Source organism: Hyperoodon ampullatus (assembly GCF_949752795.1).
Source record: "Hyperoodon ampullatus genome assembly, chromosome: 3".
Classification (NCBI taxonomy): Eukaryota; Metazoa; Chordata; class Mammalia; order Artiodactyla; family Ziphiidae; genus Hyperoodon; species Hyperoodon ampullatus.
In genome coordinates this window covers 29,167,219-29,239,307 of record NC_136916.1, presented here as the reverse complement: position 1 = coordinate 29,239,307, position 72,089 = coordinate 29,167,219, and the positions used below count along the sequence as shown (strand labels likewise).

Here is a 72,089-nt window from a genome sequence, read left to right as displayed (position 1 = left end):
CAGCCACAAACACGCTCCATCCTTCCAGAAGAGAGTGACCCCTGGCGGTTCAGGGACGGGCACCACAGGCCCAGAGTGTTGCACGGGGCGAGGCTGCCTCATCCTTGGTTTCACAGGCCAGGATGCCACTGCCCAGGGCTGAGGGGGCTGGTGTACCCCAGCAGCCTGGAGGGCAGAGCATTCTCCATTTCTGAGATCTGATGGAATTTCTTTGCTTCGCGTGGGACTTGCTTGGTACCTGTCGCCCTTCCTCCCTTCCTCTGATCTCTCCCTTCTTGATGGGAACGTCTATTCCATGCCTGGCCCATCATCCTAATTCAAAAGCACACAGTTCACTGGGTTAAATGTATTCACAGCTGGAGGGGAATCTTGCGTCTGGATGAAGGGTACCTGGAGTCTCACTCAGACCTGACATGGATGGTGTTTCTGTGAGACTGTGGACTTTAGAGTTGGTGCTGGAACCAGCTAAGATTTGGGGGCTGTTGGGATGGGGTGAACATATTTTGCATTTGAAAAGGACCTGAATTTGGGGGGGGGCAGGATGGAAGAGGAAGGAACATTTCCAAGCTTATTTACAAGGCCGGCATTACCCTGATACCAAAACCAAACAACAACATAACAAGAAAAGAAAATTACAGGCCAATATCCCAGATGAATATAGATGCAAAAATCCTCAATGAAATATTAGCAAACCATACTTCCCTAATGGCACAGTGGTTAAGAATCCACCTGCCAATGCAGGGGACACGGGTTCAAGCCCTGGTCTGGGAAGATCCCACATGCCGTGGAGCAACTAAGCCCATGCACCACAACTACTGAGCCCGTGTGCCACAACTACTGAAGCCCACGCGCCTAGAGCCCGTGCTCTGCAACAAGAGAAGCCACGACAATGAGAAGCCTGTGCAATGCAACAAAGAGTAGCCCCCAATCGCTGCAACTAGAGAAAGCCTGCACACAGTAACAAAGACCCAAAGCAGCCAAAAAAAAAAAAAAAAAATATATATATATATGTATATATATATATATATATATACTAGCAAACCAAATTCAACAATACTTTAAAAGGATCATATACCATGATCAAGTGGGATTTATTCCTGGGATGCAAGGATGGCTCAACATCGACAAATCAATCAGTGATACACAATGAATGTGAAAATGAAGGATAAAAATCAATCATCATCATTTCAATAGATGCAGAAAGCATTTGACAAAGTTCAATATCCATTTATGATAAAAACTTCCAACAGAGTGGGTACAGAGGAAACATACCTCAACATAATAAAGACCATATATGACAAGCCCACAGCTAACATACTCAATGGTGAAAAGATGAAAGCCCTTCCTCTAAGATCAGGAACAGACAAGGGTGCCCACTCTTATCACTCCTATTCAAGATAGTATTGAAAGTCCCAGCCAGAATGATTAGACAAGAAAAAGACATAAAAGGCATCTAAATCAGAAAAGAAGAAGTAAGACTGTCTCTATTTGCAGATGACATGATTTTATATTTAGAAAACCTTAAAGACTCCACCAGAAAAACTGTTAGAATTAATAACCAAATTCAGTAAAGTTTATACAAAATCAATATACAAAATCAGGAGTATACTGTATACACTAATAACAAACTATCAGAATGAGAAATCAAGAAAACAATTCACTTACAATTGCATCAGAAAGACTAAATTACCTAGGAATAAATTTAATCAAGGTGAAAGACCCGTACACTGAAAACTATAAAACATTGATGAAAAAAATTGAAGATGACACAAATAAATGCAAAGATATTCCGTGTTCATGGATGGAAGAATTAATATTGTTAAAATGTCCATACTATCCAAAGCAATCTACAGATTCAGTGCAATCCCTATTAAAATACCAATAGCATTTTTTACCAAAGTAGAACAAACAATCCTGAAATTTGTACGGAACCACCAAAGACCCCAAATATCCAAAGCAATCTTGAGAAAGAAGAACAAAGCTGGAGACATCATGCTCCCTGATATTACAAAGCTATAGTAATCAAAACAGTATAGTATTGGCATAAAAACAGACATACAGATCAATGAAACAGAATAGCCTAGAAATAAACCAGGCATACATGGCCAATTAATCTATGACAAAGGAGCCAAGAAAATACAATGGGGAAAGGACAGTCTCTTCAATAAATGGTGTTGGGAAAACTGGACAGCTACATGCAAAAGAATGAAACTTGACCACTTTCTTTTACCATACACAAAAATCAACTCAAAATGGATGAAAGGGGCTTCCCTGGTGGCGCAGTGGTTGGGAGTCCGCCTGCCGATGCAGGGGACGCGGGTTCGTGCCCCGGTCCGGGAGGATCCCACATGCCGCGGAGCGGCTGGGCCTGTGAGCCATGGCCGCTGGGCCTGCGCTCCGCAGCGGGAGAGGCCGCAGCGGTGAGAGGCCCGCGTACCGCAAAGAAAAAAAAATTGATTAAAGACTTGAACATGGGATCTGAAACAATAAAACTCCTAGAGGAAAACATAAGTAGTAAGCTCCTTCACATCAGTCTTGATGATTTTATGGATCTGACATTGAAAGTAAGACAAAATCAAACTAAAAAGCTTCTGCACAGAAAAGTAAGCCATCAATAAAATGAAACAGCAACCTACAGAATGGGGGAAAATATTTGCAAATCATATATCTGATAAGAGGTTAATATCCAAAATATAAAGTAACTCATCCAACTCAATAGCAAAAAACCCCAAATAATCCAATTTAAAATTGAGCAAAGAATCTGAATAGACATTTTTCCAAAGAAGACACATAGATGGCCAACAGGTCTAAGAAAAGATGCTCAACATCACTAAGCATTGGGTAAATGCAAATCAAAACCACAGTGAGATATCACCCCACGCCTGCTGGGATGGCCATCATCAAAAAGATAACAAATAACAAGTGCTAGTGAGGATGTGGAGGAAAGGGAAGCCTCATACACTGTTTGTGGGAATGCAAATTGGTGCAACTACTATGGGAAACAAAACGTTAAAACAGAACTACCATATGATCCAGCAATCCCACTTCTGGGTATTTATCTGAGGAAAATGAAAACACTAACTCGAAAAGATATCTGCACCCCCATGTTCACTGCAGCATTAATTACAATAGCCAAGTTATGGAAGCAACGTAAGTGGCCATTGATGTATAAATGGTTAAAGAAATTGGGTGAATGGATAAAGATAATATTATTCAGCCATAAAAAAGAATGAAATCTTGCCAATTGAGACAACATGGATGGACCTTGAGGGCATTGTACTAAGTGAAATAAGTCAGTCAGAGAAAGACAAATACCATATGATCTCATTTATATGTGGAATCTAAAAACAAAACAAAACAAAACAAAAAAAGCAAGTTCATAGATACAATGAACAGATTGGTGGTTGTAAGAGGTGGGGGTGAGGGATGGGTGAAATGGGTGAAGGAGGTTAAAATAAAATAATTAAGTCCTGGGGTTGTAATGTACAGCATGGTGACAATAGTTAACAATACTGTATGTGTATTTGAAAGCTACTAAGAGAGCAAGTATTAGATATTCTAATCACAAAGATATAAAAGTTGAACCAATATGAGGTGATGAATGTTGACGAGACTTACTGTGATCATTTCACAATACACACATGTATCTAATCACTATGCTGTAAGCCTGACACTAATATAATGTTAACTGTGAATTACATCTCAATAATTTAAAAAGCATTTAGTTCCACCTCTTAGGAAATGTAATCCTCTGGAGAAACACCCGACATTGGCCATGGCATCGATATGAGTCAGCAAAGAGGCTGGAGACCAGAGGCCTCATGCTTCTCCCCGAGAGGCACAAAGCCTGTCCCCTTCTCACGCGGCAGTCACAAACACGACGCCAGCCCTCTTTACTCCCCATCTTTGGTGTTCTCTTTTCTGACTCTCAGGACCCTCCACCCACTTCTGGGGAGGTGTGATTTTGGGAACCTGGGTTGGGTCTCCTCCAGCTGCCCACGACCTAGGGCATCCTGTCCCCGAGTCCTGCCCACCGCGGTGGCAGAGTGCACAGCTGCCCTGGGGGCCATCTGAGAAGTCCCCACAAGAACCATTTGCCCAAAAATGGCTCCTCACCTGCCAGCATCGTCGCTTGGTGGGTGCTGGGAGCTGTGTTCCCGGATGCCCTTCTCTCTAGGCTCAGGTGTTATGCCCTCCCTGAGCAGTCGCCCTTTGGCCCGTGGGTCTGGCAGTGGGGGGCTGACCCTGCAGGTCGCTGGGCCTGCCCACAGGCCCTACCCAGCAGGTTGGGGAACTTGCATTTCTACAGGTTCCAGGGGAGCCAGCCTGGGGACTCCACTTTGAGAAGGACGTGAGCACTTCACGGTAGGAAGAGAAAGATGAAGGGCTAGGGGCAGGCGAGTCCATCCTGACCAGAGCCCTGAGCTCACCTGGTCAGCAGACATACACAGACCATAGAGAAGCTGTGGAGGCAGCCTCACCCATCTGGCCCCACTGAACCAATTAAATCAGGCTCCGCAGGATGGGGCGGAGCTTCAAAGTAGTCCCAGGTGCTTCTGAGAATGTTGAGCTGCTTGAAATCAGGTGATGCTGCTGAGGAGGGCATTGGAATTCTGCAGGTGTGCATTTGTGTTCATCCCATGTGCACACGTGTGTGTGTGCAGGCTCCACAGCCGTCTCAGGCAAATTCGGTGGGGACACACCTACCGTGGACAACACCTACCATGCTAAACAACAACAAACCTGGATTCCCGCGTTTGGTGGAGCCACGGTCTCGGCGCCAGAACTCCGGGGTGAGGCCCAGGAGCCTGTGCTCCAGCAGGTGCTGGCTGACTCCACAAGGCTGGCTGGCTGTGGGCTGGGCTGAGCCTGGCCTCTGCAGCCCTACCCAGGAGGAGGATACATGCGTGGTCTGGTCCTCAAGCTAGCTGGGCAGGAGCCTGTGGGCAGCCCTTGGAAGGCAGGCGTGGCCCATCCACACCTGGAATATGTATGAAAAAGTAAAAGTATGTTTTACATATTTGAAACTTCATTTAAAAAGTCTAAAAACCTCTCTATTTCTTTTCATGGTTACTGTTGAGGGAGCCGCACCAAAGCCTGGACTCCAGGCCGCTCTGTTGAGCGGGGTCTCTGCACAGTGGCAGCCTGTGTTTTCACGGATTTCTGGTGCGTCAACACACTCCAGAGAAACACACAAATGGGATGCGATGGGGCTGGGATGGGGGGAAATGGTGGGACCCAGATGTTCAGAAACTGAGCTAAAACTGTGGTTTCTCTTTGGTGTTTCTGCTTGGCCTCACTGGCTCTCATTTGGCTCCACTTTCATTCCCTCAAAGTGAATGAGTCTGAGGGAAAACTGGGGAAAGCCACATTATTCAGACTTTAAACAGTGTTGTTGAATATTTTTAATATTCAAATCCCTGAGCTGGGCTGAAGGGGAGGCTCCTGAGGGATACGGGAGAGGGCTGCGGGCAGGCTGCTCACAGCAGGGCAGTGTCCGCAGCTGTGTGTGTGCACAATTTAATCCATCAGTCTCTGGGGACATGTCCATTCTTCAGGGGGCTTATTTGACTCTGTAAAATGGGCAGGGGTGGCCACTTATGTTCAGTTCAAAGACAGATTCATAAGGGCTCAGCGAGATTACATTTGTCCCAAGTGTCAAAATGGGCGACAGGAAGTAGTGGGGCTGGGCTTTGAATCAGCTGACAGTCGAAGGAAAATATGTTCAATATATAGAAGCCAGTTGTAGTTTTGTGTGCTATCAAGGAACAATAAGAAACTGGAAAAATACCATTTACAATAGCATCGAAATATGAAATATATAGAGAGAAACTTAACAAGTGACGTGCAGGACCTGTGCATCATAGCTACAAAGCATCGCTGAGGGAAGTCAAGAAGAATTCAGTAAAGGGTCAGGAGACCTGACATGGTTGAGATTGACAGCTCCAACAGAATCCCAATCAAAATCCCAGCAGGGCTTTCTGTAGAAAGTGACAAGCTGGTCCTAAAATTTACGTGGAGATACAAAGGGCCTCAAATAGCCGAAATAACCTTGGAAATGAAGGATGCCGTTGAGGACGAACACTACCTGATTCCAAGATGTGTTTCAAAGCTATGGTAAACAAGAGGGCGTGAAGATGGAAATATGGATCCACGGGACGCAAACGATCCATAACAGATCCACACAGACCCCAACAGCAGACTTTCAACAAAGGTGCCAAAGAAACCACGAAAAAGATGTTTTTAAGTACTGATGCTGGGTCCACAGGAGTACCCACTGCACACTCACACCATATGCAAAAAGTAAAAACAGTGGGTCACAGACCTAAAACTGTAGAACTTCCAGGAGAAACATGGAGGAAACCTTTGTGATCTTGGGTTTGGCAAAGTTCTACTCTTAGAGACCCAGGATTGAAAAGGCAAATGACAGCCGGAGAAGTATTTGCAGTGGGTCCATCCAGCAGAGGGTCGGAACACAGAACACAGACAGACTCAGGGTCCACAGGAGCGAAGGCTGCAGCTCAGGCCTGGGGCTTGCGGTTGTCAACGCCCCTCCCCCCCAATCTGGTGGGGGCCTCTGTCTGGTGTCAAGGCTTACAGGGGCTGCTCCCAGCCCTTCCTCCAGATGACGACACAGCAGGAAGACCCCGTCTGGGAAACAGGAAGAGGGTCCTCACCAGACACTGAATCCGCCGGCACCTTGATCTTGGACGTCCAGCCTCCAGAACAGGGAGAAATAAATGTTCACATCCACTCCACACACGAACACAAGAAAAACAACACGGGGGGGCTCACGTGGCACTTCCACTGGGGCTCTGAGCTGGGCCTATGGAGCTGGCGAAAAGCCTGGGCAGGGTCTGTAGAAAAGGCCGAGAGAAGCCGCCTCCCTCTGCCTCCTTCACACACACTCTCACCGACACACACCCACACACACTCCCGGGGCGCAGCCGCGGAGGCGCGAGCACTGCCCCGAGGTGTCCATCCTGGGGGGAGCGGACAGAGGCGCCCAGATCCTGCTCAGGTGCCCCGTCTGCACAAGTGCCCCCACCCCGACCCTGACTCCGGTCTAGGGTCTCTGACCCGAAAGGGGCTTCAAAGGTGCCCTTTGTGTCGAGCCGCGAGCGCCCAGCCAGCCGGGCGGAACCCATTTTGTTTCAGGACCTCGGGTGCCGCCGCAGACAAGGGGCCCAGGAGGAGGAAGGAGGCGACCCGTGTGCGACACTCACGGCACCGGGATCCCCGCTCTTCTCGGGGAGGACTCGCCCCCCCCCCCCCCCCCCCCGCCTGACTCCTCCAGACGCCGACACCGCCTCCGGGAGGCCAGGGCACCTGCCGGCCCCGCCCCAGTCTCTCCCCCACGCCTCCGCACCTGCGCCGCAGCACGATCCGGACCCGCCGAGAGGCCCCCGCCGACACGCGCGGCGCGGGCTGGGTCCGCAGAGGCCAGCGCCCCGGCTGGTCCACCTTCCAGGGGTGACCCCACAGGCTGGTGTCCGGCCCGAGGAGGTCCCAGGAGGTCAGATCTCCGGGTCCCAGGACTGTGACCTCGGCTCCTGTGCGCAGAGGCCAAGAGCGCCCCCAAAGCTCGTGGCCGCGGCGGGGCTCCCCCCTCCTTCCTCTGCCCAGGATGCTCTGGACGCGCGACTGAAGCGCCCACAAGATTCCTTCCGGGAGACTTGGCGGGGTGGGGGGTGTCTGGGGGTCCCCGCGGGGCGCGTTCCCACCGCGGTCACCCCTGCGCTCTCCGAAACTCCGACCCCGTCCCAGGTCTGCGGGCTCCGCAGTACAGGACCAAAAAGCAAAAAAAAAAAGAGTAAAAATCTGAAATGTAAGCATTGAGGTTTTCACAGAAATGCGAACCGCAGCTGTGCCGGCGAGCTGGCAGTTAGGAGAGGTCTGGGGGGCCCCGTGGGTGACAGTGATTGGGACAAAGCAGGTCTTCTTACGTGGCTGCTGAGTCAACACGTGAGTGGGTTTGTGATCCATCCTTCCAGGGCCCGGCGGTGCTCCCGGCCTTGGGGAGACAGAGGTGTAGACGCGGACAAGGTCTGAGGAATTGGGGCCAAAGGCAGGAATAGGAATAAAATAAGAGGGACCAGATAAGAGGGGGCCCCGGGTGGGGCTATCGGAGTGGGTGCTCAGCACAGGCCCTGCGAGGGGTCAAGATCTGAAATGAAACTCGAGTAACGGGAAAAATGAGGAAGAAGAGATTCCTAGCTCAGGAGACGCTGAGTGCGAGCCGGGTGTGCGGAGTGGCCGGTGTGCTCAGATGGGGGGTGGACAGCTCCTGGAGAGGGGCCTGGAGGCCACACTGGTGCTCGGGCTTTATTCGGTCTCCCGAGAAACAATCACGGGGTTTTGAGCCAGGGAACCATGAAAGGCTCCAGAGCTGGGCATCGGGGGACCAGAGGAGGCCCCCTACGAGGCACTGGTAAGAGAGAACCATGGCTGGACAGGGCGAGAGAGGGCTGGGGAGCATGTGGAGGCAGGGCTGGTAGCATTGTTGATGGGTTAGATCTGGGAGAGAGAAAATGGGGGACGGAGGGTGGCTCAGCTTTCTGACTGGAATAACTGGGTGGATGGTGGTACCAGTGGAGATGGTGTTTTGTGGACGTAACAAGGGCCCTATTTTGGATCTACTTTGGGCATATCAAGTCTGAGATGTTGACTGAATTCAGATATTGACTCCACGCCACAAGTCTGGACTCTGAGGGGCAGTGGGGTTGGGGTACATTCCAGGGTCAACAGTGGGTGCAGCTGGCTGCCACCTCGTCTTTCCTAACAGAGTTTGGGTGTGTCCAGGGCCCCACCCCAGAGCCCCAAGGGTGACCTAACTGGTCTGGAAGCCCATTTCCCTTGATAGTCACTGGGTCAATAGAAATGGGTCCCAACTCTGGCCGAGATGTGAAATTTACTGGCAGCTCTGACATTATTCCTAAAGGCCACACATCCCCCCAGATGCTAATGGGTCTGCCCACAGCATTCTTGCTCTCTGTCCAAGGAAGACACTGACCCCGATGTGGCAGAACAGGGTGATGCCAAGGATACGGGTCCTCCAGGCTCCGCTCCCCCCTGTGTTGTCCTCCCGCCAGCTCCATCACGTCCTCAGCCCAGAGCACTCAGAGGCAGAAGAGGAATTTCAGGTTATCACAGGAGTTCCTAGGGTCTCACTCACCTGCACTTGGTCACACGTCCACCCTAGGCCAATCTCCATGGCCAGGGGCGTGGTATGCCCTCTCGTTTAGCCAACAGGGGGACATGCCAGTACCCAGACTTGGGAATCATACCACCCAAGCCTCTGAGAAAGGAGGAGGGACAGTTTCTCTAACTCCTGGGCCCTGGCTGCTTAGGGCATGCGTTCAGGTGCAGGGGGCGGCACTTTCAATCTTCGCTGTGTCTTCATAACAAGCAGAGGAGGTAGGCACTGCGAGAGTCACACTAAAAAATAAAGATCCAGGCTTAGCAACACTACATAACTCGCCCAAGTTATCTGTCAGGAGAGGATTCCCTGGAGGAGAGACTGACCTCCTGCAGAGCCCACTCTAGCAAACACATCTTCAGGCATAGAATTGTCTTTTTTAAAAATAATTCCTGATCTGGGAGTTAAGAATCAGCAAATTATAACTCGCAGGAAGGCAAGAAAAAAGAAACAGAGGAACAAGAAACAGAGGGAGCAAGTGGAAAATAAACAAACTGGCCGGCGTAGGCCAGTCAGTAGTTACTTTACGTGTAAATGGTCTGCACACACTAGTGAGCAGACAGAGATTGGCCGAGTGGATTGAAAAACAAGACCCAACTATATGCTGCTTACAAGGGACTCGCTCTAAATAGGACGGCAGAGGCAGGTTGAAAGTAAAGGTGCGAAAGGGTGCATCTCCAAACATAAAGGAAAAGAAAAGCAGGAATGGGTATATTAATGTCAGATACAGGAGAACTTGAGAGCAAAGACAGTTACTGGGGACCAAGAGGGAGATTACTGACATTAAAGGATACACCCCCAAGAAGACAGAGCCATCCTAAGAGTGCAGGCACCCAACACAGCTTCAAAATACACGAAGCAAAAACTGAGGGGAATGAGAAAGAGTGAAACACAGTAAGACAAATCTGTTACTTTGGTTAGGGACGTGACTGAGAGAACCAGGCAGAATGTCAGCCGGGGTGTGGACCTGACGGCACCTCACCCCCCAGGATTGGACCCACATTACACACACTCAAGCAAGCTCTGCACCCGGTGCATGTTCTTTTCAAGCACCCGTGGAGCAGTCACCATGGTGACCACATCCAGGGTCACAGACAAGCCCTAACACGTAAGTGGACAGATCACACAGAGCGTGTTGTCTGACCACAGTGGACCCTGGCTTCACAGGGGATCCAGCTCATGGCTGCGTCCCTGCCCCGTGGCTCCCGCCATGACAGCCCTTCCCCGTCGGTACCAGACGGCCTCCTCCATAACACCATCCTGAACCTGGTGGGTCCTGCTAACCATCCTTTCCCTCAGCTTCAGTGGGACCCACAGATGGCATAGCCCCGACATGGAAGACACGGACCAGGCCCACTGAGCTGGGCACCCACGCTGGCCACGCTTCATGGCGCTCAGGCTCTGAGAACTGTGGGAAGTCTTGTGAAAACCCCCAAACCCTCCTGCAGTGCCGTCTTTCTCTTATCTCCCCCACCCACCACCCATGGTGGACTGGGAACACAGTATGTCAAGGGGAAGAGCCCCCCACACCTCAATCTAAGTGGCCCAGCACTTCACCTGGATCAGGAAGCGCTAGTGGCCCGTCAAGCCCGGCTGCCTCGGTGCTAGGGGTGCTCCTCTGACTGCTGGTTTTACCCGGTGACTTAGATAAACAGAGGGCTTTAACGTTAGTAAAAAAAAACATGCACGTGCCAAGGAACGGAATCCAACGACTGCAACTTCTTGGTGGAGGGGGAGGTGCAAACATCTGGGGTCCTTCGGGGTTCAGCTCTGTGCCACTCCACAGCCACAAGAGAACACGCCTCGGCTGGCCCGCGGACGACACACATGGCCACGAGCTGTGTGTCCCTGGCCAGGCCCAGAGCGGCTGACGCGCACCTGGGAGCAAGAGGGGTCGAGGGCTGGCAGAGCTGCCAAGCTTGGCCTACATCTGCCAGTCCCGATGTATGACTTGTCATTTCAAGCCACTGAGTTTGTGAAGAGTTATCTGGAAAAGGCAAATCAACACATCACCCCATTTCTCCCCTAATTTCCTACGCCAGGGCTGTGCATGGAGAACACGTAGTCAGTAGAAACTTCATCAACTTTACAGATATTTACTGAGCCTCTACTATGTTGCAGACAGTGTACTGAGACCAGGGGATACAAGGGTGATAGAGACGGGCTTGATTCCCACCTTCAGGGAGCACATTGAATTATTTTTGTGATGAGTCCTACGAAGGAAATTCCTAGGAAGGCAGAATGGTGTGTGAGTGGAATTCCACGGTGTCCGCAGAAAAATGGGCCCAGAGGCACAGACTAGAGGGGCTAGAAAAAGCTGCCTGCGCAGGTGGAAGGGAATACCAAATAACAAGAGTGGCACACGTATCAGTGGAGGAATAATGAGCTACTCAATAGGCAAGTTTCCACATGGCAAAAAGTAAAACTGGGTTCTCACCTCAAACTACACACACAACACACACACACATCAATCAATTCCACATGGGCTGAAGACACATGTATTCATCAAGGGAGATTGTCTTCATGGCTCTGGAGTAGGGAGACTTCATAAACAAGAACAAGACACTCAACCATAAAGAAGATGGGTCAATTTTACTACATAATTAAAAACTGTAAGATAAAAGCTACTCTAAATAGAGTTAAGACAGCTGGTAGGGATTGAGAGGAAATATCTGCAACATGTAACAAAGAATGAACAGCCAGAGACAAAGAAGCCCACGTCAACAAGGGAAGGATAACATCAACAAGGGAAGGATAACCAAGTAGAAACACAGGGGAGGGGGTGCGCGGGTCAGTCACCAGCTGGCAGACCAGCCATCACACGTAACATATGCTGGAGGCCCAACCACCGCTGCTGGTGTCACCCTGATTTAGGGTGAAGTCCATCACCGTTTCTGAGGCTCACTTAGGATCTGAACACGATGGCCCCACCTCCACCCCAAGTGACTTTATGGGGATGTCTCCTGAGACGTGGCCATTTAACCCAAGAAACAAGAGCCCGACACAGGGATACTTATTTCTGTGGTAAACCTCAAATTTAACAAACTGTGCCCTCACTAACATTGGCTTGAGGGCCGACCCTGGAGGCCCACAACTGAGCCGCCGGGCATGGTGCCCCTGCTGCGAGGACTCGGGCTACGATCCAAACATGGGTGGACGGAACCCACATTTCATTCTCACTACACAGATAGGTTCAAACAAAATACTATTTTTTAAAAAGGTGCATTCTTGAAGAAAATTTTAATTTAAAAAAAAATGAAAAGAAAACCCAAACAGTGCCTAAATCTTTATTTTTCATAACCTACATTTTTTCAAATTAGACAGTTTTACACTGAATGACACAAAGGAAACTTAAATTACCAATAGTTTACACATAAGCTTGATTCCAGTCTTAATGAAAAGAAATAGAACAGAAACAAAAGCCCTGGCGAGGCATCCGTGTCACTGCCCTCCTGCGAGCTGGTGCCGTGGCCGCTCCTTCAGGCCGATTGTCCGCCGCTCCCCGCGGACGCAGATGCAGACACGGGCCGTACCTGCCCCCGAGGCCCGTGAGGCCCCAAACTGGCCTCCACACGGCACCGTGGTGGCCCTGACCACACGGCAACTTGACAAGTTTCTTGCCACCACTAGTAACAACCAGTGATGCAGTTACAAGAGGGCCTGATCAGAAACATCATGACACGGACTCTTAAAAAGCAACGACTCTTCTTGAATTCATGTCTGGTGAAACGGGGCCGGGTTCTCATTCTTATCTCTCCAAATGACAAGTATCATCACACAATTGTCCAAGTTAAAATGCCATTTGTGATGCTGTGTCTCTGACTCTGTACCTTGAGGTACTGCCAGGGGAGAGGAAAGAGTTACATTTTACACGGACAAAGCCAGACACCGGCTGTGCATGGCGGGGCTGCCCGTGGGCTGGCACCACAGCTTCCCACTGTGCACCCCCTGTGCTTTTCTGTGAGTGGAAAACCTCAGGAATATCAGAAAGGTGGAGATTGGGGGACATTATATAGCTCTTTGGCATATCGCCCTTGCTTAATTAAAAAGAATGTTATAAAAATCACATCAGAGTGAAGTCTTAACTCGGCTGCGGGAGTGTAGGCCTCATGTGCCTGGCCAGCCATGCCACCTGGCTGGGCCCGGCTGCTGTCACGGTCACCTTCATCCCAGCTGCACGCACAGCTCCACCCTGGTCACACAAAGGGCGGACGCACAGTTGGCCCCACACACCTGCCTCCAGGGAAAGGATCTGCCACTATTAAAAACCAGTGTCTGGGCTGCACAGGGTTTGGGATTCAGGGATGGTGCTGACAGCATCACTCCCTCCTCCGGCAGAGACCGCCATGTCATGGGATCCCAGGGGCTCAGAGCTGGCCTTTCCAGCTCTTTCTACAGTACTCAACAGTTTGGGTATAAGAGGTCAATTATTTCTGATTTTTTCAGTCTGCAATTTCAAAACTACAAAGAAATAAATTCCTCTTAACAGGCATTTGCAAATAGGAGCGCTGTGTGCGTGTCTAGGTATTTGAATACAGACGCTGCTCTGAAGGAGATGGGCTTGTTTTCCTCTGGCAGGCAGATCATGCCTATTAGCTATTTGTAATTTTAAGTAGATTATTTTTTACTTTCACTTGAAGACCCTGCCAGTTTCCACTTTCCAGATTATACCTCAAAAACCCTTTCAACATTAGCTGTGATTAGTACATACTTACATATGTTTAAGAAGAGCATGAAAATATTCGAACGTTTTAGTAAAACTTTCCATCTCCCTTTCACAGCAGCAAAGAGGCAGAATCAGTTCAGCAAACCAGTATAAGAGAAAAAGAAAAAACCTCAACAAATTAAAATAATATTCAAACCACAACACTGAGTTTATCTACATCCAGGTCAATAGCAACATTTATAATATATCAATTTTTATCAGCTTTTTCTCTTTAGGGTACCTTTTTAATATGTTCTGATTATTTACAACTGTACAAGCAAAGCACACACGCCCAAGTGCACATATTTAATACAGTATCGACTATTTGCATTTACAGGATTTTTCAACAGTCTGAAAAAAGATCAACTGTGTAAGATCTTCCAGGTAAATTACAAACATGACTGCTCGCTCTTCCTACAGTGCTTACCCAGTAACACCGTGACAGCAGACCCCACTCACGCCAACACAGGCCGGTCTCAGGAACTCTAAGCTGTCATATACAAAAGTTAAGGCAAAGTCATTTTCAAGTTTAAATAAAATTCAAGTCTTTAAATATTGGATGGAAATAATCTCTTTTTTAAAAAGAAAAAAACCTTAGTCTTGTTAAATAACATTTTGTGGAATAAACTGTATGGTTACATTTAGCAGGAAATATTCTTATTTTAATGTCTGCTGCTTAGAATACTTAAAGAAAAAATTTAGGCATTTTAAAACAAAATAATTTATGTTTATTATCAACTGCTAGCTTTAGTGCATGCGTGTTCTTGGAGAGCAGCACTTAGAGAAGGGATCACAGACCCTGTCTTGGAGGTAAAGAGAGAGGAACTTGGATCCTCCAACACCAGAGGGCACCACAAACACCTTCTCCCACGATCTGTGTGCCGTGCGCAGAGGTTCGGAAATGCACCCCGGGAGGGGTCAGGTGGGGCAGACTGGGGCAGACGAGGGAGCCGGGCTCCATGCCCTCGCCACCTGCTCTCGGGAGCAAAACATCAGGGTACAATTTCGTGGTAACATGTCAGTGGGCAACAAAGTTTATGTTCCATTTAAGTTCTATTCACAATGTGCTTTGAGTTTATCTTACATAACAGCCACTTGAGACTGGAGTGAGGAGCTGGTTACTTGCTGGCAGGACATCAGGACTCTCCGTGCTCTGCAGGGTTACTCTGCCCAGTGGACCAAAAATGGGCTCTACTTAAAAAATGCTAGAACCACTTGTTAGGCTTCTGAATGAAAGGACAACTCCCAGGCCAGCGTGTGGCGCCATTGGACCCCGTCCCTTCCCCAGGATACACTCACAGCATCGCCTCGTGCCCTCAGTTCCACGGTCCTCAGCCTCACCCGGCAGTCTGGACATCTCAGAGGTACACACTTGCTAACCAGTTATTTTAAAAAATGAAGTAGCATAGTTCCGCTTAATTTAGAAAAACTCACTATATATATATATAGCTTGCATTCATAGCCACATGGAGGCTTAATAAAAAATATCAATTTGTTAGGATAAATGCATTTTCTATCCTGAAAAAAATCAGACTTATGCATCACCTCCAGTTAAGCACCAACCTAAAATAAGGTTTATATTAATTAAATCCTGAAAAATAGATTTTTTTCAAGAGGGGGGAAATCCGACTCATAGAAGAAAAATAACTTGCAGGCACCTTGTGGGCCTCATCTACACTGCAAGCTCCTAACCAGCGGCTCACTCACATCCCGAGCAGGACAGTGCTTAGTTGTGGCGACCTCAGCTCCTCGAAGCCCTCCCAGACCTCGGCGCTCACTGAGGGGACCTGGGTGGGGGGCTCTGTTCTCTGTGCAGACGCCGCCCAGAGGCTGGGGGAGAGGGCCGGCGGCCTGGCGGTCTCCTCTGGTCTTTGGGTGGTCCTGGGCTGGACTTGGGGGCAGAGGGCTCTCTGTCGGCGAGCTTCTTTTCTTCCTTCCCACAACCAACAGTGTTTGGCTTTTGTTCTTTCTGGGGCTGCAACGGGGAAGATGGTGGCTCTCTATTCGTCCTCTGACAAATCTCTGCGTAGCTGGGTTTTCGCAATTCCTGGGAAACAGACACAGCTCTGGGATTATATGACAACATGCGAAAATAAGGTTCACTTGAGGTAGAGGTAAAAAAAAGGTTTCAACTGTAACCACGTTCAAAATTATTTTAAACAGAGAATTCCTACATTTCAACAACTGACGTTCCCCTGCAGCACAACTTTCCCTCCAAGATACTCTAGAAATATCTTGTAAAAATGGTTAAAACTAGAAAAGGCATGGAGATGAAAAGTGCCGACTGAACTCTTTCCAGCCTCTGGCCTGTAATCACTTCTGAGCCACATACGAGCCTGAAAGGCAGCAGACACCAGACACCCTAGAAAAACACAGAAGCAGCATCTGCTCTCCCTGCCAGACAATCTGCCTCGGCACAGAGCAGGCCTTCTGGACCCAGGAAGAGGTCCGGCTGTCACTTATGGGTGACCTTCAACAGCTGTCTCTGAAAAGCATTTGTACACACTACAAACTACAGAGGGCTGGAGGTGTGGTTGCAGGAGTCAGAGGTAACAACAACAAAAAAGTAGGGTTTTCAGGTAAGTGGAAGCATGAAGGCTAAATGACAGATGAGGACATTCAGAAGTCTGTCACCTCCACCAACCATTTGTAACTTAAAAATAATTTTAACCTATAAAAAAGTTTTCTTTAAAGATTCAACCTAGCAGACAATAAGGGTTTAATTCCCAAATCTAAACGATAAAGGCCCACCCAAGATCAAACTGGGGACAATGCAAACCAGAATTTAAAATGCTGGACTGAGCGCCCAGGGGAGGAGAGAGGAAGAGGAGCTGGTGGTAGGCCTGCATGGACCCGGGCGGGGCACGGGCAGGGTGGGAGGTGGGCGTCCCTCTGATCCGCACTTGGACCACCCTAAGTCCTAGGGGGACAGGAACTGGAAGCTGTGGCTCCTCGGGTGACAGCCTCACTCTACTGACCCTGAACAAGATGACCCACAGCTGCAGGGACGACGAACAGCCAGATCGGTTAGTTACAATCATTAGCAAATGCCCAGGGTACCCTGCACAGAAAGCGCGGTGTGCACACAGGCGGCCACCGCTCCAGAGAGCCCCTCTGCATCCTTGCCCCGGACATACCGAGACGGCGCCGTCCACCTGCACCGATTTACTCGCAGTCGTGCAAAGGGTGGGAGGAGGTCTGTCCACACTCGGGGTTTCCTTCTGCCTCTCCACCACCTTGGGATCCCTGGAAAGACGCCACCAGGCAGACACGTGAACATCCGGGCCCCGCGGGCAGCCCCGCAGTGAGCACAGCATGGGGCGCGGGCATCAGGTGCAGGTGGACTTACTCGGGCGGGTGGGCAGGGGAGGGGGCACGCTCGCAGGCTGCGGACACGGCACAGGGCACTGAGGGCTCTCGGGGGGGCACCGCGGGGAGAGTGTTCGTGCTTGCATCTGCGTTCAGGCTCTGAAACCATCAAAAACAGTTTATCACCGCATAGAGGCACGTCCGTCAGATCTTTCTCAATGATCTTAAACACACAACGATGGTACCAGCTTCGCCATCCTCCCAGGAGCACGGGTGGGCCAGCCCGGAGTACAGCTGGACACACTGTGGCCGGGAAGCAGCCCCCAGTCTCCCCTTCCTCTTGGCAAACGTCTCACCAATCTGAGGCCTCCCTCTGTGCATGAGCACGATTGCCTGCAAGCCTGCTTTCCCATCTGAACAGGTACTGAAACCTCCACCCATCTGATACCCCAGTGCCCAGCACCACCTGGCACGTGATCTGTGAATGTAGAGTTCCCAGCACAATCCAGTACGGCTCACCCGTTTTTACAGGGAAAACCAGTAAGGTTACAGCTCCATCCCAATAAACCTGAGCGCCTTGAGGGGTGCAGGTGCTGACATCAGTTCCCACCTGAATTCACCAGCAGCCCCTGAAAGCAGTGTGTTAACTCTCCTGATTTAACAGGGAAGGATGAGGCTTAGTCTGTTTAAGGCAAACACCTGGAGAATGCCAGCCCCATGAGCAGTAACCACTCACACATGTAGCCTTCTGTTAATTAACAACAAAAAAAAAGGCAGCAGAGCAAATAAAGAACTGGAGTGGAGACTAACTGCAAACAAGCGTTTTCTCAAAATCTCACTTTTCAAAGCAGATAAAAAGTTCAGAAGTGAGAGATTCTGGAGGGAGTGAGATGGAGGGAATAGCACTGCCCCCGACCATGGGGCGGGGGTGGTGGTGATGGAGACATGGGGCCCCTGAGAACCATCACCTCTTGCGATTTTGTGCTCAAGGCTGGTGGAAACACAGGCATGGAAAACGCCTCCTTCTTGTAAAAGCTCCCTCATGTCCAGAGCACGCCTGAGACCGCCCCCCTCCCGTCCGAGGCCTCCCAGGGCCCTGCAGAGCCACCGAGCACTTCACCAAGAAGCAGGGACACAGTCTCTTCCACCTGGAATTGGGCTCAGGCTTCTTAAAAGTAGCAATTCTCTCTTCAAAATAAAATTTACACAAACTCACAATGTAAAAACAGTAAAAATTAAAAAAAAAAAAACCCAACAAAGTACTGTTTTTGAAATGGGGTGAAGGCCTGCTTGTTCTCTTCCCCTGCCCATCCCCAAGGGGAGTAAGGTCAGGGTGAAGCCAGGACTCAGGATCTCTGAGCTGCAAGGTTTCTCTAACATCATTCCATGGGGCACTGATAACTCAGAATTTAAGATTTATAATAACGCACAAGACGTCACATTTAATAAGTGCTTCTCTCTCCAAAATACAGGGTCTTGGAATCCTCTCAACCTTGAAGGCTAAAAATGGGAGCAGTAACTACACACTAGTATGAATACAACTAAAGTATGAATACAACCTGGCTTTATAAATCCCACCGTAACCCCGCCTGGTACTGAGGGGCTCTGTGGGGGCTCTGCAGGTGTAGATGGTCTGGACACGGTCTGCAGGCCAGTGCCTTCCCCAACCCAGAGGCCAGGGGTTCTGACTCCTTAGGTCTTCGGGCAGTAGGCGGGGTGCTGGTGGGTGGGTTCCCACTGGAGAAAGACACGGTGGGTGGCCGTGGTGGAGCACCAGGCTGAGAACTCAGCAGGCGCTGGACGAGGCATTCTGGCCACCTCTGCCCTGGTCTGCTTGTCGACTGCCGCAGGGCCACAGGGAGCCCCTGGGCTCTTGCAGCACTCGCTGATTCCCAGGATGTAATCACTGCAGAGGCATGAACACCACAGAGCTCGCCGACAGCCACCCGTATTATAGTAAAGTTGCTCTGGGCTTCTGGTTATTCATGTAGATTATTAAAAACATGTTACTTCTGGTATAATTTAGATTTTTCTTTTTATTCTGCAGGTCGTGAATAGCAAGAATAAAGATACAACTGAGTTTCTGGGTGAGTGAGTGTCTGTACAGTACACCAGTGCAGGGCTCCACCTCTGACCCTACTGCTCAAAACCTGTGTGGCTTCTGCAATCACTTATCCTCATAAACCTCTTCCGCATGTGAAAAAAGCACACATGTGAAGAGCAGGACGCCAGCGATGAGTGAGCATCAGGCTTGGGAGAGCTTACCCTTTCTTTGGACGATCCTGTGAGCAAGCCAGACAGCCTGTTCTCAAGCCTGTTCTCAAACAAGTCCTCCGTCTTCAAATGCCCTGCCGCCCCAGGCAGTGGGGGGAAGCTGGAGAGGCCTAATTCAAAGCTCGGGGAGGGCGGCCTGGGTGGTGTTGGAGACTGAGTCTGACTCCTCTGAAAGAGAAGAACACCGTGGAGTCGCCCTGGGGTGGCTGGGTAGGAGGGGCTCAGAAATACCGCAGGTGAGCGACGCAAACACTCGCTCCCTAGTCTTCGAAGGTCCACACCTGTCTGGAGAAACGGATGGCCAATCCAACCCCGCCGACTTGGTCACCTATCAAGGGTCATCTGTCAGGCAACTTCGACCATGAGAGCAGAGCTGAAAAGACGAAACCTCAGGGCTGCTCCCGGCCACGGTCAAACACGCCGGTAAGAGCTGCGTGTGTACGACACCCAGACCCCCGGCAGCCGACAGAGACCAGTGGGACACAGCAAAGTGACAGATGCACAAGAGCCCAAGTCTCGACATTAAACTTATTCACCTCCAGACAAGTTTTGTGTTATCGCAGCAGAGTCTGTGATCTAAGTCATAAAGGAGAAAGTAAAAGAAAACAAAAGCCACTCTCTCAACTCTGTTCAACTTACGTAAAAAATTTCACAGATTTCCATTAAAAAAACAGTTTAACAAAAAAGGGAGGGGGCTTCAGTTATCTGAAAATTAATTTAACTGAAACTCCTTATATTTTTAGATCAGTATGTAAAAGCATGGTATTTAATATTAGACTCTTATCACATTCCCTGACTTCAAGAAAGTACGTGAACTCAGCAAAATAACACCCAAGTAAAACTTATAAGCCAAAGAGAAAGGCAGTGATATACTTTTATTGAAACACTCTTAGTCAACCTGCTAGGAGCCATTCTCTAACATCCAGTTCCTTGGTTGAAACAGACAAGGAACAGAAAGGGGAAATGAGTTTGTATTAGGTAGAACACAGGCATTTTTAGTTGAATGGTGGGCTACTTGGACTGGAAGCAATGCTCTCATGGGGCTCACTTAACCTGAAAGGCCAAGATTTCCCAGAAACTTATACCAACTGGAAGATTATCTCTACAGAAGTAAAATCTAGAGAAGATCTGTTACAGCTCAAGTGAGAGCAGGTTAAGGATGAAATCGGATCCATGCTGAGCACAGCCCACCTCTCCTTTGGGCCTCCTGCTGCATATCTTCTCCTTGGCGTAGGTGTCTAAGGGCTGCCTACCTTGCTCGCGTGTGTACCCTCTGAACCAGGCTGCACAGGTAACCGTGTGGCTGCAGTGTGCCCTGTAGTTCAGCATGCTCTAGGTTATGCTCATCTCAAAGCAATTTTTAGAGGCTTTATTTTAAACATCTGCATGTTTCTGAGGTGAACCCAGCTTTTCAGAAGATGAGCATTTCTAGGAAGAAAGACCTGACAAAAAATTGACTAAGTGTCAACTTTCAGGAAGAAAAGAGGCAATGTTTAACGTTTTTAGGGTCTGAATGGCTTAAGGTAAGGCATGAATGCCAACCCCTGGTCCCAAGGGCGTGGCCAGGCCACCTGCTCACACATCTGCGACCTGCCCCCAAGCTTCTCAGGTGTTCAGAACACCCAGTGCAGCAATGGGCTCACTGTCGAGTACACACATCTGCACCACGTGCGTGGGCATCTGAGTGGTTCCAGGTATGAACACGCAGATCAGGAATACAAAACAGAATGAAACGGAAATGGCAATAGGAAAACATTTCACCTTTGCAGGTAATGCAGTGACCAGGGGCAATGATTTCCTGCAGGGTGACTAGTACCTGAAGAGATAGTCAGATGCCTGTCTTGTTAGTCCAAATGTAACAGGAATTCATGCATTCCAACTGGAACCAACTGATATAAACTGCCTTACCATAGGGTCACCAAAAACTAGACTGAACTGACCAACATGGTAAAATTAGGGTGTTCATTTACTACCAATATGCACTTTCTAAGTTCTAGGCAAATACAGTAATGAGAATGTACACACTCAATGGCTTGGGGTCCAGACCAAGAACTGTCTCAAGGTCTTTTCCAGGCCCCGAATGTGGAGCTCTACGAGAGCCCACGTCTACATGCACACCGCCCGCGCTCTCCCCTCATCAGAGCCCTGCAGAGCACCACCCAGAGGGGGAGCTGGTCAATCACCCTAAGCAGACACAACCACGTCTCCTGTACGTACCACTCACATAAACCCAGCACTTATTTTGGGTTTGTCCTGACCGTAAGTTACGTGCATCAAAAAGCAACAATGCTTTCTACACAGTGGATACAGAGTAAAATATTTTGAATGAAAAATACTGATGAGCAAATTCCTACGTGAGAGAAGTTTATTCTGCTTGTCCAAACTCGTGATTCCGGTGATTTCAAAGTACACTACCTGGTCACCCACACAGAAAGCACTCACCTGGACAAGTGTAAACAGACCACATATGTGCATGATGCACTCCTGGGTGCACCTATGTGCCGCACAGGACATGCAGGTGCCAGCAGTTCCTCAGGAAACCAGCCACCACCACCTCCTCTTTAGAGCATCAAAAAAAGGTCTATTATCACCTAGCGGACACCACATTACGAGAAAATCTCTTTTGAAAAGCTCCTTCTCACATCTTAATTAAATCTCAGGTTTGTTTAGTGTAAGCTAGGTTTAAACATCTTGTGAAAGTGGCACAGGCCTGATGTACTCACTGTGAACTTCTCCTCCCGTTTCTTCCGGTAACCAAAGGAGTTTTTCCTAGAGGAGAGGAAAGCAGAAGACTGTTAACTTTTCCCACTTGAAACATAATTTCACTGAGCACAGTACGTGCAGACACATTCAGTCTTCATGACTTTGTAATCTTTTATAGATGACTTTTGATTTTAAAATCCCAACCTTAAGAAGTGTAAGCAAAACAAAAAAAAATTTATAGTAAAGAAGTAAAATTGAGGTCTAGATAGGTAAATAAAAGAAAATATTTATTGAAGGAATTTTCCCATTTAGAATTTTTGTTATGATATGAACATTTGAATACCCATTCAGCTGGAGTGGCAAGATATGTAAAGTGTGACACTGAGCTATAAAGGTGAATTGTTAAAAAATGGTAATGACAATCTATCCAATTTATCATCAAAAGGAAAAGCTCCCAAGTAGCCTAGTCCGCTCCTGCACCCCCGGCCCTCCTCACTCCAGTGAACCACACAGGGTTTCTGAGCCCCAAGCGCTTCCTCTCCCCACCTGCCAGCCTTCCACTCCACAGTTCCTGAGGCACATTTCCAACGTCCAGAGTCTGACCCGCCAGCATTGGCGCCGTTCCCTGCACGGCAGCTTAAACCGCAGCAACAACCCCACCTACTGAGTGGATGTCATGGCAGGCCCAAGGGCACCAAGACACTTCACTGCCCGGACGGGCTTCCGTGGTCTAACAGTTCACACATTAATTCCCATTTATAATTTCATTTTTATTTACTTACCCTTTGTCATTTCAGCTGAACGCAAAGACTCCCTAAGGGCCCGTATTATGTAATTTGAAAAGGAATTTAGAAATAATCTTGACCAATTCCACCCCGGATGGGCCCAGCAAGGCCTGACTGCGCAGACGGAGCCGCCTGGGGTCCCTCCCGCTCCCACCGCACCGGGAGCACACGCCCCCGGCCAGAAGGAGCTCCTGGGGGCACACCCTGTCCCATGTCCTCTGTACACAATACTCAGAAAAGTAGTCTTCACTTACAGGTTTCAAAGTCGGTTTACAACAGGAAAAGCTTATGGAGGCTGAGCCCACGCTAGATGTGTGCTGGAGCGCACGTCCTTCCTGACATTCCAGGGTGGGGTGGGGGTGGGGGCTGTCCGGTCAGCTCTCCACATGTAACGACTGTGACCCAAGGCAGCCTGGCCCACCCTCAGTTCCCACTGAACAGTGTCCTGTTACCACAAAGATGGAACTGGTCAAGTCTCTGCTCTAAAAGTAACACCTCTGAGTAATTATATAAAACCTTGGATGGTTACAGCCTTCCATTTGATTTTCTGTGATGGACTTGAAAATAATGATTATAAAACACATCTGAATTAATGGAATCTGACACTACGAATAGTTTCTAAGTACACAGTACCTGTCCAAATGAAACTGTGAACACTCACCTTCCTCTACCTAAGCCCGGAGAGGACTCGAGGCTGCTCTGTTCCACCCGCCCGGGCCCCGCGTCTCTCTTGGCATAGACTGGAGGGTTCTGTAGCCGAGCTCGAGGCTGACCCGTCTGCCTCGTCTGTGGGCTCCGCACACCGTTCATCAACCGGTCCGCAGTGAAGTTAAATATCGAAGGACTTTCTAACAGCCCGGGACCTCTCTCTGCACTGGGAATGGCATGGCGCAGATGAGATTTACTAGGATTCCTGTAAATAAAATGTTTGTATACGCTCAGTTCTAAAATGATCATGGCATTATGAAAAGAGCGTGCTAATACAGAAATGGCTAAGCTAAAATTTGCTTTCTTTTTAGGAAAAGTATTAAAAATGTTACTTAGAATAGTTAGCTCATAATATGTCTGATAATGCAAATCTAAATGCAGTATGGACGTTCTGCTTGGCTGTAGCCCAGGTCCAAATTAAAAGCAGGCGCATGCAGATGCAAGCTGTCCCAGAAGCCTTTGTCTCACGAGTCTACCCTCTACGTAGGCTTTGCAGTGCGCATTTCAGGGTTTAATGCTCACAGAATGGAATTCCACGCTTTGAGTTGTTTTACTCCTGGTGGACATTACTGGTGGTCAAATCTACCATTAGCCAGCACAGAACAGCCTCTTCACTTAGTGTGACTCACCCAAATGGTGAGAATGACGGAAGTTTAACACATTTGCTTTTGCTTTGCTTTGAAAGTATACAATGTGGCAGCGACCTCTTGTTACAAACCCTGGGGAAACAGCAGCCTTTCAATCCCTCACGGACTTGCCTGCTCCTTGGAGGGTATTGTCTGAGTGAAGTCAGAGGAGATGCTGCAGGTTTGAAGGTTGGAGACGTGAACCCATTTATAAATCCAGTATTTGGAAATGGCGTTACCTAGATTCGTTAAAAACAAACAGACTTCAGGTTGGTTAACACTGGTCGCTGACGTTCCATGTCCTACTTGGAGTGCTCGCCGTGGAGAAGAGCAGTGGGTAGGACTACTGCTGACGGCCAAGACTCCTTGATCCAGGCTGGGGCCGAGACCTCACAACAGCCCCACGAGGAAGCCACCTCACACATGTGGAGGGAAGCGTCTGCCCCTGCCCCGCCCTGCCCGGTGCTGAGCACAGGCTGAGCACGCGATCCCACACTGTCGTCCCGGTGCCCAGACTGACACCCCCGGTGTGCCGACATCAAGTCAGCAACTCTTCATTCCTGATGACTTTAATAAAATCCATCAAAGCTCTCAATCTTGGGGGTATTTAGGGACCTATTTCACAATCACAGCCTTTGAGAGTGCCCTTTTAGCCTCACCTGCATGCAAGTCTTGCTGAGTATCACGATATTTTCAGTTCATTAACAATTATGTCCCAAGTCACAATTTATGGCGATATACTTCATAAACATATACATATGTCAGAAGAAAATTAAAGAGGATCACAGTGCCCTTAAAAGATACAATCCTAAATATAATCTTAAAACATTAAAAATATTAAGTACAGAATTTTAAAGTATCAACCAACTACTAAAAAATCTAGTCACAACAAAAATAAGATAGAACTTAGTGTTGAAATAGTTCTTTTTTATAAATCATGAAAAGAGTGATCACTCCTATTTTCTGGATTCTGAACATGTGGCTTCAAACAATTTCTGTATAAACAACATTCCCTGATGGATTCAAAGGCATTTAACTCCTTGGCGCCACCCGGTTCCCACCTTACATTTTCACTAAATTGAGAGATACGAATAGGCCACTCCTTGTTTGGGGAAAAGGAAAAGGAAAAGACAAAAAGCCGGCAATTCCTCTTAACTAGAGCTAACCAAAAGCTGTAATAGGATGATTAAAACCAGCTTAGGACCAAAACAAATCATTCCAAATTTTGAAAAAGAAAATGAAAGCAATAAAAGGGAAATGCTGAGGGAGAAAGATGCAGCTAAAACTGTGTTAGGGGACTTCCCTGGTGGTGCAGCGGTTAAGAATCCACCTGCCAATGCAGGGGACAAAGGTTTGAGCCCTGGTCCAGGAAGATCTCACATGCCATGGAGCAACTAAGCCCGTGCACCACAACTACTGAGTCTGTGCTCTAGAGCCCATGAGCCACAACCACTGAGCCTGCGTGCCGCAATTACTGAAGCTCGCACGTCTAGAGCCTGTGCTCCGCAACGAGAAGCCACCACAATGAGAAGCCTGAGCACTGCAACGAAGAGTAGTCCCTGCTCGCCGCAACTAGAGAAAGCCCGAGCACAGCAACGAAGACCCAACACAGCCAAAAATAAATTAAAAAGCAACAAGAAAAAAATCTCCAAAAAACTGTGTTAAGATCTCCAAAGCTCTTCTGAGGAACTACCATATATTCAGAAATACATCTATCACACCAGAACTAGAGTTTGAAGATTGTAAATCATGATAAGAACAATTGAGACGAATCATTTCATACCTGTAATTTTACATATAAAACCCTGGTATTTAAGTAATTTTGCTCAAGAGTTTAAAAATAAATTGGTTGCACAACTTGCTGAGAATTAATAGGCCTCATCTTGTCACTTCTGCTCAAAATGACGCAGTCTGTTTTACAATGGGCCTCCGCGGCCCAGCCAGATCAAAGGAACCAGCCGCACGGCCAGACTACCGCCCAGGAAGCGAGGGCCCCCACTTGGGGCAGGGACAAATACGATTAAGAGAGATTAGAAAAACAAGCACAGCAGTGAGACTCCTTTGGAGGAATCATTCAACCAAGAATTGACGGATGCTATTCCCCTTGAAGATTTCCTTGCTCACGATACATTAACTACATGGCTCTCAGTACACTTCCACGGAACACAGTGAGGATTTCAAAACAGCAGTGTGTTTTCTTACCATAAGGATTCACTCAACAGAGACGGAGCGCTACCTTATGTGTTCACTGCTCTCGTCCCACGCTGGCCCTGGGCTCCTGAGGGCTGTCCCTCCTCCCCATCCATCCTCCCGGCCCTCATGCCTCAGGACACACTCAAGGCCTGGACGGTCTGGCCCTGACAGACCTTACCAACCTCCCCTCCCAGTCCCTGCTTCAGCCTCTGCTTTAGCTCAGAAATACTCAGAGATTCACACAACTGTCGCCTGTCTGACGTGTGCCTTTCCTGGACACGCATCTTGACATTCTGTGCAAAACAGGCACCAGGTACCCAGGTGCACCAATGCTCCCTCCCCAATGCCTGCCCTCTCACCATCAGTGGTCCCGACTCCCCCTGACTTGGCCACAGCCATACCTTCAGGGTTACTCAGTTCCTGCTCTTTGACCACAACCTTCCCCATGGCCCGCCCTCCGCAGAGCAGCCCTGATTCTCACATCCCGCTCCATCAGACTCCTGCAACTGCCAGACATGGCCCGCCAATCACGCTAACATCTACAGCAGCACAGCTGGAGAAAAGTGATGGATCCATTACACATCTATTGAGTCTAACCACAGGCCTTAAACAGGCCAAAATCTGTAAAAATTAATCACTCCAGCCAGCTGTAGGGCTGGTGTGAGAAATAAAGCTTATAAGACAGTACAGGCAGACCTCAGAGATACCGTGGGTTCAGTTCCAGCAACAAAGCAAATGTTGCAATAAAGCAAGTCACACAAATTTTTTGGTTTCCCAGTGAGCATGAAAATTATGTTTACACTATCCTATCATCTAAGTGTACAAAAGTATTATACCTTAAAAAAACAATGTACACACCTTAATGAAAAAATACTTTATTGCTAAAAACTGCTAATCATCCTCTGAGCCTTCAGTGAGTCTAAGATCACTGACGACAGATTACCATGACAAATATAATAATAATGAAAAAGTTTGAAATACTGTGAGAATTACCAAATGTGACACAGAGACACAAAGTAAGCAAATGCTGTTGGAAAAATGGCACCAAAAGACTTGCTCAATACGGGGTTGCCATAACTTGCAATTTGTAAAAAAAAAAAAAAAAAAAAAAAGAAAGAAAGAAAACCAAAAAAACAGAGTATCTGCAAAGCGCAATAAAACGAGGCCTGTCTATATGCCTTCCACTTGTCCTGGATTGTTACAAGCCTATTAAACACCCTTTTCTCCTTCAAACCATGTCCCATTGGATTCCCCTCTGTGCTCAGAAGGACCCCGCTAGCCTACAACTCGTAATCACATTTTGTGTTTTTCTAGGGATTACACAGCTTAGGAAAGGAACTGCTAGACAGGAGGGGAGGCAAACCAGGCAAAAATCGGGATCTCATTATTGGAAAGGTTTTTTAAAATTTACACAGTTCCATATTTATCTCCCAATTAAACTGAAAATCCACCAGAGAACTTGAAGGCCTGTTTTACTATGGCAAACGGCATCCGTATTGGTTTCCCGTTAGAGGAAGATCTTATTCTCCAAAGCACCCAGTGTCTGCCACAGGGTTGTCTGCCATAGAAGCTTCCAGTGAAGCCAGGACTCACCAAGGGCGGATCAAGATAGCTATGTGTCGCTGACCATGTCTGGGGGGCAATCAGGCTGTAGAGAGGAAACTGCTGCTGGGGGCTGTAGACTGGAGGTAAGTAAAACGATGCGGTGTAGCGCTGCTGTGTGTAGAGGCTCATGTCCAGAGGTCTAAAGCCATTCTTTGGCAAAAATGTGTTTATAGCTATTGCCTTCGCTTTTATCCGTGCCTGTTTGAAAACATGTAAGTTTCTGTTAGAACACTTAAGGACGCTGGTTTGCAGATAAAGTATAACCAATGGTCTTGCTTACCTTAATTGGTTTTCCTTGAAAAGTTTTGACTTCTTCTCGCAGATATTTGTAAGCCTGAAGACAAAATCATTCATAACACCATTGTGTTGATTTTATAAATAAGATGAACCTATAATTAATTCAGCACCTCAAATAAGCAATTATATAGTTAAAATATGGTGGACAGGACCTAGCACAGTGATTCTAAACCTTTTTGGGTCACAGATTCCTTAAAAGATCCTGATAAGAGCTATGGAGCCCCTATCCAAAATTCTCATTAATGTAATATTGTCAATTGACTATACATCAATAAAAAAGAAAAAAAGGAAAAAAATTCTCATGAACAGTATTTGTATACAATTTTATAAGTGTTAATAGAAACCATAAAAGCATCCCACAGATCATAGGCTAAGAATCCTTACCTGGGAAAACAACTGATACCAAGGTCCTAGTAATAACCCCAATATGAACTTGGAATTACAGTTTAGGAAATGAAAGGATTAGGATCGCAATATTCAAAAGTCATTATTTGTGAAGCTCCTGATTCTGCTCCAAATTCTCCTACATAACACCGAAGGCTCTGACCCATGTGACTCAGCCTCAGGCCATATTCCCCACACAGGTAAGGGGGGCTTGCACCTGCCCCACAGACCTGCCTTTTCTCACCTCCCATCACCTTGCTCCTCCTAGTCCTTCTTTCCCTTCCATCCAGTTAAGACCCATCTTTCAGATTCTTGCTTCTCTCTTCTGAACCCACAGCAGCCTCACCGTGTTAACGCCTCATACTCTACTACCATTCCTTTACGCAGGCTAGAGTTTCCCCTGCATATGATGCTTCCTTCAAGGGCAGGGAGCCGTCTGAACTCCAAGCCTCTCACAGAGCTTCTCAATGCCTTTTCACGCACCTTGTAATACAAGGTTGCCCAGGGAAAGTTAGAGTTAGGTTCAATTTTCCCAAACACTTTTCCAAATATTAAAACCTTTATCTGTACAGAGATAAGAAAAGAACCAGTTTTCCTAGGCTGCCTGTCTTACATGTCCTTAGAAAATAACGTCTATGCTTTTCACATCGCTACAAAACTGTCTACACACACACCTATTTAGGTTTCTTCAACCTGATTTCCCTGCACCTTATGTTCACACTCAACACCACATGTGATCGTAATCTCCATGCCCACGTTTAGTCCCACTATGTACTGACTGCTAAGTACTGGTAACCTCTGTCCTTTGTGGCAGAACAGGGTGGGGGGTAGGGGGAGAAAGAGCTTACCTGTTGTGCATCTGCTTCTGTTTCAAATGTAATAAACCAATTATCATTATAGGCAAATTCACAGTTAATAAATCTCGGTAAGTTATCTCCTTTAAATAGTGCTTCTACTTCCTACAGGAAACAGAGAGGTTAGAAATTAATTCTCAACTATGCCACTGTTTGTCCTCACCAAAGAAACACGGTGCCCACTCTTAAGGACAGATGCCTAGAAGACAACCCCAGCACACCGAAGTCCAGGGCCCTCTCTCAAGGTGGCTGAGGAGTCCAGTGTGGCTTCCAGAATTAGGATCCCACTGTCACAGGAAATAAAATTCACAACCCACTGACAGCTTTCCTGACTCCTAAGAGACCAGAAACTAAATTAATAGGAAAATACTTTATTTTACCAGTAGCTAATAACTATACAATTTGGAGGCAGAGAAAGGTTATTTAAGAAATCTAAAAATTTGCTGGCCTTTTGCTTCCAGCCAAGATGGACTACATTTACCCTCCCACATGAAATAATTACAAACAAAAGACAAAATATATGAAATAGCATTTTTCAGACAGTGGACCTCGGGCCATGCAGGACAGCAATCCCTGAGAGGGACAGGTACAGACGGGTCCACGAGTGCCTGACTCACATATGGGGCTTCCAGGCTGTGGTGCCAGGAGGGTGGGCACGGGCCCAGCCCAAAGCTGCAGAGCTCAGGGGTTCCCCCCAGGGCTCTGTGTTCAGGAAACAGCAACCTGAAGTGATGAGAGGTTTCCCCTAGAGCTCTCCGGGATCGGGGAGTGTCTCCACTAGCCTGAGTGTAAAACAATCCTAACACAGGACATCAGGTGGAGCTCTCAGGAAGCACTGCCCCAGGGGGAGGCCAGTCTGCTTCCACCAGTTCCAAGTCACTTAACTGAGCCTCAAAACAGAGCTCAAGAACATGTACAGAAAGGAGTACAAAAACACTCCGTACCCAATAAAATAAAATCCAAAATGCCTGGCATTCATTCAAAATTTGCCAGGCGCACAAAGAAACAGAAAAATATGACTTATAATGAAAAGATCAACCAGTCAAATTAAACCCAGAAATGCACCGATACTGGCACGTCGGCTCAAATCAAGCACAGGCCACACTGGTGTTCCCTGCATCCTTCTCATCGTGAAAATTTGTTTTGGAAAGTGATTTAACATAAAAATATGTTCTCTGTCTCAACTTGTTGGTTTACTATTCTTATTTTAAAATGAATAAATATTTAAACCTTTTCTCTTTCTAACTTTTAAATACTGAAGTTACCATAAACTCTCACTACTTTTTTCAGCATGAAATGTGTAATGGAGTCCTGAGACCAAAAAGTTTGAGAAGCACTCTTACAAGTGAATCACACTGTAACTATGAGAGTGTGTAAATCTTGGGGAAAAAGCGTTACTGTACGTATTTTTGCTTTAAAATACATCTTCCAAAAACCACAGAAACAAACAAAAAACCCACCCAAAAAAGTCCAAGTTTCCTTCAGAGGAGAAATGACTTACTTCTACAGGGGTGGATTCAGGTATTTCACGTAATATTACTATGCAACGATTCTGATTTGGCCTTACTTTTTCTCCCTTCTCATCCACTTGGACTAAAGGTAAAGCTGTAAAGAGAAGAGAAATGGATGATACACAAATATTAAAACAAATCAACCATTTGCACTACATCGTGACCTAACGTAGATACTCTAGCGGGACGTGTTAGACTACATCGCCAGACGCATTAAAGAAAGCCGTATACAATGGGAAAACTATCAAAAGTCTTGATAGCTTAACACAAGCTATCAAAAGGTTTTAGACCAATCTTGCACATTACAATTAGGGGCTCTGGGGAGCCCTGTGGGAGCTGTAACAGAGGTAACGCTATGACACAGGTTCTCCACAGCTCAAACAACTCCAAGTTGGTCACAATGCAGGGCTAGAGACTTTCTCTTTCTACAAGTCCCCAAAACAAGACACTTTCCTGTCTCCTTACGACTTAATTTTGAACTCACAGAAGTTGTCAAGCACCCTTCACTCAGTCTTCCCTAACGATGGATCTTACATGACCACAATCCACCATCGAAACAAAGGTCAACACTGCCAGCACGGGGACAGGCCCAACTCAGGTTTCACCAGCTTTTGCCTTATCTCCTTTTGTTAGATTTTGTTTTTTGGTGTCACTCTATGAAATTCTATCACATGCAGACGCAGGTCATAGCACACCAGGATCAAAATCAGGGCTCAGAGCTGTGTACCACCACGAAGACATATATTACCAACATCAGAAATGGAAACATCCCTTAGTACCAAAGCTAACTTTTGGGAAGTAGGATCCGTGAGAAAAGAAAACTCAAGGCCCATGTGGTTTCTGGAGAATCCTACCAAATGTCAAGAAAAAAATAACAATTCTATAGTACAAACTCTTCTGAACTTAAGAAAGTACTTTCCAATTCAACCTATGAAGCCAGCAGTTCTTTGATACCCAAACTAAACAAAGGCATTACACAACAAGAAAACTATAGACCAATATCTCCCATGAACAATAAAAATTCTTACCAAATTTTGCCAAGTTGAATCTAACAATATATAAAGATGGGAATACATAATGAATGACAAGTGGATTTTTCTCAGTAATGCAAGGTTGGTTTACCAAAAGAAATAAGCAATGTAATTCACCATATTAATGGGCTAAAAAACAACAAAAAAAACCCACACAACTATCTCATAGATGCAGAAGCATTTGACAAAATCCAACATTCATTTCTGATAAAAATTCTCAGCTAACTAAGAATAGAAGGGAAACCTCCTCACCTACAAAAAAAACCAACGTCTAGCATCTTTCTTACTAGAAGATGGGCCAAGGCAAGGATGCTGACTCTCCCCACTTCTACTCAACACAGCACTGGAGGCTTAAGCCAGGGCAATAATGCAAGAAATAGAAATTACATGCACCCAGACCGGGTGTAAGAAGGTAACCTTTTCATTCACTTTCATTCAAGCTGAGCTCTATGTAGAAAATCTGATACAATTTCCATAAAAAACTAGAATTGTGAGTTTCAAAAGGTTTAAGTATACAAGATTAATATTCAAAAATAAATTTTATTTCTACATACTAGCACCGAACACCTAGAAATTGAAATAAAAATATTTATGCCCAAATATGAAATACTTAGTTATAAATCTGGTAAGATATGAAACACCTGCACTATGAAAACTGCAAAACATTGCCAAGAGAAAAATTTTTAAGATTTTTCTAAATGAATGGAGAGATATCCTATGTTCATGAATTGGAAAACCCAATATTGTTAAAATGTCAATACTCCCCAAATTGATTTATAGATTTAAGGTAATCCCAGTAAAAATACCAATAGGACCTTTTGAAAAACCAAAATGTCGATTCTAAAATTCACATGGAAATGCCAAGCATTTGGAAGAGCCAAAACAAAGCTGGAGATTTTGCAACTACTCTAAGATGAACTATAAAAGCCAGTACCGGGCTTCCCTGGTGGCGCAGTGGTTGAGAGTCCGCCTGCCGATGCAGGGGACGCGGGTTCGTGCCCCGGTCTGGGAGGATCCCACATGCCGCGGAGTGGCTGGGCCCGTGAGCCATGGCCACTGAGCCTGTGCTCCGGAGCCTGTGCTCCGCAAGAGGAGAGGCCACAGCAGTGAGAGGCCCGCCTACCGCAAAAAAAAAAAAAAAAAAAAAAAGCCAGTACCATCCAGACACTGCAGCAATGGCATCAAAACAGACAAAATAGATCGAGGACAGACATACGACCCAGAGAGAAACCCACACATACAGGGATAAATGATTCTCACAATGGCACAAAGGCAGTGCAGTGGAGAAGCAGAGTGTTTTCAACAAATGGGCTGGAAGAGCAGCACATTCACATGCAAGGGGGTAGAGAGCTCATACCACATACAAAAATCAGCTGACAATAGATCACAGACCTAAAAATGTAAACCCTAAAACTAAAACTTCTAGGAGAAAATCCTTGTGACCCTGAATTAAGCAAAGATTTCTTAGGCACAATATCAAAAGCAAGATCCATAAAAGAAAAAAATTAATAAATTGGACTATATAAAAAAAATGAAAACTCTGCTTTTCAAAAGACATTATTAGAACAAAAAGAGAAGCCACAGACTGGGAGAATGTATTTGCAAATCACATCTCCAATAAGGACAAATACAGATACGTGCATCTCAAATTGCACACAAATACACGCTCCTCAAATCTCACCTGTAATAAAACTAATTAAAAAAAAAAGTGGTGGGGGTGGGGCATCTGAACAGACAGCTCAGAAAGGCAGCACATGAAAAGACTGCCCAGTGTCATCAGGCACTAAAGAAACAGAAATTAAAACTACAATGAGATACCACCGCACACCTGCTAGAAAACCTACAATGGCCCATCTGTGACGCCAGGCCGGGTACCTTAGCACGAATGGCTGTGAATCTAAGCATCACACTGGCAAGAAAAATGCTGTCAAGACCACGTACGATGCAGCCTGGGCTGCAGTCTACTTACATCTCAGCACTTCGACAATCAGGTCCATGTCAGTGCTGAGCTTCTTGATGTGGTCCAGGTTAGCTACCGTGGTGATTGGCACGTACTGATCACTGTCCATCTGCGATATAAGGTACATGTCACTAGCAAGGTTCTCCCTGGAGAAAGAAGACAATCTGTCTTAATTCACAACTTCTTTAAAAGGAAGCTTCACAAGAGGCACGAGTGTGGTACGGTACTGCCCTGGAGTGAGAGCTGAGTTCAAAACCCCCCCTGCGATTTGCCATCTCTATGACCTTACATCGATTTTGTCACAGACATCTGGGGAGGCAGAGAGAGCAAAAGTAAAAGTGTACTGCACTTTATACAATCAAAATTAATGAGCAGGTAAATCTTTTAAAAAATGTATTTATAGCTCATCTTTGTTCTAAAAAGTGTTTGAATAGCTTTTTAAAAATAGAAACACAGGGGCTTCCCTGGTGGCGCAGTGGTTGAGAGTCCGCCTGCCGATGCAGGGGACACGGGTTCGTGCCCCGGTCTCGGAGGATCCCACATGCTGCGGAGCGGCTGGGCCCGTGAGCCATGGCCGCTGAGCCTGCGCGTCCGGAGCCTATGCTCCACAACGGGAGAGGCCACAACAGTGAGAGGCCCGTGTACCGCAAAACAAAACAAAAACAAAAACAAACAAACAAACAAAAATAGAAATACAACTTCTTAAAGTAAGGAAACCCAGCTAAGAGAATGAAAAAGTAAGAAAAATGTGATAAGGTCAAGAAAGGCTGGTGCCCAGGGTGCTTGCAGTTCAGGCTGGAACACTTGTCAGAGGGGCTGTGACTCCAACTCTGGCCTCAACAGTCCTCTGCAGCAGAGGATGGAAAAGCAGTAAAGTGACCAACAGCACGACCCAGGACTAAAACCTGTGAGGCTGACCACCTATGGCCCCACCATCAGAGTCCAAGTCCGTGGGCAGGGGATGGGGGTGGGGGGATCTCGACTTCCTACAGATGGACGTACAGACACAGATGTTAACAGATACTCCTTCTGTATAAAGCATGACATCTGTAGATAGTAGCAGTGCACAACACCTTAGATATGAGATACTAGAAAAACACTACCATCCTCACCTAGACAAGCAGAATTCCAATGTTTTTTTAAGTACTTCCCGGGGGTCTTCCTGGCTTTCTGGTTGAGATTCATTTCCTCCTACAGAGAAGCAATGGAAAAATGGCTTAAAATTTACCAAGCACATGATTCAGTAACAGCAATTCTAATGTTTTCAATATACATAGTAATTTATCTACATAATGTATAGAGAATATAAGAAAAATGATATTTTACAAGGCAATCAGAGGCAAAAAAAACAAAACAAAAAAAACACTGCCCCCCAAACAAAAACACAGTTTCAAAAGATAACCTGAGGGCTTCCCTGGTGGCGCAGTGGTTAGGAATCCACCTGCCAATGCAGGGGACACGGGTTTGATCCCTGATCCGGGAAGATCCCACATGCCGCGGAGCAACTAAGCCCATGCACCACAACTCTAGAGCCCATGAGCCACAACTACTGAGCCTGCGAGCCACAACTACTTAAGTCCAAGCACCTAGGGCCGGTGCTTTTTATTACAAAATAAGTATAAGCTTATTTAATGCTTTGTCTCAATTCAAAAAGGATTTTCAAGTAACCTAGAAGCACATGAGATACTAAACATATAATAAAATATACAGGAAATAATCAAAATAACTAAAAGTTTTTTTGCACACTACTATATAGATTTGCATGGCATAATAATACATGAAGAACTTTCTAACAAGAGACACTTGTATTTTAAAAGTCAAAGTTAAAGACCATCAAAAAAGCAAAGACAAAGTGGGAACACTGATGACAAATAAGGACAGAGAGCTTGTGTGTGTTTTATATAAAGAGCTTTAACAAAATCCATCTCCCACCAGCAAAAAACAAAACAAAACAAACAAAACCAATGGAGCAAATGAGACAAAATCAGAAATGGCCGTTGAAACCACAATCTCATTTCATTCCTTCATCCAGAAAGGCCTCTCCTGAGCACCATTTAAATTCACATTGAACAGATATGTCCTGTCTCTCCTTTAGCTATCTCCTGCATGCTGGGCACTGCTGTGGAACTGCTTACTCAGCCTCAATGAGGCAGTCTCTGCTCTCATTGGGAGGCAATCAATAGTCAAACAAGTCAACAGTAAACAGGTAGAATGTGACACAAAGGAGAAAACCACAGGGCACTGGCAGACCTAATTGTGCAAAAGGAAGAAGACAGGTTACATGAAATTAGCCAGTTACAGGAACAAAGAGAAAAAAGAATGCAGAACAAAGAAGAAAGCCTACGTGACTTGTGACATACCACCAACTGTATTTCTATACACTAACAACAAACTACCCAAAAAAGAAATTAGGGAAACAATCCCATTCACAATTGCATCCAAAAGAATTAACTACCTAGGAATAAATCCAACCAGGGAGGAGAAAGATCTGTAAGCTGAAAACTTTAAGATATTGATGAAAGAAATGAAAGACAAAAAAATGAAAAGATACCCCATGTTCCTGGATTGGAATAATTAATACTGTGAAAATCTCCATGTAAAAATTTCCAAAGCAATCTACAGATTCAATGTAATCAATTCCTATCAAAATTCCAATGGCATTTTTCACATAAATACATCAAACAATCCTAAAATTTGTATGGAACCACAAAGACACTGAATAGCAAAAGCAATCTTGAGAACGAAGAACAAAGGTGGAAGCATCATATTTCCTGATTCAAACTACTTTAAAAAGCTATAGTAATCAAGAAAGTATGGTACTGGCATAAAAACAGACATATAGACCAATGGAACAGAATTGAGAGCCCAGAAATAAACCTGTATATTTATGATCAACTGATTTTCAACAAGGCTGCCAAGAATACTTAAGGGGGAAAGGACAGTCTCTTCAATAAACAGTGTGGGGAAAGCTGATGGCCACATGCAAAAGAATTAAATGGAACCCTTATCTTACATCATATACAAAACCAACTCAAAATGAATTAAAGACTTAAATGTAAGACCTGAAGCCGTAAAACTACAGAAAAACATGTAGGAAAAAATGTCCTACACATCGGTCTTGGCAACAATTTTTTTGGATATGACACCAAAAGCACAGGCAAGAAAAGCAAAAATAAACAAGTGGGACACTACATTCCATTCAAAAGCTTTTGTACAGCCAAGGAAAGCATCAACAAAATGAAAAAGCAACCTACTGAACAGGAGGAAATATTTACAAATCATGTAGCTGATAAAGGGTTAATATCCGAAACATGAGGAACTCACACAACTCAGTAGCAAAAAAAACTCTGATTAAAAAATGGGTAAAAGACCTAAATAAACATTTTTCCAAGGAAGACATACAGATGGCCAAGTGGCACATGAGAAGATGTTCAATATCTCTCATCACTAGGGATGTGCAAGTAAAACCACAATGAGGATCACCTCACACCTGTTAGAATTGTTATCAAAAAAAGGTAACAAATAACGAGTGTTGGCAAGGATGTGAAGAAAAGGGACCCCCTGTGTATTATTGGTGGGAATGTAAATTGGTGTAGCCAATGGAACACTATGGAAAAGTGTGGAGGTTCCTCATAAAATTAAAAATAGCACTCACTACCACATGATCCAGCAATCCCACTACTGGGCATATATACAAAGGAAAGGAAATCAGGATCTCAAAGATATGTCTGCACCTCCATGTTCACTCGAGTATTATTTATGATAGCCAAGACATGGAAACAACCTACGTGTCTACTGATGAATGGATAAAAAAATGTGGTACACACACACACACACACACAATGGAATATTATTCCACAAGAAAGAAGGAAATCCTGCCATTTGCAACAACATGAATGAATCTGGAGAACATTATGCTAAGTGAAATAAGTCAGACAGGACCCCCAAAAAACTACACAATGTCACTTATATGTGGAATCTAAAAAAACTGAACACATGGAACCAGAGGGTAGAACCATGGCTGCCAGGGGCTGGAGGTGGGAAAATGGAAAGATGTTGATCCAAGGGTACAAACTTTCAGTTATAAGATGAATAAGTTCTGGGGATCTAATGTACTGCATGGTGATTATAATAATACTGTACTGTATACTTGAAATTCGCTAAGAGAGTAGATCTTGTGTTCTCGGCATACCAAAAAAAAAAAAAAAAAAAAAGGTAAGTATGTGAAGTGATGGATATCAAACCATCCTGTTGCTGTATACCTTAAGTATAATTAATTTTTACGTGTCAATTATACCTAAATAAAGCTAGAAAAAACTGTAACCTCCCCTGCCATGATTTGTCTTTTCCACTGTGTTTATCACCATTACATTATATAACATGAACTTATTTATTATGTGTATTATGAATAGTCTGTCTCTGCCCGATAAGATGTAAGCACCAGTAGGGTAAAGGCTTTCATCGATCATATTCACTGATGTGTCCTAAGTAAATCTGGCATGTGGTAGGTTTTGAATGAGTACTTTTTTTATTTAAAAAAAATAATAAAGAATAAGTGAAGCAAGTTTTCCAGATGTAGAGCATCGGCTCCTGAGAGATAAAGACACACAACGGTCGTGGGCCTGGGCTCAGGAAGCGGGAAGCAGATGGAAGCCAGCGGGTTCAATGAGTTCAGGGCGTGGGACAGAGTGCACTGGGAGGGTGCTCAGAGGCGCAGGGAACCTCCTGAGGCAGGCGCGTGTTCTATGCACATCACAGGTATGATGGACTCCCTGAGGCCAGGAAAGAACCACTTGAAAGGAAGAAGGGAGCTCACATATCCTGCTCCACAGTGCCTGTTCCACCAGCTGGCCTGGAAGACCTCATGTTCACAAAGCCCCAAACACACTGGCAAGAGGAGAGAAGGGTCTGGCCTCAGAAGTGGGAAATAATGAGCCCCAGACTGAGCACTGCTCCACTCATACCTAACAAATCATAAAACAAGATATGAAAAGATCAATTTGTTTCCAAGTAACTTTGTGGCATCCTGGAATAAGAACCAAAATGTCTATAGAAATATAAAAATATTAAGTACCTAACAAAGTCAAATCCAGTCTAACCAAAAATTACAGTGAGTGTAAAGAAACCTATCCCATACAGATGTTAACATTAACTGACAAAGACACTGTAATGGTTATCCTACCTGTACCTCACGTGCTCCAAAGGTTAGGTAGAAATATGAAAAATATAAAAAAAGACCCAAATAGAATTTGTACAGATGAAAACTACAATGTCTGATATCAAAAATATAGTTTGTGAAATTAACAACCGATCAGATAGTATAGAAGACTAGTGAACTTGAAGATATGAGAAACTTTCCAAAATGAAACAAAAAATAAGATTTTTTTTAAAAAGGACAGAGGATCCCTTCGAGGGGCTTAATGTAGGTATAACCAGAGAGCATGTAGGAGAAGAAATGGCAAGGTGGGGGAGGAGCATTTGAAGAAATTACAGCCAAGATATTCCAAGTTTGATGAAAACATTGATAAATCACAGATCAAGAAGCTCAACAAACCCCAACCACAAGAAACAAGAAGATTACCTTTAAGACTTTAAGATACATCATAATCAAAATACTCAAAACCACTATAATGAGAAAAATCTTAAAAGCAGCAAGATTTTTTTTTTTTTTTTGCGGTACGCGGGCCTCTCACTGTTGTGGCCTCTCCCGTTGCGGAGCACAGGCTCCGGACGCGCAGGCTCAGCGGCCATGGCTCACAGGCCTAGCCACTCCGCAGCATGTGGGATCTTCCCAGACCGGGGCACAAACCCGTGTGCCCTGCATCGGCAGGCGGACTCTCAACCACTGCACCACCAGGCACAGCAAGATTTTAAACAGTGGAACAAAGTTTAAAAAGCAGCAAGAGTTTAAACAGTGGAACAAAGTTAAGGATGATAGAGTTATCAGAAATAATGCAGGTAAAAAGAGAGCACCACAGCATCTTTAAGGCCAAGAGAGGGAGATCAGGATTTACACACAGGAATAAGGAATACCAGAAATGCTAACTGCATGGGTAAGTATGGAAGCTTGCTTTCTTATAAAATACCATTTTCCAGTACAAGAAACCAAGGTTCCTTGGAGAAATGGCTGATTCTAGGACCGGAGCAGCGAGAATGAGAACAAAACAACAACAACAACAACAACAAACCCTTCACTGATGGGGTAGGTCAGATGGAGGAGCCAACTAGAAGAGCTTCCAATGGCCAAAGGTAGAGCATCGGAGCAATCAAATAAAGCAGTGATGATTTTTACACATGGATACAATAACACCCATGAGTCCACACTGATACAAGTCAATGGCTGAACAAATAAATGAGGGAGAAGAGACAAATCCCTATGCATAAGAGTTCCAAGTTATTTATGTAGATTCTCTGCCCTCATGAAGGGGACATTCCTTAAGTGTAGGTTGGGTACAGTCAGTGACTTCCTTCCGAAGAGCACCACATGGAAAGAGGGAGGAAAAAAAGAGTAACTTCACAGTTGAGAAAGCTAATAATAAACCTACTTCAGCCAACTGGTCAAGGTCAACATCAACCATAATAAATCATGCTGATAGTATGTACCCTTAAAATGATGGGATGAAAACTGCTCTTAACCTCTGTGGTATTCCTTCCCTCAAACCCATCATGATGAGAAAAACATCAAATGAATTCCAGTACCATACAAAATAACTGACCAGTACTGCTCAAAACTATCAAGGTTATCAAAAACAAGTAAAGTCTGAGAAACTGTTACAGCCAAGAGGAGCCTTAAGAACACATATCAACTAAATGTAACATGGTGTCCTGGGACAGGAAAAGGACATTAGGTAAAACGTACCAACACTGGTTCAGTAACTGTGGCAAATATATCATACGAATGTGAGATGTTAACAGGAGAAAATGAATGCTGCGTCTATGGGAACTCTCTGTACTCAATCTTCTCAATTTTTCTGTAAGCCTAAAGCTATTCTAAAACAAATAGCAAGGTGAGAGGCTCAAACCTAACCATATCAATTACCGCAGTAAACGTTAATGTTCTAAACGTTTAAGTTAAAGGTAGAGACCATAGGATCTGACTTATGATCCAAATACTGGTTCTTTGATATGAATAAAATTGACAAACCTCTACCCAGATTGACTAGGGGAAGGAGGGGAGAAAAGACATACATTACCAATAACAGGAATGAGTGATGTGACATGACTACAGATTCTACAGATATTAAAAGTATAAACAGAGTATTATGTGCATTCTATGCAATAATTGAAAATTTAGATGAAATGGACAAAGTACATAAGTAAAGACATAAGTAACCAAAGCTTTCTCAAGAAGAAATAAACCTGAGTAGCCCTATATAAGAAAACAAACTGTAGCTGACAACTTTCCCACAATCAATACTCTAGACTCAGATGGCTTCATTCTTCATTTAAGGAAGAAATAAACTCTTCCCAAAAATTTAATAGGAGGGAAAACATCAAAAATACAACTACAGAGCAATATTCCTCATGAACACAAGTGTACAAATTCTAAGCAAAATTATGGCCAGTCTAATCCAACAATATATCAGAAGTGTATTACATCCTGACCCAGTGAGGCTTACCCTAGGAATTTAAGGTTGGTTAAACATTAAAAAAAAAAAATTAATGTAATTCATCTTAACACACTAAAAAAGAAAAAATATTTGGTCATTGCCATAGATGAAGAAAAAAGTATCAAAAACTCCTCTTTAACCATTCCTCTTTAAAAGTCTCAGCAAATCATAACAGAAGGGTACCTGTCAACCGATAAAGGTCATATATGCAGAACTACAACTAACATTATACATGATGGTGAAAGACAATGTTTTCCCCCCTAAGATCAGTCAGATGTTTGCTCTCACCACATCTGTTCACCTTTGTAAGGAAGGACCTTATCCGTGCAACCATGCAAGATAAAGGAATAAAAGGCACCAAATTGGATAGGAAATAAAACTGAATTTATTCACAGATAACACGATAGCCTATATAGAACATCCAACAGAATCTACAAAATAGTTTCTAAAACTAATAAGTGAGCTTAACAAGTTTTCAGGGTATGATATAAATTTATAAAAATTAATTATATTTCTGTCTACTAGTAATAAACAGTTGCAGATTGAATTTTTAAAAACCACTTACAATAGCACCAAAAAATATGAGATACTTAAGGATAAATTGGACAAAAGATGTGAAAAGCCAGTAGGCTGAAAACTGAAAAATACAGTCAAGAGAGATTAAAGAAGATCTGAACAAGTGGAGACATACACCATGTCATGAACATCTAGCCAAGATGTCAATCTTCTCCAACTGATCTACAGAGTCAATGAAATCCCAATAAAAATCTCAGCATTCTATAGAAATTGACTGGCTCATTCTAATTTGCATGGAAATGGAAAGGACCTAGAATAGCCAAAAGAACTCTGAAAAAGAACAAAACTGGAAGGCTAATACTACCTGTTTTTAAGAATTATTTACAGTAAGCAAAACAGCGTGGTTTTGTTGTCCCAAGAGAAGGATGGAGAAGAGACAGTCCAGAGACAAACCGACATACTCAGGGACAAATGATTCTGACAGAGACACAAAGGCAGTGCAGTGGGGAAAGGAGAGTCTTTCTGACGAATGGTACTGGAACAGTTGCATATCTACATGTGAGAAAAAAACAAAAAAGAACTTTGCTTCACACCTCACACCACATACAAAAATTAACTTAAAATGGGCCACAGACCTAAAAAATATAAAATTTAAAACCATACAACTTATAGTAGAAAAGCTTTGCAACCTTGGATTAAATAAGGATTTCGCAGGAAAAACACCAAAAGCAAGATCCACAATTGGACGATATAAAAGATTTTAAACTTTTGCTTTTCAAAAGATACTGTTAGGAGAACAAAAAGACAAGCCACAGACTGGAAGCATGTATTTGCAAGTTACATATCTGGTAAAGACTTGTGTCCAAAGAACTCTCAACTCAATAATAAATCAACCCAGTAAAAAAATGGGCAAAAGACTTGAACAGATCCTTCACCAAAGAAAACATACACACATGAAAAGATGTTTTGCACCGTTAATCATTAGGAAAATACAAAGTAAAACCACAATAAGATTCCACTGCCTACCTTTTAGAATGGCTAACATTAAAAAGACTGTATCAAGTGCTGGTGAGGACGTGGAGCTGCTGGAGCTCTGATCCACTGCAGGTGGGAGCGCAAAGGGTGAAGATAAACCTATGCCTAATAGATGATGCATCTACTCCATTCCTATGTATTTACCCAAGAGAAATGAAAACATATGTACATACAAACCCTTGTTTATAAATGTCCATAGCAGCCTTATTTGTAAGGGCCTCAAACTGGAAACAATCCAAATATTCATCAGCAGGTGAATAGAAAAACAAACTGGTATATGATGGAATGGAATACTATTTGGCAATAAAAACGAAAGGCCCATAAATGTTATTACATGAATGAATCTCAAAATTAGCAAGCAAAAAAAGCCTGAGAAAAAGAGCACAAACTATAAAACTCCATTTACATAAAATTCTAGAAAACCCCAAACTAATCTACAGTGACAGGAAGCAAATGAGTGGTTGGCAGGAGCAGGGAGTGGGCAGGAGGAAGGGCACAGGTAGCTTTGTTATCTTGACTAGGTCATGGTTTTTCATGTGTACACACACCTCATCAAATTCGGGAGAGAAATCAGTGAGGAAGGGAAGAATCAGCAAGTCAATTCTAGAATGCACTGAATACTGTGCTTTAAACTAAGGAAAATAAAACTTATAGAAAGGTTAGGATATTCCAAACATGTGATGTTTATGGTACATCAATTATGCTTCATTAATGCTCTATACCCCAAGGTTGGTAGGTGTGAAATAGCCGTCCAGAAGCTGGGCTGCACGGGGCCACGCAGCCCCGCTAGTCCGAGACCGTGAATGGAAAATGAGACCATTCCACACTGCTATAATTTTTTCTTCAGCCACATCTGTCTATCTGCTCAGGAACAGACACAGAGTAGGTAGAGAATTATATTTAAACAAGATGGAGGCATTTCCTAAGCAACTGTGAAGAAGTTAGATGCAAGGAAGTAACTGAAATGAAGGTCTGTGCAATCCAGGCAGAGTGAGGAGGGAAGCGAGGGTCCAGGTAGGCATGTGACCACAAAGGTCAGTCAGTGCCAACCGAAGCAGCAACCGTGTGGATGAGGTCTTCGTGGGGCCCCTTCAAGGGGAAAATAAACAAATATTTAATGCCAGACACTTCCATGGTGCTTATTACGCATGTCTCATATACAACACCACAGCTGGTGGCAAGAAAGGGAGGGCAGGCTTTCTCAGTCATGTAATCTTCTCTAACCCAAGCATGTCTCTAGACAGTCACACAGGGGCCTGAACATGCTCCACAGGCAGCTGCTCTGCTCAACTGCTGGCAGCCAGTTTGGGGGAGCTATTTCTTTCCACTCAAGCTTTCCCATCCAACTGGCAATAATGAGAGTGTAGCCTACCCCTAAGGTCTGTTGGGGTTTTAAAAATTGTTTGGTCTTTTAGATCAAGGCAGAAACAAAATCGGAGGCAAGCAACTGGTGTCCCATTATCTACAGCCATTTCTATGCTGGTCCACACTCTGGACCCCAAAAGAGAACTGCTCTCTTCCCTTTTCCTTCTTCTGAAAAGCTTTAAATATCCCTTTTACAGAAAGCCAACTCCTTTTGGGTTTGACTCTCAATTTCAACATTAACGCTCCCTCTCTGTACTTTTATTGACGTTTTGCCCTATGGTTAGTTTTCCACTTCTCCTATTTAAATCTGATTTGCCTTTCAGGAACTATTCAGGTCTTACATTCCCTGTGAGGCCTCTGGACCAGAACCTCTCACCTCTGCATCAACAGAAGAGTCAGTTTAAAGGAGAATCAAAGGAAGCAGTGAAAGGCACATTGTTTAGGGAAAGATTTAACAAGCTGAATTTTTAAAAGCACACAAAGCTCTGAACAGGGCGAGGGTGGTCATTGTCGGTACATGTGTGCACAGAGGTATTGGACTAGAAATGGCCTGGGGCTCTGACGGCGTGTTGGGACCACCTAGTGTGCACCCCAGCTCACTCCAGCCCCTCTGGCTCTGGCCTGCTCTCCACTAGGGTGGAGGAGCCACTGCGGGGTCGGGGGGTCTGCATACATTTAGAGGGAATGGAACCAGCTCAAACCCAACCCTCAAGGCTTCTGTTCCAGCACCATGGGCCCCCCCACCCCCACCCCCACCCCCAGCCATGATAGTTACCTGTTTCATCTAATTTCATAGAGACAGAGAAAGTTAAACAAAATGAGAAGACAGAGGAATATGTTTCAAATGAAAGAAAAGGAAAAAACCCTGTAAAAACCCCTAATGAAACAGATAAATAACTTATCAGATAAAAAATTCAAAGCATTAGTAATAAGAATGCTAACTGAACTAGGGAAAGGAATAGATGAACACAGTGAGAATTTTAATGAGAAACTAGGAAATATAAAAAAGAACCAGTCGGAACTGAAGAATACAATACCTGAAATGAGAAAGACCGTACAGGGAATGAAAGCAGACTAGGTGACACAGAAGAACACATAAGTGATCTAGAAGATAGAATAATGGAAATCACCCAATAAGAACAGCAAAGAGAAAAATAAATTTTTAAAAATGAGGATAGTTTGGGACTTCCTTGGTGGCACAGTAGTTAAGAATCCACCTGCCAATGCAGGGGACACGGGTTCGAGCCTTGGTCCAGGAAGATCCCACATGCTGTGGAGCAACTAAGCCTGTGCCCCACAACTACTGAGCCCGCGTGCTCCTCCCCCTCTGCTCACACCGCTTGTGCTCTGCAACAAGAGAAGCCACCACAATGAGAAGCCTGAGCACCACAACGAGTAGCCCCCCCTCGCCGCAGCTAGAGAAAGCCCGCGTGTACCAACGAAGACCCAACACAGCCAAAAAAATAAATGAAATGAAATGAAATGAAATGAAATGAGGATAGTTTAAGGGACCTCTGGGACAACATCAAGCATACTAACAATCATATTATAGGGGTTCCAGAAGGAGGAGAGAGAGAGAAGGGGGTAGAAAATGTGTCTGATGAAATTATGGCTGGAAACTTCCCAAAGCTGAAGAAGTAAACAGATAACCAGGTACAGGAAGCACAGAGGGTCCCAAACAAGATGAACCCAGGGACCCACACCACAACATATCATAGTTAAAATGGTAAAGGTTACAGAGAGAATTCTAAAGACAACAAGAGAAAAACAAAGAGTCACATACAAGGGAACCCCCATAAGGCTATCAGCTGATTTTCCTGCTGAAACTCTGCAGGCCAGAAGGGAGTGACATGATATACTTAAAGGGCTGAAAGGGAAAAACCTGCAACCTAGGATACTCTATCCAGCAAGATTATCCTTTGGAATTGAAGAAGAGATTAAAAAACATCTCAGACAAGCAAAAAACTAAAATAATTCAATACTTAAACCTACACTAAAAGAAATGTTGAAGGGTCTTCTCGAAGTGGAGAAGAACTAAGAATCTATTGGAAAGGGAAAATCCCACTAGGAAAGGCAGACATATAGTAAGGAATGAAGATTACTTAAATAAGGCAGTATGTAGATAAGGATACAAACTGTAAAAGCAACTATAACTACAATACACAGTTAAGGGAGAAACAAGAATATACAAAATGACATCAAAAACAAAATGTGGGGGAGGGGAGTAAAAGAAGAAGGATCTTCTAGAATGTGTTCGAACTTAAATGACTATCAGTCTAAAATAAGTAGATATAGTTATAGGTTAACATATATGAGGAACCCCATGGTAACCAGAAATCAAAAACCTACAATAGATACACAAAAGCTAGAGAGAAAAGAACACAAGCATGACACTAAAGAAATCATCAAACCACAAGGGAAGAAACAAAAAAGAAATGAACAAAGAATTAAAAATGCAACATAAAGAAGCCCATACTCTATACGAAAATGAATTCATAAAACAGCTTTACCCGTCTCGCTATTTTCAGGCGGTGATTCATACTCTGAGTGGTCCAGACCCAAAGTGCTCATGGCTGTCTGGTCTGACTCCTGTAAATCTGACAGTGCAGCATTCTCATGACTTTTGTCACCATCACCATTGGTGTCCAATCCTGTAATTAAGAATTTCACCCCAAAAGGCAGGGTTAGAAGAACAGCCTTCTCTTAAAACAAAACAAAAGACTTATAACCTGCAGTTACCTGACCTTTTTAACTTGACTGTGAGAAACCTCGTTGCTCTCAAATACTGTCACTAACCATGACACAGATCTTAATAAACACTTTCCCAAAGATGAACTACAAGGAAACAAAGCCGAAGCCAAGAGGAAAGATGCCCCTCGCCCCCACCCACTCACCCTCCTGGCCGCGGCCGGGCGTCGCCTCCCAGGCTGCGCTCACACTGCCATCCGCTGCACTACTTGCTTCCAAGTGTAACACAGGAGTCCCCCATACTTTTGCATTAGGGTTTAGCTCTGAAACCTTGGCCGTTGGTACCTAAGAAAAAATGTGATATATTCATTTGTATCCAAATTTCAATCAAATGCAATTTTACTTACTAATTCAGAGTTAAAACACATCCACCTTAGAGAACTTATGCGAAAAAGGCTGAACCTATTTACACATACGTTTAGGATGAAATCAAGTGAAAAAGTAATAAAAGTTGATGTACTCAGAACTCAACTCACCAGTAGATTTTAAGTTCTTACTAAGTAGAAGGCTCTCCAGAAACAGGAATGAAAGAGCCCTTGCCTTCATGGAGATATCTGATCAACTGTGTAACAGATAAATAACTGGTGATCCAATTATCATCTCTGTTCCAGATTCCCAACACAATTCACAGATTTAGAAATCTGAATATCAATGGATAAAATGTTAAAATAAAGCTCGAACACTCACAGAAGTAAAGGCTGCAGAAAATGAAAGTCTGTCGGAGAGGTGCCTGGTGCGGCCACTCTTTGTGCTCATTTCCAGTTACTCGGCCTCCTCGCTGTTCTGGACACACCGGGCCCTTCTGCTTGCCCGGCTCCATTTAACCAGAACACTCCCAGACATCCGCACGGCTGGCTCACGCCTTCACACCCCTTGGGGATTGCTGAGGTCTTCTCTGGCACACCCTACTAAACCCACAACCACCCCTGGATTTTTCCTTTCCTGCTTACAAACCTTGAGTGGCTCCCAAAATCTAAAAGAAAGTTGATGTCCCAGGAACAGCTGCCCCCCCAAACTAACTCCAGTTCTACTGCCATGATTCTTGAGCAAAACCTAGCCAAACGATCTGCCTTTTCCCAGGCACCATAAGTCTTAACACCACTGTGCAGGGGCCAGAGCTTCCAAAGGGAGGGAGACAAGGTTCCAGGTCCCAGAAGCCCCCAGGTAGTGCCAGGCAGGAGCTCCAAACTGGGAGCAGCCTCACTGCATGACCCCAGAGATGCCGTCTCCAAGGTCAGGGGCACCATATGAGCCAAGAAGGAAACAACATGTGGGTTAACAATCCTAAAAAAGAATAAATTCACTCTAGCTGGGGCGATTAAAAGTTTGTAGTGAAAAATGAAATGATTTCTGAAATTGAGCATACAGACTGATGTGGATTAAAACTACAAAATATATTCTGTTCATACCTAGGAGGCGTGGGCAATAAACTTCATGCCCACAAAACCAGGCACCTAAGTGAGGGTCTATCTGGAGTCCTTTTAAGTAAAGTACTGGATAGGGCAAAGAATAGGGTCCCTGTTCTCCTTCAAGAATATCACTCTCAAGAAGCACTTACTCTTCAAGCTCCCTTCTTAAATGACATCTAAACTTCCAGCTCATTTCTGGTCTCTGCTTCGGTACATCCACCCATCTCTCCAACAAATACTTCTGAAATTCTCACTAAGTGCCCGGTACAGCAGGAGGCAATCAGAGTATCATGGGGAACAGGCAGAAACGACTCCTGCCTTGAGCACAGCAACGCAGAAGACGCTCTGCACCTCACAGACACCACTGCCCTTCTCAGCAGTTACACCTTTTCAATCTGTTCTTTTTTTAAACTCACATCTTTATTTTCTTTCCTATTCTAATACTAGCGTAAATCACCTTTTCTGGTTAGACCCAGTCTCGTTCTACCACCCAAAACACACCAAGTTTCCCACCCACGGAACATACTCCCCTGACCTCGTGGACATGCTACACATTCTCCAAATTCCCAACACCAACCCACACTGGTCTTTTCCATTTTTAGCACCATCTGCCGTTGGCTACGCTGCATCACCGACACACATTTTTTAGCTCACTAACACACACACACACACACACACACACACACACACACACACACAGAGATGGTCCTGGGAGCGCCCTGCCTGCAAGCAGCATCCCAGGGCCGCGTGCTCCTCCCCCTCTGCTCGCACCGCAAGGACATGTCCTGTCCTCTCTGCGGCCCGAGGGTTCCCGGACGTCCACCCTGGGCACACTTCACGGCTGACACCTGGCAGTCCTGAGCTCAGCATGGAGCTGCCTGAGAAACATGCAGAAGGAATGAATGTTTAATAAAGTAATAACAGAAAATTCTACTTTCCACTATTTGACAACTTGTGCAAGGTTTTATGCTACAGCTGAATGGAACCCTATCTGTACACACTTTACTACTTCTAAAGCAGTAAATCAAGTATTAGGGACTTACCAGTTTTGAGCAGTTAACCAGTATTCAAGAGGTACTCTGAGGTGTGACATGGGATGCAAGAACGGAGACATGATTAAGGGGGAACAACATGACAGCTAGCACGAGGGCCTGCTGGGTGACAGGCGCACACCACGCACGTACCTGCGTTTAATCCTAACACCCTAGGAGGCAGTGGTCATCACACCCCATTTCACAAGGAAGAAAACCAAGGCAGAGAAAGGTTAAGTAACTTGCCAACAAAAATTATGGTAATTAGAAAACTGTGTTCTAATATCAGGAAAAACAAAACATCTATCAAGAGTTCATTAACTTCATGTAACTCACATGAGAAACAACTTGTACTAAAAATATTTCTTTAAAAATGTAGCTGCTCTCTTGCAGTCATAGGGACCTCCAACTGATTGTTAAGAACTCAAGTTTCATCTGCACGGCTTCCTAAGTCTTATTTTTCCACTGAAAAATCATGGCTAAGCAATGGTTATTAGAACCAGCAGTGAGCTGACCTTAATGGCCACATGCTGAGGCCATTCTATACAAATGACCAATGTTACTCTTTGAAGAGTACAGTATCCCCAAATTCTTGACACTCCAAAGAAACTTTCTAACCCTCTAAATGCTACGCTCCATTAACAAAAATAAATAACCTACCAACTCATAAACTTACATTTTCTGGCCAGGAAACAGAATGGTCCCACTGATGAGTTACTGAGTAGGAACCAGAGTAACTAACACCAGAGGAAGGGAAAGGCACATGGAGAACATAAAATAGGTGAGATAATAGAGGAAAAGAAGCACTCATTTTCTATTTTAAGTTAGCATGGACTATTCCTGGATTTGCCACTAAGTTTAGTAAGGCTTTACAGTCATGACATCTGTAACTCTGGCTTTTTATTTGTAAAATGGAATAACAGTGGCTACTTAAGACTAGTTTAAAAAGATGTCTGTACAAGCACTTTGAGAACTGGAGTTCTGAACAAAGAGCACTCTCATTAAATGTAGTCTGTCAAATTAGAATACTGTTGGGCACATCTCACAATTGAAAAGCTAATACAGAACACTGCACACATACCTCACCCACGTAAGAGCAAGACCCATGGGCACTCTACTTGAGGCACAGGCACGGACTCTCGCAGCTAGGTGTCAACCACATCCACTGATGGAAATGATTAGGTAGTGTTTTGCCTCCATAACTGCTTAAGGAACAAAACTGATTAACTTGAATGTAACTGTCTCTGGTAAAACTCCCAAATGTGGGCATGGAAAGGAAAGAAAGGAGGTTAATGGATAAATTATAGGATTTAATTTCTACTTGTTTATTTCCATATAATAGGCATAACACTAGAGCCACATCTATCATCTATCTCCTTACTATCACCATTTTTCTTGCCTAATGCAACAAAAATCACTAAAAATAAACTACTGATTGAACGAATGAGATTTTGCTATTACAAGTATGCAGGTCCAAAGGTCAGCTTTAAGAGCAAGACTAACTTCCTGTTTGCTGAATATTTCATTTATTACAGAAATTCTAGGAAGATGCTCAAACTAGCTGCCCGTTGCAGGATCATTTGCGAAGGTTCTCCCAAACCAGTGGGGCCTGAGCACTGCAGTCCAAAAAGCTCTGCAGGTGCTTCTGACTAAAAGAAGACAGAACCAAGATTTTGGAGCCAGTTAAAAGCATCAAGTTCTACCTCCCTTAGATGGTTACCATACAAAAACAGTGGAAAGCACAGATTTTAATGCCTCTATATTCTGCAAGTGTAAACTTTTAGAAGTGACTTTAAACACCCAATGGGCCAAAAGTTTGTTCCGCTCCAACAAGGGGCCGGTGGTGAGGACAGAATGGATGAAACTGAGGGGAGCAGCCTCTGGGGGCACATGCATCTGATGACCAGCATGCAGGGGTTAGTGCTAACGAGAGTTGACACATAGATTCTGGCTTAAATATACTAACCAGCGAACCAAGTTCACGTTCTTCAGTTTGGAAATGGTTAAATTGATGTTATACTAACTTATAGCTTTACAATAACATTCAAACGACTGCCAACTGTTTAGAATAAATCTTTGTTAATCTGAGTTAAAAGCAATCAAAATGAAAGATTAGCACATCACTGCACAATTATAAGAACTGGTACAGCATACTTACTAACTGTCCACCTCTCTCTTGCCATCCCCAAATAACACCATCTTCTGCCACTGGTAGCTGATAAGGGGGCTTTTCCATCCAAAACAAAGAGATCTCTAGGTCCTGTGGCTTACTGTGCAGGTCCTCACTAAATATCTGCTCTTCTAATGTGTCTTTCGCAGCTGTATTAGTCCACGGGCAGCCCACTTGATATCCACAACCGTCTGCCAGCCCTTCAGAAAACATCTGTCTTGCCAACTCTGCCATCGGGTAATAGGAAAGTTCATTCAAAAAGTGGGAGTACAGTTCCTCTGGGAAGCTCTGCAAATCCCCCTTTGAGGGCTTTTCAGATATGAGTGGTAGAATAGAGTCCTTGCAACCTGGTACTGCTATTTCCTTGCTGTCATCTGGGATGACGGGAATCACCTGCAGACCATCGAGAGGAGCAGCTGAGTATCTGTCCACTTCGGCAGGGTCAACACCAGCCAAGCAGGAGCACCCCGCACGAGCGCCCCCTAACTCCATTCTTCCAAAGATCACCTCTGAACTTCCCACCAAACCCACTTCCCTACGTAACCCAGGTCCCTGCACAGTGGGCCTGGCACCCCTTTGTCTGAAACGGCGTGCATGTCTACTTGTCCCGCGCAGACCCACACAGCTGATGATGCCGGGACCACTGCCGCCTTCCTTCAGACAAAGTGTCTCCTCCTCTTCTCCACCGAGCAGCTCTGGTTTTCCCACCCCCAATGCACGTCCACCGGAGGCATCAGAAACTTCTTCAGCTGATTTGGAGAAAACCTGCTTCAGTCGCGGGCTCCCACCATTGTCCACAGAGTTCATCTGCACTACTTCTGACTCCCGCGCACCTGGACTCGAACTCTGGTTTAAAGCTGGCACAAGGCTAAGATCTTTATATCTGTCGTCATTCACTCTACAAGTTTCATCATTTTTTTCTACTTGATTTGTTTCAAAGTCAGGGTTTTTTGCTACACTAGAACTAACACAAGCCAGCACATCCTGACTGCGCACCGCCTTGCATTTTTGTGCATTTGTTTCCCAGTCAAAGGCTGTTTTAGGGTCTGACTGGACACTTCCTATGTCAATTTTACTGGTTTCTCTGTGATTGGCTCTCAGTGATTCTTGTTCAGCACTTTCTAGTCTGTGAGGGTGACTCCCTGAGCTCTTCACACATGTTTCATCCTCTGTTTCGCTTTCCTCTTCAGCGCAGGTGAAAATACACGCAGAGGAAATGAAGTCACTCTTGAGCCACCTGGAGCCATAGAGAGACTCGCCGTTTCGGGGCACTTCCTGTGAGTTTCGGAGCACTCCCTCCACGTTGGCTGCCTGCACTGCACACGTTACATCACCGATCTGGGCCTTGCTGGCCCTAATGTCTGCACTCAGATGTACCTGACAGGCAGCTCTCCATTCAAAAGCCCTCGAACCACAACCCTCATCTTCAAAAATGCTAATTTCATCCTCATGTTGATAAGATGAACTATTTTGAGACTGCAAAGACAATTCTGCTTTGTTTGCAAGCTGGCTGCTTCCCACTTCCAAGCTGCAGTCACCCTGGTGCTGCTCCTCAAGCATCACTGGCCCCAGGAGGAGCTCAGTGCCCGGATCATCACATCTGTTAGGGGCTGATTCTTGGATATTTGCATGAATAGGAAGACACTCATTTCCAAAGCTCAGTGAAGTGATACATCTTTCTGAACTTAAATTGATTCTATCTAGACTTACGGAAAGGAGACTGTCTGATCTGCTAACATCTAAACTGGAACAATCATTGTCTTTTAGTGGTTTTATAGAGTTATTTTCTCCTTCCTTTTCAGAGTTTAAACTCTGATCTACAGTAGCTGTTATAGCACCAGAATCACAGTTTCTTTCAACGTTTGAAGTGCCATTAATTAAATTAACATGTGAATCAGCCACCTGACCTCCCGGTCCTGAACTGCAGTGCTCTCTCCCTTCTGGGACAGTGCACACACACAGTCCCGAGTCAATGTCTGTGCTGATATTTAATGTCGGGAGTGTGCCAACATTATGTAATACACTCCTTTCTGTGTAATCTTCAGGAAACCTGGTGGAAGTCTTTGCCTGCTGGTCACCAATGTTTACTTTACAGGGTGGGTCACCATCACTCAAAAGTTCAGAACTAGGTTCAGTTTTCTCGTTAAAAGCTTCCTTCCTTTCCCCTGGGAGTGGCCTGCACTGCGGGGATGGCTCTGCCTGTGGTGCCTCTGACTCCCCTGGCCCTTGGGCAGCATTGTCTGGTGGCCAGGCCCCTCCGCAGACCCCCTTGGAGGTGACAGCTGGACGACTCTCTGGAGCCACAGCTGTTTCATGCACATGAGCACACAGCTCATCTCCAACGTCCGGGCCATCAGGGTCAATAACACAAATACTGTAAGACCCCCTCTCTCGTGAATTCCTACATCGTTTGTGGTCACCACAAATAGGATCTCCACCCTCCCTCTCCCCACGATTCAGACCTGCAGAGTTAGCAGCGCTGCCAATCTGAACAGTTACCGCTACCTCATTCTCTACTGCAGAGCTTTCCCAAGTGGCTGGGCGACAGCAGGGAGGGTGACTGCCAAGGCCCCGGTTGGAGGGCGCCGGGGCACGTGAGCGGGGTCCCTCACCCTCAGGGAGGCCCCCGCTCAGAGGGGCGCAGGCACCTTCACCACCCCACCCGACAGCAGCGACGTCGGGGTTCTCATCAGCCTCACCCACACTTTCAGACCCAGTTAAGAACCCAGACGTGGGAGAGGAGACAGAGTTAAGTGGCCGCCCTGGCACTGTACCCTGTCTGTGCACCGGCCTCGCAAAAACCCCGGCCCACACACCGGCCCTGCGTCCCACGCCATGAAGTTCATCACCTCCAAAGGTACCGAATAATGAAGATAAAGTTTTACTTATCTTGTTCTCTGGTTCCTTCTCCTCCACAGATTTTTCTAACAGGCCAGTTTTTTCACTGTCATTGTCACTACTTAATTCTTTGCTGAAGCAACAACCCATGTTCGAAAGTTCAAAAGCTCACATAAAAACGCTTGTTGCTTTCTGAGCCTCCGCAAGTGCATCTCCCACTAACTTTCTATAGTTTCTGATGAGAAGCCGACACCCAGATCCCAAAAATAACCCTCGCACAGCAGTCACATGTCCCTGCCACTCAAGTCCAAAATCCTAATCACAACAGACCCTGTCCAACAGCCATTCTACTCCACACATTAAAACCCAAACAGCACACAGAATCCAAAGACTGAGAACACAACAAAAAGATTTTCGTATTATTTTTCTTATTCTCATAACTCAATAAAAAAATAACTAAAATTATTATCCCAGACAGAAGAAGGAATTTCAGACTTTTGCTTGTTCTACAGTGTTTCAGCATTCTCTGAATTATATTTCATGGAATGGTGGCAACCAAAGGAGTTAACATGTATATTCCCCAAAGGGAAACAACTGTAAAAATTTGTTTTTTAAAATTCTTAGGAACTTATAGTTGAATATAATTTTCTGCCTTTAAGAAATAAAGTCTGTGAGTGTTTGGGAATGGTCGTGATAGTCAAGAAACTGGAATGGTGTCTGTTAGAGATGCATGTTGAAATGTTTACGGCAAATGGCATGCTGTTAAATCACACCTGGCCTGAAAATAAAGAAGTAAATACATACAGACATAACACTTTTTAAAACTGTGTGTGCAGAGGGGAGGAAGAAACAAAATAAAAGCAAAATGTGAGGGTGGAAACTGTTCAAGTCAGAATGGGCACACTGAGGTTCATTTTATTACTCTACTTCTGCAGATGTCTGAAAGTTCTAGTTAAGAAAACAGAAAGAGCAAGAGAAAAAGAGAAAGAAAGAAAATCTACACCTGCCAATCCAATACAGGAATCCCCTCGAAAGCTCCCAAACGAAGCCCTTCTTCGAGCAATAGGAGCACCGCCACCCCACACCCTGTGGTCCAGGACCGCTGACACGTACAATGGATCCGAACCTTCTTCAACATCTGTAAGCTTTGTTCTCAGTATAAGAGATTCTTTTTCTTATTATGATTCAGATATGCTATTCTGAAAACAAAATTATTCTGTTAACTCCTCTGCAAGGAGATTTTTCTACTTTAATCTACAAGTTATGGCTGGTGTACTACTAACATTTTATAAAACACTGATATCTTTTAAAAAAAATAAGTTTATTTATTTTATTTATTTATTTTTGGCTATGTTGGGTCTTTGTTGCTGTGTGTGGGCTTTCTCTAATTGTGGCGAGTGGGGGCCACTCTTCATTGTGGTGTGCAGGTTTCTCACTGTGATGGCTTTTTTTATTGCGGAGCACGGGCTCTAGGTGCAGGGGCCTCAGCAGCTGTGGCTCATGGGCTCTTAAGAGCACAGGCTCAGCAGTTGTGGCGCACGGGCTTAGTTGCTCTGCGGCACATGGGATCCTCCCGGACCAGGGCTCAAACCCGTGTCCCGTGCATTGGCAGGCGGATTCCCAACCACTGCGCCACCAGGGAAGTCCCAACGCTGATATCTTTGACAAAAAAAGTTTAGGAGTTCTACTTAAATATGAAGATAACAGGGACACTTTTAAATGTACATAAACTCAAGTACTGAAACCACAGCAGGTGATGGTGATGATGATGATGATGATAATGGTAGCACTTATGTGCTACAAGAATCTAAGTACACAAATATTTTCATTTTGTCACACATTTATTTGAATTCACACTCCCAACAACCTGGGGTAGATGTATTAACCCCATTCTACCGATAAGGAGGTCTGTCTCTATCACTATAGAGTTAAATATCCCTACAAAAAGAGGATTCTTCACCCAGGATGACACAAACCCTTCATATCTGTGACATGGAGTTAAATGGAGCAGAAGTTACAGGGCAAATTCATAAGCTTATCTGCCTAGGTGTGTGTCGGTTAGCTTTTACCATGTGTGTAAGCTTTGGCAAATTAGTCTCTTTTTCTCAGTCTTCTCACTTGTAAAATGAGACCAATACCAATACCTACTTTAAAGAGTCGTCGTGATGCTATTAAGTAAAATACTTAGAATCAAACCCCAACATCACTTCAAACTCCTCATAATCTGACCCCAGCCCACCTCTATAATTGCCTCTCATTCTAAGATGCCATCCCCCTCAGCTCCTCTATTTCATCTAAAAAAAACCCAACTGGGAACTCCCTGGTGGTCCAGTGGTTAGGACACGGTACTTTCACTGCTGAGGGCTCGGGCTCAATCCCTGGTTGGGGAACTAAGATATGTTAGTTTGGCAAGCCTCACAGCACAGCCAAAAAATAAAATAAAATATAAATAAATAAATTTAAAAACCCCAACTGAATAACCCTGGCATATCCTATCTTTGCTCAAACCGTTTATCAGGTCTCCTGCCCACAGTTTCCAATCTCACCATCCTTTATAAGGCCACCCCTCTCAATTTTGCAAAACGACTCTCTCCTATCCCCACACACTGCCCACTCTTCATGCCTCTGGGAAAGCATCCTAATAGCAAGTCAGTGTCAGCACCATCAACTCAAAGTGGGGGAATCTACAGGCTCTCTAAAAGAATTAAAAGATGCAAACACAAAATTTTAAAGATATGTCCATGTTTGCATTGTAGGTTTAAGAGTGCAGTGGTGCTATGTGACAACACTTTAACACAAATTAACCTAATTTACTGAGAAAAGAACTGGATCTAAAACGTCATAAATTCATTCAAGCCCAGTGAAGGCCAGGTGACACCAAGGTGCACCGCAGAAACAAATCAACAAAAGCAGTAAGAAGTTATTCACTCGAAATTCTGCAGTTTAGGTTGTGGTAAACTCAAAGAAGTTCTGGGTAACTAGTACCACAAGTACTTGGTGAAGGAGCTTTTAGTTTCAGCAAAACATCACCTGCCAGACTAAATGAATGTCATTAATTTGCATTTTATAGGTTTGAGCAATCAAGTTTTATATTAGTATAAGAATTCTTATTACATGCAATAAGAATTTATCAGTAGTTCTACGTTATTAAAAAGACAATTTAAATCAATGACAACCTGGAAAAAGTTCTCACATAAAAGTTTATGAGAAAATGTGGGGAAGGGGAGTAAGAAAATGCAGATCTTTTAGAATGTGTTTGAGCTTATATGACGACCAGTCTAAAACAAGTAGATATAGTTATGGGTTAACATACTTGAAAACCAGGGTAACCACAAATCAGAAACATACAACAGATTCACAAAAACCAAAAAGAAAGGAACTTGAGCATAATACAAAAGAAAACCAACAAACCACAAAAGGAAAACGAAGAAATACAAAATTAACTGGAAAACAAGATTTAAAATGGCAATAAATACATACTAATCAATAATTACTTTAAATGTCAATGGACTAAATGTTCCAATCAAAAGACAGAGTGGCAGGGCTTCCCTGGTGGCGCAGTGGTTGAGAGTCCGCCTGCCAATGCAGGGGACACAGGTTCATGCCCCAGTCCAGGAAGATCCCACATGCCGCGGAGCAGCTGGGCCCGTGAGCCATGGCCGCTGAGCCTGCACATCCGGAGCCTGTGCTCCACAACGGGAGAGGCCACAACAGTGAGAGGCCCGCGTACCGCAAAAAAAAAAAAAAAAAAAAAAAAAGACACAGTGGCAGATTGAATAATAAAATAAGGACCTACAATACGCTGCCTATAGGAGATCACTTTAGGGCAAAAGTCACATATGGACTGGAAGTGAGGAGACAGAAAAAGACATTTCATGCAAATGGAAATGACAAGAAAGTGGGGGTAGCAATACTCATATCAGACTAAATAGACTTTAAAACAAAAGCCATAAAGAAAGACAAAGCCGGACACTATATAATGATAAAACCATCAACAGAAGGAGTGGATATCATACTTGTTAACATATATGCACCCAACATAGGAGCACCTAAATACATAAAACAAATACAACAGACATAAAGGGAAAATTCGATGGGAATATAATAATAGTAGGCTTTAACACTCCACTGACGTCAATGGACAGATCTTCCAGATAGAAGATAAATAAGGCAATGAAGATTCTGAATGACACATCAGAATAGTGAGATATAGTTGATATTTCCAGGACACTGCATCCAAAAAAAACCCAGAATACACATTCTTTTTAAGTGTGCATAGAACATTCTCTAGGGTACAAAACAAACCTCAACAAATTTATCAGTATAGAAATTACTTCAAGCATCTTTGCTGATCACAACGGCATGAAACTAGAAATTAACCACAGAAAGAGAAACAAGAAAAAAAACAGATTACAGAGAGACTAAACAACATGCTACTAAGAAACGAATGGGTCAACAATAAAATCAAAGAGAAAATTAAAAACATACCTCGAGACAAATGACAATGAAAACACAACCGTACAAAATCTATGGGATGCAGAAAAAGCAGTTCTAAGAGGGAAGTTCATAATGATACAGGGCTTCCTCAAAAAAAACAAGAAAAATCTCAAATAAACAACCTAACCTACCACTTAAAGAATTAGAAAAAGAACAAACAGAACCTAGTGCTGGCAGGAGGGAGGAAATAATAAAGATCAGAGAGGAAATAAATAGAGAGTAAGAAAAAAAAAAAACAGAAAAAAATCAATAAAACCAAGAGCTGTTTTTTTTTTTTTGCAGTACGCGGGCCCTTCACCGCTGCAGTCTCTCCTGCTGCGGAGCACAGGCTCCGGACGTGCAGGCCCAGCGGCCACGGCCCACGGGCCCAGCCACTCCGCGGCATGTGGGATCCTCTCGGACCGAGGCACGAACCCGGGTCCCCTGCATTGGCAGGCAGACTCTCAACCACTGCGCCACCAGGGAAGCCCAGAGCTAGTTTTTTGAAAGGTTAAACAAAAGCAACAAACCTCTGGCCAAGCTCACCAAGAAGAAAAGAGAAGGGATCCAAATAAACAAAATAAGAAATGAAAGAGGAGAAACAACAACCAACACCACAGATTTTTCTGGTATTTTAACAAAATACCATAAGAAAATATTATGAACAGTTATACGCCAACAAAATGGACAACTCAGAAGAAATGGACAAGTTTCTAGAAACTTACAGCCCACCAAAACTGAATCAAGAAGAAACATAATTTGAACAGACCAATCACTAGATGTGAAATAGAATCTGTAATTTAAAAAAAAAAAAATTCCCTGCAAACAAAAGTCCAGGACTGGATGGCTTCTCTAGGGAATTCTACCAAACGTACAAAGAAGAACTTATACCTATACTTCTCAAACTCTTCCAAAAGACTGAAAAGAAAGAAACACTCCCAAAGTCATTTTATGAAGCCACCATCACCCTGACAATAAAACCAAACAATGACCATACCAAAAAAGAAAATTACAGGCCAACATCTTTGATAAATAAAGATGCAAAAATCCTCAACAAAATATTAGCACACCAAATCCAACAACACATAAAAAGGATTACACACCATGATCAAGTTGAATTCATTCCAAGGTCACATGGATGGTTCAACACATACAAATCAATCAATGTGATACACCACATCAACAAAAGACAAAAACCACATGATCATCTCAATAGATGCAGGAAAAGCATTGGATAAAATTCAACATCCACTCGGGATAAAAACTCTTCCCAAAGTGGGTACAGAAGGAACATATCTCAACATAATAAAAGCCACTTATGACAAACCCATAGCCAACATAACACTAAACAATGAAAAGCTTAAAGCGGGACCTCCCTTGTGGCACAGTGGTTAGGAATCCACCTGCCAATGCAGGGGACACGGGTTTGAGCCCTGGTCTGGGAAGATCCCACATGCTGCAGAGCAACTAAGCCTGTGCACCACAACTACTGAGCCTGCGCTCTACAGAGCCCATGAGCCACAACTACTGAGCCCACGTGCCTAGAGCCCATGCTCCACAACAAGAGAAGCCATGGCAATGAGAAGCCCGTGAACTGCAACGAAGAGTAGCCCTAGCTCACAACTAGAGAAAGCCCGCATAGCAATGAAGACCCAACACAGCCAAAAATAAATAATTATTTTTTTTAAAAAAAGAAAGAAAAGCTGAAAGCCTTCCCATTAAATTCTCAAACAAGCCAAGGATGCCCACTATCACCACTTCTTTTCAACATAGTATTGGGAGTCCTCACCATAGCAATTAGACAAGAAAAATAACAAGTATCCAAATCAGAAGGGAAGAAGTAAAATTGTCATTATATGCAGATGACATGATACTCTATATAGAAAACCCCAAAGACTCCACACAAAAACTATTAGAAGTGATCAATGAATTTAGCAAGGTAGCAGGATACAAGATTAATATACAGAAATCTGTTGCATTTCTTTACACTAACAATGAAATATCAGAAACAGAAAGTAGAAAAGCAATCCCTTTTCAAACTGCATACAAAAAAAAAAAAAAGGAAAAAAGGAAAAGAAAAAAACCTAGGAATAAACCTAAACAAGGAGGTGAAAGATTTATGCACTGAGAACTATAAAACACTGATAAAGGAAATCAAAAATGATTCGAGGAAATGGAAAGATATGCCATGCTCTTGGATTGGAAGAATTAATATAGTTAAAATGGTCATACTAACCAAAGCAATCTACAGATTTAATGTGATCCCTATCAAATTACTCATGACATTTTTCACAGAACTAGAACAAATAATCCTAAAGTCTATGTGGAACCATGAATAACCCAGAATTGCCAAAGCAATTCTGGAAAGTACAGAGGAAAAAGGAACAAAGTACAAAGCTGTAGGCATAACCCTTCCAGACTTCACACAATACTACAAAGCTACAGTAATCAAAACAGCATACTACTGGCACAAAAACAGACGTACAGATCAATGTAACAGAATAGAGAGCCCAGAAATAAACTCACACACCTATGGACAATTAATGTTCAACAAAGGAGGCAAGAATATACAATGGAGAAAAGACAGTCTCTTCAGCAAGTGGTGTTGGGAAAGCTGGACAGCCACACCTAAATTAATGAAGGTAGAACACTTCCTCACACCATACACACAAAAAAACTCAAAACGGCTTAAAGACTTAAATGTAAAACATGACAACATAAAACTCCCAGAAGAGAACAAAAGCAAAATATTCTCTGACATCAATCATAACAGTTTTCTTAGGCTGGTCTCCCAAGGCAAAAGAAATAAAAGCAAAAACAAACAAATGGGACCTAATCAAACTTAAAAGTTTTTGCACAGCAAAGGAAACCATAAACAAAACAAAAACACAACCTACAGACTGGGAGAAAATATTTGCAAATGATGCAACTGACAAGGGCTTAATTTCCAAAATACAGAAACAGCTCCTACACCTCAGTAACAAAAAAACAAACAGGCCAATCAAAAAATGGGCAGAAGATCTAAATAGACATTTCTCCAAAGAAGACATACAGATGGCCAACAGGCACATGCAAAACTACAATGAGGTATCACCTCACACCGGTCAAAATGGCCACCATCAAAAAGCCTACAAATAATAAATGCTGGAGAGGGTGTGGAGAAAAGGGAACGCTCCTACATTGTTGGTGGGAATGTAAATTGGAGCAACCACTGTGGAAAACAGTATGGAGGTTTCTCAAAAAACTAAAAATAGAGTTACCATATGATCCAGTAATCTCACTCCTGGGCATATAACTGGAAAAGATAAAAGCTCTAATTCAAAATGACACACACACCCCAAGCAGCACTATTTACAATAGCCAAGATATGGAATCAACCTAAATATCTACTGACAGATGAATAGATAAGAAGATGTGGTATATATATATATATACATATATATATATACATACACACACACACACACATATATATATATATACACATATATATATAATGGAATACTACTCAGCCATAAAAAAGAATGGAATAATGCCATTTGCAGCAACATGGATGGACCTAGAGATTACCATACTAAGTGAAGAAGTCAGAGAGAGACAAATATATCATTTGTATGTGGGATCCAAAATATGATACAAATGAACTTATTTTACAAAACAGAAACAGACTCACAGACATAGAAAACAAACTTATGGTTACCAAAGGGGAAAGGTGGGGAGGGATAAATTGGGAGTATGGGATTAACAGATGCACACTGCCATATATCAAATACATAAACAACAGGTTTTACTGTATATCATAGGGAACTATATTCAATATCTCGTAATAAACTATAATGGAAAAGGATAGAAAAAAGAATCTAGATATATACATACATATGTATAACTGAATCACTTTGCTATACATCTGAAACTAACATAATATTGTAAATCAACTGTACTTCAATAAAATAAGTAAACATAAAAATGAATTACGCAACTGTAGGATTGAGAGAAGCAAAAAAAAGGTTATGAGGTCAAGCAAACTGGTGAACTAGGAAGCTCCAGGTTCTCATTCCTTCACAGAAATATCATGAAAAAGCCAGAAGTTTCTGAACACACTTTGTAGGAGCTCTGAAAAACAATCACAGTTTACAGCAACTAAGCAAAGAAACAATCAAGAAAAGGCTGTGCTCGACATGGCAGGAACGTTTTGTGGTGTGGTGTGACCTTGGTCTGGGGTGGCAGCAGCCCAGGTCCCAGATCCCCTCCAGGAGCCAGAGGGAGCAGGGTAAACCTTACTTGCAAATTAGTGTGTCCATCTGTTCTGTCTTAGCTAGAGGCTACCTAAAGGACTGACTTGCCACTCAGAACACAAATGGGAAAAGTGGGGAATTCCCTGGCAGACCAGTGGTTAGGACTCGATGCTTTCACTGCTGGGGCCCAGCTTCCATCCCTGGTCAAGGAACTATGATCCTGCAAACTGCACAGTGCAGCCAAAAAAAAAAAGGAGGGGGGAAAGTGTCAGGCACTGCTCATAAAAGCTATAAGGTAGCTACAAACCCACACATGCCAGGGCAGAAGATGACACGCGGAGACACGCAAGAACCACCTAAAGCCCCTATAAGAGGCTGGAGTGTAACTCCAGGAAATAAGGACATTCAAAAGCAGCCATGTATATGGGGAATTCAGAAAGCTACACCCAGGCAAGATGTGTGCTCAAAAACATCCTGAGAAGACCTTGAGCTTTCACTTCAGGCTGATCCCTAGTCTCCAAGGAAGTTGAGCTACTCAGTGAGGGACTGTCCCAGCACAAAGCCAGTCTACAAAGATTGGGAGAGGCAGCTCTACTCCCTCTCACTGGGGGGAGGGTTGGGGGGGTGGGGCAGGAGGGGGCCACCAGGCAGGGTAGTGCTGGACCGACAGTCTGCTTCAACTCACGACATTCAAGGAAATCTCTGTCAAAATATCAGTTGAACACAAGCAAAAGGAACAGAGACATCACTGAATACACATGACAGGGAAGAGTCTTCACAAAAATAGTTTGGAAAAGTCTCAAAACCATGAGACTACTATAGCCTTCAACAACAGTGACAACAAACAGCAAACCCTGGGTAAGAACCGAATCTGACATCCAAAGTTAACACATTACAAATGTAATCAAATGCCCAGTTTTCAACAACAACAAAATCACAAGGCATACAAAGAAACAGGAAAACACAGCTCATTCAAAGGAACAAAATCAACGGTCCCTGAGAAAGCTCAGACATGGGACTTACTAGATGAAGACTTTAAACAATCATCTTAACTATGCTCAAAGAGCTAAGGAAAAGACATGAACAAGGAACTAAAGTTAATCAGGAAAACAATACGTGAATGAAATGAGAATATCAACAAAGAGATAGGAACTGTAAAAAAGAACCCAACAAATATTTCGGAGCTGAGAAGTACAATAACTGAATTGAAAATTTCACTAGAGGGGCTCAACAGCAGACTTGGACAGGCAGAAGAAAGAATCAGCAAATTTGAAGACAGGACAATTAACGTACATATTGTGGGAGTCCCAGGATGAGAAGACAGGAAGGGTAAGAGAATATTTGAAGAAATAATGGCCAAAAATTTCCCAAATTTGATGAAATCCATGAATTTACAAATCTCCACAAACTTCAAGTAGGATAAACCCAAAGAGACCTATACCAAGACACATTACGATTAAACTGTCAAAAGACAAAGAAAGAAGCTTAAAAGCAGCAAGAGAAAAGTGACTCAAGTACAAGAGATCCTCAATAAGATTATCAACCAATTTATCATTAGAAACCTTGCAGGCTAGAAGGCAGCGAGATGAAGGAAAAGTGCTGAAAGAAAAAAACTGAGAATTCTTTATCCACCAAAACTGTCCTTCAAAAATGAAGGATATTCACTTCATTTTTGACATTCCCTGGAAATGTTAAAGGAGGGACATTCCCCGGGAAAGGACATTAGCAGATAAACAAAAGCCAAAGAATTTAAAAGGCAAATGCATAAAAACAAGCATAAATCTATGGTATTGGGCACATAATAATAAGATATAATTTGTGACACCAGAAATGGGGGTGGGGGGTTAGAACTTTATAAGAGAAGAGTTTCTGCATGCTACTGAGGTTATTAAGTAGGCAATTTAAATTAGATAGTTATAACTTCTGGATGTTATATGTAATCCCCATGGTACCACAAAGATATACGTATGATATACACAAAGATAAGTTTTTAGGATGAATGACTAAATTATCAATTATGCCATGTTGATGTTAACAAAATTTCTTTTCAATTTAAATAAAATATGACTTGCAGATAACTATCAATGAGCTACATTACATAGTTCCTGCCCGAATGGGTCTTAAAACTCCCATGACAAAGCATACACATTTGTAACATTTAAAAATAACACAGAACATAATTTATTAAATAAATTTTAACCAAATATACATATAAGGAAGTAATACAGGTGACTATGAAAAAAAGATGAATCAGTGAAGCTAATAGTTATAACCGAGAATGCCCTTGAAGGACATAAAACTTCTAAGATGGGTAAAAAAATTACAGAAGGAAAAAAAAAGTATTAGAGTTGATTTTATTCTAAATGGCAGCTCAGTTACTTTTTAATTGTAATTTTTAATTTTAGGTAACTCAGTTACCTAATCCACATAAACAATAGTAGCTTTAATATTCTTTTCTGTATAATAAAAACAATAAAAAATCTATTTGTTTATTCCAGATTTACATCTCAGGCCCTAACCTCTCTAATCAGGTCCAGCTGGCACTGATGACCCACTTCACTGCTCACTTAAATTTATACCAGGTGGATTTTCCCTCCACAAACCTTTCCTTCTCCAGTTTCTTCCATCTCAAAATAAATGAAACCACCATCCATTAAGTTGCTCAACTATCCTTGATTTACTTTTCCCTCACCCTAACCCCTAAATCTGATCCATAAATGGTGCCATTGAATCCACCTCCAGAGTGACTCTGAAATCCATTCATTCTTAGTCTAAGCCACCATCACTTCTCACCTTACTTAACAGCTTTTTAATTTGATTTCTTTGCTTCTATACTTGGCTCACTACAATACATTCTATTAATATAATAAGGTCAAAATAATGGTCCAAATAATCTTCTTAAAATATAAGTCATGCTATTCCCCACCTAAAATCCTCTAGCTCTATCCCAAATTAATTTCAACCACTTAGAGCCAATGCAAATAGTTCCCAAATGGCTGACAAGAGCGAGGTTTTGTCTCTCGTATTACTTTCTACTTGTTGTTTCTCTTTCTAAAGGAAATAACAGATGCCAAAGAGGAAGTTCTCTTCTCGAGTTGGCTCTGAAGCCAGGTTGCCTAGGTTCAAATCCTGGACAGCTGAGCAATCTTGGGGAAATTACTTAAGCCTTTCTGGGTCTCAGTTTCCCCTAGCTAAGATCACTTTTTGGCACTCACTGATTGGCTAAACTTGTAAATAGTTACTACTCAATAAGGGTAGTATTTTATGGGGGGAGGGAGCAGGGAGCTGTATAATAAACAATTGATATTACCAATGGATAAATGCAAACCTGCTCCTGAATTATCCAGACATTTATTTCGGGATCACTATGGCCATTCTCCTCCTACTTACACTGCATCCAACTTTGGGGGGAACACTAAACCTTAAAGAGAATGGTTCCTAAATTAGACTGCTAAGCACATTCACCTTCCAATTATACAACTGCAGACCACTAAGGATCAGCACCTAGAGCCACCACACCAACTATGCCATCCACACACTTAGGTGCACCATGATAACGTTGGTTAGAAAAATGTTCAAAGCAATGCCATTTATAATAGCAGGAAAAAGAAACAAGTTAAATAAATGTACCCAAAAACCCAACGGCTAAAGAAGTGACAGCAAATCAACATAAAGAAAATACTACAGGGGCTTCCCTGGTGGCACAGTGGTTGAGAGTCCGCCTGCTGATGCAGGGGACACGGGTTCGTGCCCTGATCTGGGAGGATCCCGCATGCCGCGGAGCAGCTGGGCCCGTGAGCCATGGCTGCTGGGCCTGCGCGTCCTGAGCCTGTGCTCCACAACGGGAGAGGCCACAGCAGTGAGCGGCCCGCGTACCGCGGAAAAAAAAAAAAAAAGAAAGAAAGAAAGAAAATACTACAGGGCAAGTACAAGGGGATATATAGATGAAATCTGCTATGGGGGAAAACATGAGGTGAAATATATATATATTGATTACAACTTCATAAAAGTTGTAATGGATTTCTTTTATTTTCTATAAAATGCAAGTTTGTTTTAAAGTTTTAAAGAACACACATGTTGTGAGCCCAGACGGTCTCTTATGGTCCCTTCCAGCTCTCGTATTTAATGATCCTATGAAAACCTAAAGTGTGCAATACCTTGAAAAACTGATAAATAGTATATGCACAATTTACAATATCAGGTGTCAGAGATGTGTTCTGCCCAAGAGACTCCAGGGGTACTGGGTTGCAGGACTGGACCAAGAACTAGTCATATAATATTCTATTGTAGTACCTTGACTCTTTAAAATGACAAAGCATGTGTAGGCTGTACTAGTTGCAAATTATTTCACCACAGAAATGAAATATTGAATTCTGGCTAAAGTGTTATACTTCTTTTCCACATAGGTCTCTCTCAGTTGTTTTCCACAAAGTAATTTTAAAAAGCAAGCGAAGAAACACCAAACCAAAACCCACCCATAGAATCCAAATATCTAGTTTTACGCCCTGAAATATGTTTTAAAGATGTTTGAATATTATATTGGACTGCAAATCAACGAAGAGGAAGAGGGAGATTTGATCTGAAAACAATTATTTTAATCCATCAATGATTTCTGTATAAGTCTTATATTTGGATTTTGAAGTACTTAAAATATTATAAAATTCACTTAAAAAATCAACGTAAAGTACAATATGCAAAAAAACCTACATACATAATAGAATAACAACAATGAAACAAAGTAGTTTGGAGGGGGTCCCTCATTTTTTAAAATTCTGCCTTACTAAAAATAGATCAACAGGGACTTCCCTGGTGGCACAGTGGTTAAGAATCTGCCTGCCAATGCAGGGGACATGGGTTTGAGCCCTGGTCCGGGAAGATCTCACATGCTGCGGAGCAACTAAGCCTGAACCACAACTACTGAGCCTGTGCTCTAGAGCCCATGAGCCACAACTACTGAGCCCACGTGCCACAACTACTGAAGCCCACGTACCTGGAGCCCGTGCTCCACAACAAGAGAAGCTACCGCAGTGAGAAGCCCGCTCACCACAACGAAGAGTAGCCCCCGCTCGCCACAACTGGAGAAAGCCCACGTGCAGCAATGAAGACCCAATGCAGCAATCAATCAATCAATCAATCAATCAATTTATTTTTTTAGGAAAAAAAGATCAACAATCCAATCCCCGCCTTTAATTTCTACATGAGCTGCTTATATTTTTGGGGTGTAGATGAGGTTGACTATAAATTTAGTAAGATTACTTTTAAAAATTTACTTTTACTTCTAAAAAAAGACTTACTTTTAAAATTTTGTAGGATTTATGAGATCACTTAGAGGACTGCCAAGCTAAATGCGCCTGACTCCAAATGCACCTGACATACGCAAATGCAAACGGTGTAAAGCAGGATTTAAAAACCAGTGGATCTCTATTTCCTTATTCTTTCATTAATCACAGCTAAAATGTGAAATCAATTTTCTTAGTAAAAGCCTACGATCACTTTTGTGCTTTAAGGAACACAGGCTATTAAAATGTAAAGTTAATCATATACATACAATAGATGATCAGTGAACCATTAAAAACACTGTGAGGAATACATGAAATTAATACACATGGCACACTGTTGTCTGTAGAACTATACACATACCCACACAAACAAGCCAGAAAAGGATATACAGTACTGACATATAGTGTACCCAGTTGCTGGTTTCCCCCACTCTCTTTTTGGGGAACACTGACATTTTCTAATTTTTTTACAATTAATATTTGTTGTAAGGCAATATCTGTAAACCTCAGCTGTGATTAATCTCTGAACTGAATTACCTGACTCAAAGCTGGGATGGAGCTTGTCTGAGAAGTGGTTTGAGATATGGGACCATTCATCTGTAAAATCGAAAACACCAAACACACCATCACAACAGTGTAAAGAAACATATTTTCAAACCATAGTAATTTAGCAAAACAAAACCCACTGAGAAAAGCAAATTTTTACATGACAAAGAAATTCAATGAGATATTCAAAATGATGTAGGAGCCTTGAAATTTAAAATATTTTGAAATTTTGACTGAACACCATTAAATAAAATTCCCTGTAGCTTCCACAGGGAAAATTAAGAAAACCTACTTTTCCCAATGTCATTTAGAAACTTTAAATATCGCTTGACATGATAAAATCTTACAATAAACAAATGCACTCAAAATTAAAAACTTACATAATTCCAATTAACTCTTTAAATAAATACCACTACAATGATTATAATATTATTAAACTATTTACAAATCACTGCATTTTTCTTGGTGATTTTAAATCCAAAGCTTTAAGTATTCAGAGCTATAAATGACATTTGTTTTCTCTTATCACTTTGAAACTTCTAATTTCCTCTACTAAGCAACCCCTAAATTTACTCAGAATATAACACCTATATTTCAGCATAAGATATGCTAGTGTTCTGAGTGTACTGTAGGATCTGTTATCAGAAGAGAAAAGAGGTACACCAGGCCAATGCTGGCCTTGGATGCCCACTCACCAGATGAGCGCTGTCTTTGCCTTCCTGGACTCGCTGGCCCTGAGGTTCAGCCACGACCTTAGCGTCCTGATCAGAAGTCATGAGCTGTTTACTTTGTGGCTCCACTGGGAGAAGTTTAATGCTAGCCGTAGGATGCTGTAAAACAGACAGTAAATTGGTAACTTGAGGTGCAGAGTGTAATTAATTCTAAAATGATATTACTAAGCAGTTTTAAAATCTTCAAGTTTTCCAGGACATATGTTTATCCCTCTGGAGTCTAAGTAGTTTAAAGAAATTTGCCCATAATTTCCACCTTACGCACCCAAGAAATAATACTTGTTTTTTAATAAGTTTCTTCTTCACACTAATTTGGTAACCATGATAATATCCTAAGACTTAGAAACTAAATGCTAACATATCCAAACCCACTCATGTTCAGAAAGTTATTTTTTAAAAACAGAAAATTACAAAATTAATAGAACTCCAATTTGGGATTGATGAATCCCAAATATATATATGTGTGTGTGTGTGTGTGTGTATGTGTGTGTGTGTGTGTGGTTTTTCACCAGCCCCATTAATTTCATTCTGTTCCAGGAAAACAGCTGTCAGGAGAAATAAACAATAATTCATTTAAAAGGAATCCCTTTGCAATTTCTGAACCAAAGAAACCAAAAACAGTCTAAACAGGGCACAAGTATGCAAAGCAGCCTCTGCAAAGCATTCACTCAGCTCAGAAGCTGGACACTGAACTTCACATACAGTATCTCATGTGATTTTCCCAAATGGCTTATTAATAAGTAACTCTGGCTCAGAAGGGATAATAGTTTTCATGATTTCCTATTATGAGTATCAGAACCAGGATTCTCAGACATCCAGGTGTGGCTTCAGGCGTTCCCTCTTTTCACTGTAAACTACACTGCTTCACAAGATAAAGAAGTTGATTTAACCCAGATTTTTCAGGCTGCTTCTGAAAACACATAGTATCCAAGTGCCAGATAAAGAAATTTAAAAGCTAACTGTTCTTGTCTCACCAGGTAACCATGTAGGTTTTTAGTTTCTATTATGGCCCTCCTTATTCTCAATAACCTGCTTATGATAAATTCTCAAAACCCTTGATAATGAAATAGTCTGATGATCAAAGGTGATCTCGTCCTTTGTCAAATGTATAATATCATCAACCACAAAAGCACAAAATCACTGAAATGCTATAAGACATGTTTGGAAATGTAAACTACTAACAGAGGAGAAATGCTTGAAACAAATTAAATCAGTTTCACAGAGATCAATGTTTTCCACAATGTAGGATGAATGACAAATATGTTAAACTGTAATAACTTGCAATGTGTTAAATTGTAAAATCCAGAAAATATAGATTGGTACCCAGACTGACAGTCACAGAATGGGGTGTAGATGCATTCTACCACTATTAACTTGATTTTTAAGATTACCAAAGGAAAAAAAGTTTGGTTGAAAACAAGATATGATACCCAAAAGAGAAAAAAAATCAACTACAAGAGTCCTTTATTATATATACTACCTATATTTTTTCAGACAGTCAGAAATTATGTACCTTATAATAGAAACAGCATCACTACCAGATAGGAAGTAGTCTTGCAAAACAAACAACAAACCCAGGACGTGATCTTATTACAAACTTGCAGCAAACACAAGCACAGAGGAATGCCAAGGGGTTCAGCGAAGCTCGCAATTCCTGGATGAGTAGCCTTGGCTTCTTCAACACAAAAGGAGACACGATACACATACTGGCCAAACTATGGCTTTATTTTGTTTATATGGCTTTATCTGATTCAAATAAACTGAAACCAAAGACAATCAGGGAAGCAATAGTGATGGGATATTTGACAGTATTAAAGAACTCCTGTATTTCCTTAGATGTGATGATACTGTGGTTATGTTTAATAATAATAATAAAGGTGAGCCCACCTTTCAGAGCTGCAAATTGAAATACTTACAGGGGAAACACTATGATGTGGGGCAGAGACATGGGGGTTC

The 72,089-nt window shown here is 43.5% G+C and overlaps 1 protein-coding gene and 1 long non-coding RNA gene across 3 annotated transcripts; both read right to left on the bottom strand.

The window, feature by feature from the left end:
* Positions 1–12,470: 12,470 nt before the first annotated feature.
* On the bottom strand, positions 12,471–14,439 carry LOC307049849. Its single transcript, XR_013810767.1, has 3 exons — positions 14,332–14,439; positions 13,915–13,971; positions 12,471–13,038 (listed from the first exon to the last, which is right to left on the bottom strand). It is a non-coding gene; the product is annotated as an uncharacterized lncRNA (long non-coding RNA).
* Positions 14,440–15,678: 1,239 nt separating this feature from the next.
* Positions 15,679–70,178, bottom strand: LARP4B (La ribonucleoprotein 4B; the record flags this gene model as incomplete). Of its 2 annotated transcripts, XM_079699524.1 has the most annotated exons (17): positions 15,679–15,951; positions 17,042–17,150; positions 17,254–17,372; positions 19,479–19,655; positions 22,211–22,256; positions 23,637–23,888; positions 24,442–24,548; positions 28,096–28,305; positions 28,388–28,441; positions 29,637–29,747; positions 31,144–31,247; positions 34,154–34,290; positions 35,257–35,335; positions 47,181–47,321; positions 47,565–47,703; positions 69,394–69,453; positions 70,098–70,178. In XM_079699524.1, the coding sequence occupies 17 exons, from the start codon at positions 70,176–70,178 to the stop codon at positions 15,679–15,681; spliced, it is 2,199 nt and encodes a 732-aa protein (XP_079555650.1). The 2 variants fall into 2 exon arrangements, with proteins under 2 accessions (XP_079555650.1, XP_079555651.1); XM_079699525.1 differs by lacking the exon at positions 23,637–23,888.
* Between the last annotated feature and the right edge of the window lie 1,911 nt (positions 70,179–72,089).